General features: G+C 38.2%; 6 protein-coding genes across 11 annotated transcripts in view; 3 read left to right on the top strand and 3 right to left on the bottom strand.

Moving 5' to 3' along the window:
• Window positions 1-1,060, top strand: part of LOC122648781 (phosphatidylinositol:ceramide inositolphosphotransferase 1-like) — an 8,918-nt gene extending 7,858 nt beyond the window's left edge. Inside the window, exons 9-12 of the mRNA XM_043842002.1 lie at window positions 37-132; window positions 217-263; window positions 539-666; window positions 775-1,060. Of these exons, the coding sequence (XP_043697937.1) occupies window positions 37-132; window positions 217-263; window positions 539-666; window positions 775-855 (352 nt within the window). The 3' untranslated portion in view covers window positions 856-1,060. The remainder of the gene's footprint in view (window positions 1-36; window positions 133-216; window positions 264-538; window positions 667-774) is intronic.
• Window positions 1,061-13,178: 12,118 nt separating this feature from the next.
• Window positions 13,179-28,665, top strand: LOC122648950 (serine/threonine-protein kinase BSK5-like). The gene is made up of 10 exons (XM_043842278.1): window positions 13,179-13,402; window positions 13,514-13,731; window positions 13,903-14,038; window positions 14,593-14,726; window positions 14,828-14,933; window positions 15,769-15,854; window positions 17,252-17,440; window positions 21,680-21,841; window positions 27,471-27,584; window positions 28,208-28,665. Exons 1-10 carry the CDS (start codon window positions 13,321-13,323, stop codon window positions 28,451-28,453), a joined length of 1,473 nt encoding a protein of 490 aa, XP_043698213.1. The 5' UTR covers window positions 13,179-13,320; the 3' UTR covers window positions 28,454-28,665.
• A 2,326-nt stretch (window positions 28,666-30,991) lies between these two features.
• Window positions 30,992-38,132, bottom strand: LOC122648788 (mitochondrial import inner membrane translocase subunit TIM10). 4 transcript variants are annotated; one of them, XM_043842012.1, is made up of 6 exons: window positions 38,000-38,132; window positions 37,790-37,836; window positions 37,437-37,489; window positions 35,529-35,567; window positions 32,653-32,722; window positions 30,992-31,330 (listed from the first exon to the last, which is right to left on the bottom strand). In XM_043842012.1, exons 2-6 carry the CDS (start codon window positions 37,829-37,831, stop codon window positions 31,280-31,282), a joined length of 255 nt encoding a protein of 84 aa, XP_043697947.1. In that variant the 5' UTR covers window positions 37,832-37,836; window positions 38,000-38,132; the 3' UTR covers window positions 30,992-31,279. The 4 variants fall into 4 exon arrangements, with proteins under 4 accessions (XP_043697947.1, XP_043697946.1, XP_043697948.1 ...); XM_043842011.1 differs by having other exon boundaries at window positions 37,995-38,130; XM_043842013.1 differs by having other exon boundaries at window positions 38,008-38,115.
• A 2,390-nt stretch (window positions 38,133-40,522) lies between these two features.
• On the top strand, window positions 40,523-43,256 carry LOC122648787 (DNA-directed RNA polymerases I and III subunit RPAC2). Of its 2 annotated transcripts, none has more exons than XM_043842010.1 (4): window positions 40,523-40,545; window positions 41,069-41,180; window positions 42,320-42,396; window positions 42,971-43,256. In XM_043842010.1, the coding sequence occupies exons 2-4, from the start codon at window positions 41,083-41,085 to the stop codon at window positions 43,108-43,110; spliced, it is 315 nt and encodes a 104-aa protein (XP_043697945.1). In that variant the 5' UTR covers window positions 40,523-40,545; window positions 41,069-41,082; the 3' UTR covers window positions 43,111-43,256. The 2 variants fall into 2 exon arrangements, with proteins under 2 accessions (XP_043697945.1, XP_043697944.1); XM_043842009.1 differs by lacking the exon at window positions 40,523-40,545 and adding an exon at window positions 40,707-40,794.
• A 5,807-nt stretch (window positions 43,257-49,063) lies between these two features.
• LOC122648616 lies at window positions 49,064-53,723 on the bottom strand. The gene is made up of 3 exons (XM_043841827.1): window positions 52,758-53,723; window positions 49,389-49,632; window positions 49,064-49,308 (listed from the first exon to the last, which is right to left on the bottom strand). Exons 1-2 carry the CDS (start codon window positions 53,213-53,215, stop codon window positions 49,395-49,397), a joined length of 696 nt encoding a protein of 231 aa, XP_043697762.1. The 5' UTR covers window positions 53,216-53,723; the 3' UTR covers window positions 49,064-49,308; window positions 49,389-49,394.
• A 13,353-nt stretch (window positions 53,724-67,076) lies between these two features.
• The window catches only part of LOC122648666 (transcription factor MYB1), an 8,328-nt gene continuing 4,539 nt past the window's right edge, over window positions 67,077-70,865 (bottom strand). Inside the window, exon 2 of one of the 2 annotated variants that reach the window (XM_043841886.1) lies at window positions 67,077-68,402. In XM_043841886.1, coding sequence (XP_043697821.1) covers window positions 67,477-68,402 — 926 coding nt within the window. In that variant the 3' untranslated portion in view covers window positions 67,077-67,476. Of the gene's footprint in view, window positions 68,408-70,865 lie in introns of both variants that reach the window. The other variant, XM_043841885.1, reaches the window with a different exon arrangement.

The following is a 70,865-nucleotide window of genomic DNA, read 5'->3' on the forward strand; positions in this document are numbered from 1 at the left end:
TAATTCTGGTAGTATTATTTTGATTCATGATTTCAGGAGCATCAAGCAACTTGCTTGGTTGATTACTGTAATTCAGAGCCTCTTGATCATAGCATCTCGCAAGCATTACACAGTTGACATTGTTGTTGCATGGTTCAAAGCCTTATCCGTAGCTCCTGATTTTCGAAGAATATTACTTGTTCTTTCTTGACTTTGATCAATTTGATTTACCTGCAGGTATACTGTAAATCTGGTGGTTTTCTTCGTGGATAAGAAATTGCCAGGTGAATATTTGACCCTTGCTGTTGCTTTGATTTTCTCTTGGCTTTTCCCCCAATAGTGAGACATTGATCTTTCTTTAAATGAATCAACATCCATTCTTAAAGATTTTTTTGATGACATGTTTGGATCCCTTTGACAAATAGTTAGTTAAAACATTTTATTTCTAGGGTACAAATGAATAGTTCAACTTTGGAATGCTGAGATTTTGTAACCTCCCACCCCCAAAAAATGCCAGAGTTTATTTTTAATCAGTTGTTTGGTTTTATCATACATACAGAACTCCCGGATAGGACCAATGCTTCATTATCTCCTTTGCTTCCGTTGAGTGGTAAAGACAAGGCAAGCAAAACTAAAGAAGAGCACCATGTCCTCTTGAATGGAAACTCTGGGGATTCTGCAGATTGGGTATGATATCTATAAATAGTCTTTCCTCCCTCCCATTTTTTACCAACCCAACCCAACCCAACCACCCTTGTTTGCTGACATTGACATTGGTGAATTCTGTTGGTCCAGAGACAGAGAACACAAATCAATGGCAAGATTTTAGATGATGGAAATGCAGTCCACGCAGATTCGGCTATGAATGGTAAATAGTGGTTTTGCTGAGCTGAGTTGGATGATGTTATCAGGACTGATATTTAAAACCATGCAACCTCAACTTTGTGTGGACTGGTTTAGATGTGGTAGACTTTGATCTGTATTCTAGAGGAAATGGAAGTTTGAGTTATTGTTAATTTTCTTCAGTTATGCTCCCTTAATTTATGGTTATACCATTCTATCATCACCTTGTATGATGCCATTTTTTTTTTTTTAGGGTTTTGCTTCCTTAAATCTTGTTTATACAATTCAGTCTATACAGTGTATGATCCCACTTTTTTATTTTTCATTGTTGCGCTCTTCTTTGATTCCAATCCCCTCTCTCTCTCTCTTAAAGCAAGAATCTTTTCAACAACATACAATTGCAGATAAAATCAATGGCATGGATTGAAAAGAGAAAAATCCTTAATAGACGAGTGTTACTCTACTCTCAATGTACGCCATTTAAATGTTTTCTTGCCTCTAATGAAGTAATGGGTGGGGGAGGGCAATGGAAATTAAAAAGATGGTATCTATCATTCTACCTCGTCTCGGTCTCATATTCTCATCCTCATCCACATGAGGATTTGGATACACACTGCAACTGCATTTTGGTTTGTTCATTTTCTCTTCACGGGTCACTATCAACATGAATCTCCACTACTGGTGAAGTGTGCAGCTGCGGTGTATTCTTTAAAGAAGAGTCTCGAAGCTATCAAATCATTCACCAATTCGTTATCTACGGTTGAGAGGTTGCCTTTCTCAGTATTCCAAGTTGGAGCAATTGTCCATCAAAAAAAGTTGGAGCGATTGTGTTTCCTGATAATACTCCTGGGTCAATGTTCTCTGAGCTGTAGCACAGGTTACGCCCAAACAGATGGAAGCGGTATTTCAGCCATTTATGGGGGCGGGTGATCATTTCGCCCACCCTCATATGTCTGGGTGCAGCGTGTGCCCCCAGCACAGAACATTTTTTCCCTAAGTTCTTCCTCCCGATATGGAAAATATAAGGAACTGTACATGCAGGATGCCTTTATTTTTGGAGTCCCAAATAAGGGAGTGGGTTCCTACCTTCCCAGGCTGTCAATATGCGGAAAATCTTGTATGAGGGTGGGCGAAAACGATCACCCTGCCCTGTGAAAACTCCTGCTCTTGTTAATGCTTCCGAGTGCTGTGATGGCCCTGTTCTGGCATAGGAGCTATGCCGCCAGTAGAGAACCTTTTACCATAAATTAAACTCACGTGAGAGGCTGTAAGAAAGATAACTGGGAAACTTTTCCCGGATTATAACAAGGGAGAAAATTCTCTGAACAAGAAGTATATAGCAGCGTAACATTAATTAGGAAATAATTTCATGGGTTAGAGAACATTGTTTGGGCCTCTAGAGGCCGCGTGTGCACTGGTCAATGGGATTGTATATGCAAACATCGTTCCCGCCTGTGTGCTCATCAATGGGAATGCATATGCAAACATCATCTTGAACAGAATTTTCACCTTTTCATGAGGCAGCACGATATTTCTGCGTGCTTTTGTATTCTAAAAGTAGGGCCTTTGGGTGCAGGCACCACGCATGGGACACCACCACATGACACCATTGGTCACCTTTTGTCCCTATGCTCTCGTCGAGTACTTAAATCTCTGTCCCTCTCTCTCTCTCTTTCTCACAGACACACAAAAAGAACATTAATAAATGGGAAAATTAGCTCATTACACGCAAAAGAACATTAATAAAAGGGAAAATTAGAAAGGTTACATACGGATTACGGACATAGCATGCAGCAACAATTGCCCACTAAAGTGTGTCCGACTCTGTATGTGTGGAGGGGAGGCTGAGTGGGGTTCTCGTTTAGATGACGAGGAGGCCCATTTTGGTTTTTCTGGTGAGAAAGGGGTTATTGTAATGAACCAAACACCTGGAAGAAGTATGCAACTGTAGGGGAAAAGGGTTGCTGTAGCAAACTATAAGCTAAGCTGGAAAAGTTAAAGTCAATAAAGGGGTACAGCTCCCAACCCCAACCCAAACCCACTGACCAAGTCACACCAGTGACACCACTGCTGGCTGCTTGGACTTGGTAGTTGGGAGCACTGCTTTTTATCCTTTTTCATCATAGAAGGAGGCAAGGATTTGTTTTTTTCATAAAAAGGAGGCGGCAAGGAGATAAGCATGTCTAAGGAATAAGGACCACATTTCCCCTTCTTTTCTTCCTTTTTCTTATCATAAATCCATATCAAATTATGATCCATCGCCTCTCAGAGGTTAGGTCTCATAATTACAACCCATCGTCCCCAAAATTTTGACTTAAATTAAACCCAATTACATGAGTAATTCACTTTCTCTCCCTGCACGGCCTTGTCTTCTTTGGACCTTCTATGCCTATTCAGTATTGCTTAATGCCTTCCCACGAAAATGTCTCCTGTTCTCTTGACTATTGTGATCTTTCTGCTTCAGAGTCCGGACCTCAGATCTTGATTACCCAAAAAAAATAAATCAGATCGTTAATTAGAGTTATTTTATTTTATTTTATTTTTATTTTTTGGCAGAAGATGGATCCATTAAAATAACTTGAAAGGATAAAAAGATATCACTGCCCATATATATTTACAATTAGATTCTTAAGTGTGGTGCACTAGACAGTGCACCGCACTTGAGAGGATGAAAATCCCTTAGATTGAATCCCTCTTGGAATAAAATAGTTGTAAAATCTTCTGTCTCCAATACAATAGTTGAGTTGGTGCTCTCATTGCAGAAAACTTAGGTTGTAGCACGAAAATAATTAATAATAATGCACAACTATGCATGATGCACGAGGCATGCACACAAGCGTTAGATGAGGGATGAGGGTCTATGGTACACCTCCTCACCCCATCCAACGGCTGTGTGCATGGTCATGCACCATGCATGATCGTGGACAAAACCTTTCCCTTAATAGTAATTTAAAAAAGAATCAAGAAGGGCACTCTAAATGTACAACATTTCCTATGTCCTCCTCCTGCAATGGAATTATTTATTTATTTTGTTAAGAAAGAAAAAAATTTTCTTTGTGAGAATGCATAGAAAACATTGTAGATTTAGAGACACTTTTTCATTTGAACAACCAAACTTTGGTAAGCTTATCAAAGAGGCTCATCTTCATTGTGTTATGTAGATGCTAATAAGGCGATTCTAGTTGTTTTTTTTTTTTTTTTTTTTTTTTGGGGGGGGGGGGGGATAGAATTCTAGTTGTTGACTAGATAGAGCATTGTCTGAATTAACCATGTGTCAAATTTCACAGTTTTTTTTTTTTTTTTTGGGTAAAAATCAAATTTCAGAGTTTAACTAAACGAAATACCTTCATAATTGTTGACATACATTCATGTTTACTCCAGTTACATACAGTAATCCATAATCATGAATTTTCAAACCTCAAATTTGTCACTTGACAAACTTAACTGGGGATAAATTTTTCTTATCTAAATAAGGAACCTTCCACAAAATTTGGGCTTCATTTGATTTTTATTTTTTTATTTTTTGGGTCGAAGACTTCATTTGATTTACCAGATAATAAAAACATTAGAAAAAAGAACTCCGTCTGGGATGGGGCCGAAACGATCAAACCTCCCTCCCCCAATGACATACAAAAAATGCATAAAGGCCACGCTCTTGGATAGAAAATTCTTCCCCAATAAATATTGGGAAAAAGAACTCCTTCTCTGTTGATACTTCAATGTGCATTTCCATTGTCCCTCATACTAGCGTAAAGGCCACGCTCTTAGATAGAAAATTCTTCCCCTAAAATATTTAACCACGTTCATAAATTTAATTTATTGTGGAGACACCATTTTTGTCCACAAACTCCACAGTGATCTTGCATGGTTTAAGCTGGCTAGGGAATTCTGCAGCCAATTCAGATTTAATAATAAAATCAAAAGTAGTTTTTGAAAATGCATTTCCCAAAGAATTTCGAAAAATCCGGTTTTCAAAGCATGGACACTTTTTACGAACTCTTTTAAATATATTTGAAAATTGCAGTCTTGAAAATTAAAATGATGAAATAGTAGGTGGGACCGTGGGACCGTGGCTCGTGAGACTACTACCGAAGTTTCTAATGGACCCCAGCCAAGCGTAGGGAGACGTGGAAAGCCTATGCTTAGACTTATTGGGCTAAAATGTATAAACGACCCAACTCATGGTGTTTCATTTTGTGGGCTTAAAGGGGCTCTTCCAAGGCCCAAGTTAGTCTAACGGAGAACGAACAAGTTTTGGATTTCAAAACATTTAAAGGCCAATTCTCCTGCAACTTGTGTGTTGAGTGTTGACCACATCCAAATGGGCCAACTGTCCAATCACCTTCCCTAGATGCATGCACGATCCACGTAACCATACCAAGGATGTTAACTAGATTCAATTTATGAGGACTTTTTTTTTTTTTTTTTGGGCTCATTCAATCGCCCATAGGACACGGACCTTATGTGGACGTTTTTTTGGGTAAGGTCCTTATGACTTAAAAAGGACCAAAAGAAGATCCATTCTTTGAACCGACCAACTTGGGTGCCTAACACCTTCCGGGTGGATTTTTTTCCTCTAAGCTTCCCTCATCATACGGTTCGTGAGGTTCTTCTTAGGGATGCACGACACGTGTCAAAGTTGCATCCAACGGTTGGTTTTTAAGATACAGTTTGCAGAGCTAGTTCCCAATGAACCAGTGACTCTCTCTCTCTCCTCTCTCCACTCTTTCCTCAAAACCACTCTCTTCTCTCTCCTGTCTCCACTCTATCCTCAAAACCAGCCTTGCCTCTCTCCACGCTTGCAACTTCCCAATGAAACAGCAAAGTGCGCAGACGTCTCCTCCCTCACGTCTCCTCTCTATCGTCTCTCTCCTCTCTCTATACTATTTCCAAAGAAAAGAGCCTTGGAGAAACTCCAGTGGTCACCTCTGCAAACTCCGACGGTTTGCGACGAAGGCGTTGCAACATTTAACTTGTAGATTTAGGATGATTTTTTTTTTTGGGGGCCATGTTTTCATCCCCTGCTTTGTGTATCATCGTGTATACGTCAGGTGGAAGGCCCAACAGTTATTGCGGCCATGAAGTAGAGAGTCTTCTCGTCTCAAATGCTCCTCACAACCTGCTTCTTTATCCATTGGAAAGTGACTTTCTCGCAAGGTTGTGATTGCAAACTGCAGAGAGGGCTCTGGTTGCTGTTTAGGATTGTAAATATGGAGGAGTAACAACTCTTTTTCCCTGCAATGAAATGGGTATATAATGTGTATTGATCACTTGATCTGTGTTCTTATCTTAGGGTTCTTGCTTGCTGCTTTCATTTATGTAAATTTCATGTTCTGCATTAGCTTTTTTTAGTAGCATTTGTAATAAAGAAAGTCCTCACCTACTCCTGATGGAACCTACAAAGTGCCCTGTTTTAACTGCTAATCTCAGTTATTTTAAGGTTCTAATATCCAACAAGCATTTGAGAATACTCTTTAACAATTAATTAAAGAAGCTTTAGCTTCAGATTACCCATTACTAAGACAAGAGATTGGGATAATCTTCTCTTTAAAGCAACAAAGAGAAGATATCAGCCTATTTAAATAAGAAAATATAATCTGCGAACTAAGTTTCAAGTTAATTAAATCTACAAACTAAGTGTTAAGTTAATCAAATCTGCACGCAAATCATCGGAGTTTCCAGAAAGAGTGAAGATCGGTTTATGGAGGGCTGAGAGTGAAGGTTGCAACGCCTTCGTCGCAAACCGCCAGAGTTTGCAGAGGTGACCACCGGAGTTTCTCCAAGGCTCTTTTCTTTGGAAATAGTATAGAGAGACGAGAGAGACGAGAGAGAGGAGACGTGAGGGAGGAGACGTCTGCGCACTTTGCTGTTTCATTGGGAAGTTGCAAACGTGGAGAGAGGAGAGAGGAGAGAGACAAGGCTGGTTTTGAGGATAGAGTGGAGAGAGGAGAGAGAGAGAGAGAGAGAGTCACTGGTTTATTGGGAACCAGCTTTGCAAACTGTATTTCAAAAGCCAACCGTTGGATGCAGCTTAGACACGTGTCAAGCATCCCTAAGGAGAACCTCATGATCCGTATGGTGAGGGAACCTTAGAGGGAAAAAATCCCTTCCAGGTTGACGAGTCCGAAAACTTTAGTTGAATGGGATTTAGGCATAGAACCATATGGTTCTTTTCTGTTGCAGCCTAAGTTTGAAGACAAAATCAGCCCAATTTTCAGCACACCCTTGGAAACAAATTTTTTTTATGGGATGTTTACACTTATCAAGGTGGGGCTGTTCAGGGAAAAAATTACCCTAATAATGATTTAAAAAAAAGTGAAACTTTACAGTCCCACGTAATTATGCCACATGGCAAGATGATGTGGCCGTTCCGACCAATGGATACGAAGGGCAACATCCAGATTAGCCACATGTTAACTTCAATCATATACCCTCCATGTATGTCCTCGCATTCATGTATTTTTCAATTATTCTTGTATTGTCATGCATCATCTCAGAGTCTCCTAGAGATCTAAATTTCAAAGTTTTATTTTGTCACTTGGCCAATTCCATTTGGGTTGCAATTTGATCGGTGGATAAGGGACCTAGGGGTCTACTTGTCCACAAAATTTTGTCCCCATGCAACACTACACGTCAACAAAATTGCTTGGCCAACCAGATATGCTAATAATAATAATAAGGAAAAAGATTGCTACACTACTTGTACATATTCTTTTGGGAAGCAGTTTTATGTCCGAGAGTGTGGTCTACGCCAGCACTCACATGTGTCTATCTCTCTCCTCCTCAAAACAAGGGGGCAGAGGTGTCTTTTCATATGGAGAGGAGAGAGATAGACTCATGAGAGTGCTGGCGTAGACCACACTCCCGGACAGAGTTCTTTTTCCCTATTCTTTTATACCCATGTCACATAAAAAATAGTGGGATCTACATTGACATTTCTCTCCTATTCTGACCATGTGTGCCAATGTAAGCCCCATATAGATGATATCATTTTCCAACCCCTCATTGGTTGTAGTGTGCAGATTCCTTCCTACACGCCATTGTAGGAAACCCTCACTGTAATAATAATAATAATAATAATAATAATAAGGTTCTCTGAGCTGATAGAATAGAAAGGAACCTCCGACATCCCCACACTATCACCTTATTCATTGTTAGACAATGGAAATAAAGATCCTAATCGTTCAATCTGTCCGCCATAGCATTCTCATCCTCAATCGGTGTTGCACCCTTTGTCTCTCCTCCTAATCATTCAATCTGTCCGCCATAGCATTCTCATCCTCAATCGTTGTTGCACCCTTTGTCTCTCCTCTGCTCACTATTGTAACCCACTGCCCTTTTTAGTTTCCCTTCTCTCCCTCTCCCCTATGCACGGTCTCTCTATCTCTCTCCCTTGACTTTCTACTACCTCCCCTCTCAATCTATGTTTTTAGGGCAAAAGATCACTGCTAGGCTGTGTGGCCCTTGCACCAACACATGGGCCAATAGGAGCACGCTCAAAGGCACCAATGGGGGTGAGTTTTTTTTATTTTAGAAGGGCGTGTGCAGTCATTTTGTGCGCTCCTGTGTCTAGCACAGGCTGCATGTAACATGACAGGGATCTTTATCCCATTTTTTATTGCTCCCACCAAATTTTGAAAGTTATGTCACAACTTTCATATAGTGTGTTCTTTTTATTGCAGTGCAATTTTTCTTGATTACCATGACTTGACTGATACTTCTTGAGAAATGTCCTTGGGACATTTTTATCTGCCAGACTGCCACATATCAATTTAATTGGTGTTCAAATTCTATAGACAACTATCAACATCATATATAAGTCATCTTCCATATACATTGGCGAACATCCATGCTTAAATGAGAAAATATAAGTCAGACTAAGTCATCTTAGATGGACAATTATGCTTAATGTTTTGAGTCCATGGAAGGATCTAAAGGTCTTTCGTGATAATCTTTTGCCGAACTCGAGAACAATGGTTTTGAGTCCATGTTCCACGGACTTTCGTGAGGATCGCATAGTCTTCCCTGTGAGTGCAGTTAATGCTGCATAATTAAGCTTTTGAATAGATTTTAATAACCATTAATGAACCATTTGGACTCTAATCACCTGAGTGGGATTCCTAAAATTTTCACTGGTGTTGAGGAACTCTAACAATTATTTTTATTATTTTTTTAAATTAAAATTCATTTTTGGAGACCAAAAGGAGTTAATTCTTTCAACTGATTTGGAATTGGAATGGACCTCCATCAGCTAATCTTCTCTTGAAAACAAAAAGATAATTTGAATATTTGAAAGAGAAATTAAGCTTGACTCTAACAACTCATTTTGTTGAATCCAACAACTAGTTTGTTGCCTATATAAAAGGCTGTGCCATTTGACCATTAAAACATAACAAGCTAAATGATTATCAATTTGAAAAGGAGTTATCTTGTGCAAATCACCTGAGCTTAAGTGTGGACAGTTACAAGTTTCAAGAAGAAGAAGCCATTTGTTGTAGTAAAGCTTGTGTACTTTACTGTATTTACTGTACTTATGGAGGAAATCCTTAACCTGTGTGGCTTGGGTAGGAAAAGATGACCAAAGAGTACTTGTGAAGAGATAATTAATTCAACGATCGGAGCTCATTGTGTACGATAAGACTAGAAGAAGACCTAGATCATCCGATTGAGTCATGAGTTTTTTTGTTTTTTTTTTTTTTGAGTCAAAAGATTGACTCATGAGTTGGAAGTAAGAATAAAATCCCACTATTTGAAGTACATAAAAACTTCTACCAAAAAAAAAACCAAAACACAAAAACTATATAATTAATATCTCTAAGAAACTCTAAATGATCACCATCCTATCGAAACTTTTATCAAAACCAAGCTTGCTTCGACGACCTTCTCTTTGTTAGATAGAGAGAGAATAAAACATAGCACAAGAAAAAAAGTAGGGAAGCCCGAAACCCTCAAAAGCTAATCAATCTCCTTTCTTCTCCTATTGTCAATCTACAATCAACATTCTCAAGTATTAATTTGTTAATTAATTAATGGGAAAAGATTGGGTAAGCGGGTGGGTATTAATGGAAAAGGCTGGGTAAGCGGGCTGCTTACCTGCCCGCTTACCCAGCCTATGTTTGTCTCTCTCCAATCTCTTATGGAAACAATCCCCTGCCCTCCTCATCCCATCCTTTCCATTGGGCACAAGTTAGTTTACTTGGGAGTGGCTTATTCAACCCTTTCCCTTAATTACTTAAGGGGGGAGAGAGTTTCATACATGATAGGAGGATGACGAATTATACAATTAATTGAAGGGAGAGGATTTCATAGTTAATACATGACATGAGGGTGATGAATTATCCAATACGAGGCATTAGTTGAGAAGAGTATGTGGGGTATATGATCTATGGGTTTGTTGTGAGAGCAAGTACGTGAGAATTTGTGCACATCTGTAGTGTATGTTTCTCTTTTTCCCTTAATTAATAATAAGGGAAGTAGTTTTCTGTCCGGGATTGTGGCCTACGTCAGCACTCCCTTGTGTCTATCTCTCTCCTCCTCAAAACAATAGAGCAGAAGTGTCTTTTCATATGATAAGGAGAGAGATAGACTCATGGGAGTGCTGGTGTAGGCCACACTCACGAACAAAGTTTTTTTTCCCCAATAATAAAAAGTGAAAAAGAACGTTCTGGTCACGTAAAAATCCCATCCATGTATATGCCCATGTGTGCATTCTCATTTACCCCTTGGCTGATACAAGGCTAAGCAGCCAAACAACGATCTCTTGCCCTAATAAAAAATAGGGAAGCAATTTTCTGTACGGGAGTGTGGCCTACACCAGCACTCACATTGTCTGGTCACATAAAAATCCCATCCATGTATATGCCCATGTGTGCGTTCTCATTTACCCCTTGGCTGATACAGGGCTAAGCGGCCAAACAACGATCTCTTACTCTAATAAAAAATAGGGAAGCAATTTTCTGTATGGGAGTGTGGCCTACACCAGCACTCCCATGTGTCTATCTCTCTCCTCCTTAAAATAAAGGGGCAGAGGTGTCTTTTCATATGGGGGAGGAGAGAGAGATAGACTCATAGGAGTGCTGACGTAGGCCACACTCCCGGACAGAGATTTTTTCCCTAAAAAATAAGGATTGAGTTCCCAGGCTACACAATATACGCCAGTGCCTTCCTATGTCTATCTCACTCCTCCCACAATAGGGGACAAATTTGTCATTTAATAGGAAAGACGAGAGAGTTGGATACGGGGAGGCATTAGCGTATGCTACACAACCTGGTAGCATTCGTTACCCCTAAAAGAATATAGGAAATAGTTTTCTCTCTCTTGCCACAATAGAGGGTAGACATGTCATTTCATTGGGAAAGAAAGAGATAGACTTGGAAAGTGCTACAAATTTCATTTTTCCAAAACAAATTTAACCATATAATGTATTTTTTTTTGGTAACAACCCAAATAGTGTGTTTACATCATGATCAAATGGTGATAAAGACTATTGCCAACAAAAAAAATAAAACAGGTGATAAAGTCATGACTTTTAGTTTTTTTTTTTGGAAAAGACATGACTTTTAGTTTAGGTGCTTGTAATCATACCTGTCTTGGCCATCAAAATGCATTCTATTTTGCCTTTTCTGCTGTTTTCTATTTACAAGTTACCCACCCCCACCTCTCTATTATTCTAAAGTGAAAAAAATACGCTACCTAAGTAGCATGGGCCCTATGCCCAAGTACAAGAACACATGAAATTATCATCCCACACCTGTGAAATCAAAGATCTCATTCATGTTGATGCCCCTATGCGCGTTCTCTCATTAATCCCTGTTGGTGAAGGGCATTGGCAGTGTCTGTTCCCCTACTCTAAATTAGTAAATCTATATTTGCCTTTCATTGATAACCAACTGTCTGCGGTTTCTGTGAAAATATTTTAAAAAAATTGTTGAAGAGAGTTTGAGCTAAAATGGATGATTTTAATAGCCTTCAAGCATTGATGTAGCCAAATCTTCTAAAGCCAAAATGTTCTTAAATTACTGTTACCAAAAAAAAATGTTCTTAAATTACCTTTTTTAACTTAATTTTGTTAAAAACAGAAATTAATATTAGAAATAGGTCCTCCCCAAAAATATAATCCCCCCACCTTAATCCTTGGAAGGTGGAACTTGAGAACTCGAGAAAACACCCTCCACTTTGTAATGGCTAATTAAAAAAAAGGGAAATAGAACCAGACAAATAAAGTTAGAGAAGAAAAACAACCACTATTTTTTTAGGGTTTAAGAAACCTAACTAGTCGTGCTCTAGACACAGTTACTACCTAACTATCTTGGAAATGATCGTCTTACCCCCATGAAAGACGGAATTCTCATGAGGCAAGACCATCATTTCCAAGGCGATTAAGCAATTATGTGTCTAGGCGTGGAAGCCACCCTTAGAGCCTATTTTTTATTTTGTTTTTTGTTTTTTCTTGTTTTAATTTTTTAAGCTTAACCTTGGTAACTTGAAACTCTGAGACTCTGCCCCCCTGAGTGGCAGGCCCATGTGCCTAGGCGTAGCCTGCACTTCGGCACAGAAGACATTCTCCCAGTACTTTACTATAAGTTCCAAGGATTAAGGTGGAGAGATCCTTTTCTCTTTTCATGGAGTGATTTCTTTTTTTCAAAAATTATATAGTTAAAGTAAGTGATTTAAGAGACATTTGAGACTTTGATGAAGTCAACATTGGCATAAAAACAAAGTAGAAATTGCTATATATGGCTACAACTACCAATAATTATCCCATTTTAACTCATTTTAACTCCAACTCCTCCAACATTTCTCAACAGAAATTAAAAAGGGAAACAGACAGGAAAAACAAAAGGGTAACACATTGGAAGTAAAAAAAGAATTAGGGAGAGAGGGAGATGGTGGTGGGGAGGGGAGGGGAGGTAGAGATTGGAGAAAGAGAAGGAGAAGGAAAAGCAGAAAGCCAGAAGGTGGCAGAGGAACATGGCTTTCTACAACATTCACATTCACATTCCCATCATGGTAGCTTCAACACATACATACATACATACGTAGTAGAACGTACGAGCAACAGCGAGAGAAGAGAGAGAAACAGCTATCAAACCTTTCATAATCACCATCAGCATCATCACCATCACCATTATCTCTAGCATTAGAATAATTTTAATTCTTTTTTCATATATTTTTTTATTCTTTAAAATATCATATTATTAATATCTAAGAGAGGGAGAGCGATACTGCGAGAGTGAGAAAGAAAGGGAAGAGAAGAGAAACCTTGGATCCACAAATCTTTATATCTGCTCTCCCTCTTTGTGTCTCACCTCTCTTTCTTCTCTGCTGTCAGTTCCCTTTTCTCTCCTCTCTCACAAAGACTCTCTCAGATGAAAACTCTCCTTCCGCTCCCGCTTTCACGACCCGCTGGCTTAGTTGAAGCAACACACGCCTCCGTTTGATCCCTTTGTTGTCTCATTATCATCTATTTCGTGACTGCTTAGGGTAGATCTCCGGCAATGGGAGGTCGGTGTTCCAAATTCTCCTTCTGTTGGTGGCCATCTCGTCTCAAGCCTGACGTTCTTGAATCGTCCGATATCGGTATACCCCTCCCTCTCCTTCCGCCGCTCTGGATCTTCTCTCTATTTGCTGCTCATCCCCTCGACCCACCGTGAATTCTTCAAGTTCTTTTGCTTTGCTTTAATGTTGCAGAGTGTGCGGGAAATGATCGCAACGCATTGTCTGGTTTCACCGACTTTGGATTCGAGCAGCTTAGAACTGCTACCTCCGGCTTCTCCGTCGACAACATTGTCTCTGAACACGGCGAGAAAGCTCCAAATGTTGTTTATAAAGGAAGGCTCGAAAACGATAGGTGGATTGCCGTTAAGCGTTTCAACAAGTCCGCTTGGCCTGACACGCGCCAGTTCCTTGTTCGTTGCTCTTTCCCTCTTCGTTTTCTTCCTCTTTTACTTATATTTCCTCTTTGTTTTTTATTTCTTTATTTTTAGCATTTTCCCCCTATCCTTCTCCTTTACTGTGTCTCCTGTACTGTACCATTATTTATTTTATCCGTTGCGTATTTTCTTTGAATTGTATCTCAGGAGGAAGCACGATCAGTAGGTCAGCTTCGGAATGAGCGGTTGGCCAATCTCATCGGATGTTGCTGTGAAGGAGATGAGAGGTTACTCGTTGCTGAGTTCATGCCCAATGAAACCCTCGCCAAGCATCTTTTTCATTGTAAGCTTTCTGTACTCTGTAATTGGTTTCTCTGACTTTTCCCATTTCTTCCCCATTTTATTTCCGTTATTGGATACAATCTGGTTATAAGAAAATATGTTTTTTTTTTTGGGTAGAAATTATAAGAAAATACGTAATATGATAGAAAGCTTGAGTTAAGAAATAAAGGAGGTTACTAGTGGAATATTTAGAATGTAAGTTATGGATCATTTGTTTACCCAAAAAAAAAAAAGAGAAGTGATAGATCATTTGCAGACTTAATTCTAATCTCTTTTTTCTTTTCTTTCCTTCCTTTTTCTTTGTGTGTACGTGTTTCTGTGGTTCTGGAATTTGGGTTTGCTGATGCAGGGGACGATATGAATGAACTCTGAATTTTGGCCTGGAAATTTCTTTAACACCCCCTACCCCCCGGTTAAGGCTTAGTAGTTATTTGTATGAGCTTTAATCCATCAAAATACACATTTCTGGACTGCTTGAATCTGAACTCTACCAAATCCTCCACTTATACTTGGAGATCTACACCCTAATGGTTTTTCTTTGTCAAACTTATATAGGGGAGAACCAACCCATGAAATGGGCAATGAGGTTGCGAGTTGCCTTGTATTTGGCACAAGCTTTGGAATATTGCAGCAGTAGAGGACGTGCATTGTATCACGACCTCAATGCTTACAGAGTATTGTTTGATCAGGTGAACTTTTTATTTTTGTTATCCGCCTACTTTGTTATTTCATTTCATTAGACCATCTGCTTTTCTTTCTCTAGTCCTTATTGTGAAACAGCGGTTGACAGGATGGTAATCCTAGGCTGTCATGCTTTGGCCTCATGAAGAATAGTAGAGATGGCAAGAGCTATAGTACAAACCTGGCTTTCACTCCTCCAGAATATATGAGGACAGGTACATGCTTCTTACCCAAACCCATTTGGGAACCCAAATGGAGATGAACCGGTTCCAACTTGAGTCTTTTGGCTAGTAGGATATTTAGGATTTTATTATTTATTTTATTGGGATAATTATGTAAGGAGATCTTTTAATTTGCGTAGGATATGCAGGAAGAGTTTTAGTTGTTTCCTTGTTAAAGTCTTTTATTTTCTTATTTATATGCTTGTAACCAATGTATTAGACAGATTGGAAAAGAATGAATTGAGTTGTTTGTTTGAAAGCCTGTGGTTGTGCGTGTGCAAATCCCCCCCTCCTTTTGTTCTTATGCGATTCCCTCTCTCCCCTGCAACTCTGAGACCCTATCTCAGATCTCCCCTTCTTCCCTAACCGGCCCTCCACCATCCCTACAAGAAAAGAAAAAAAAAAAGATGAGAGGAAGTTAACTGAGATGGTTTGATCATCTGAATCAAAGACCAACAACTGCACCAATGCGGACTGATGTGGTGCTAGTGAAAGGGTATAACAAACTTAGGGAGGGACAGAAAAGACCTGGGTTGAAAGTAATAAGATAGGACATGAGGGGATTATTAGTTAACACACACTATGGCCTTTGATAGGTAGAATGGTGAAACTGAATCTAGGTAGGCTGATAGAAGTAGTTGGTATAAGGCTTTATTGTGTTGGCATGATGGGGGACCTCTGGAATGGCTATATAGATGGATTTAAGCATTAAACAGAACTAGTCTATAGTAGGATGGTATCATGTGCATTTCTGAAGCCTCATATATGCATGTCATAAATTTCAAATTAGCTAATGTTACCCATTTTTCTTACTTTCTCTGTTTGGCAGGTAGAGTGACACCAGAAAGTGTAGTTTACAGCTTTGGCACTCTTTTGCTTGATCTTCTCAGTGGCAAACACATTCCCCCAAGCCATGTAAGTTGTCCTTGGTTCAGTTCAGCTTTGTTACATGTTGAAACTCTTACACCTTGTTCTGTTGACATTCTTTACAAGTTTCCTAGCAATAAGATTTCTAGCTGTGTGTCTCTAGTCATTCTTATTGCCCTGAACTCTTGGACATTTTGGTGCCATGACCCTTTTAGGGATGTCAAATGACTGTGTTTGGTACGTGCATTGACCAACTTTAAGTCTTGGACCCTAAATGTTAACTTAGTGATGTGGGATTAAAGAGAAATTTGAAAATAAGAGAGAGGAATAGGAATATGAACTTGAAAAATTCAAGAACATTTAATAATGTCCTCACTTGTTCAAATATACTTGATTTTAAGGTTGAGGTGAGGCATTTCACTTGCCTGAGTGGGTCTTAAACCACATAAGCTCATATTTCCTTTATAGATTATGAATAGGGAAAATTTATTTTCGTTGCTTTGTGTAGAGAGATTTCTCTATGCTCTGCCTTTTTGTCCATGTGGAGGGTGTATTTTGTCAAACTAACCATTGGATGGTAAGGTCATTCCCCTCAATGGATTATCCATGTGTGACGTTTCAGATCGCATCTTCACTATATGGTTTGCCATGTTAAGACTCTTATCCTTGAATTCTCAACAGTCTAACTGAAGTTGCCCTAGAGCTGCCAAAGTTGAATTTTCAACTAATTTTCAAGCTGGATTGTTCTGAAACTTTCCAAACTGAGATGATGATGTGGACAACATTGATCACAAAACTTAAATGCCAATGAAGCTGCCACATGGCAGATATTGGGGCTGTGTAGAGAGCCTCTCTTAGCAGGGTGTATAGGTAACATTCACTCAATAGTTCAACACAATATTCAAAACAGAACACTATACAAGTAAGAATTATGTGACTTACAAGTTACCAACTAAACTTGAATGACTTGAACATCTGATTTTAGTGAAATGCAAGGATATGATGATATACAACATTTCTTCCAGAAAAAGAATACTACAACGACAAAGATAATGAAATATCTTGAACTTCATCAAAATTTTCTTCATTTTTGTTGATTAATGTTAACCCAGCTTATTATATGCAGGTTTGAGTATTTTCTTGCCCAGTGTATGCTATTTTATCTTTTAGCTGAAATTTTTCGAGTTTCATGGTGTTCCCCAAATATTGAGGAAAATTAGAGTTATGGATGTGCAATAATAAGGACATGTTAATTCTCCTGCAAGAAAATAAATAGCTTTACTGCTTGCACTTGCAAGTTGCAACAATGAGGATGTTTTTATTCTCCTGCAAGAATATAATTAGTTTTACTGTTGCATTGTAATCATTAATTTGATTTTGATTCATATTGTTTGCTCAATTTTTGTGTTTTTGAATTGCATTTTATTGTTTGTCATTGTTGACAGGCACTTGACCTAATACGTGGCAAGAATTTTTTGATGCTAATGGATTCTTGTTTGGAGGGTCATTTCTCAAATGATGATGGAACTGAGTTAGTGCGATTAGCATCTCGTTGTTTACAGTATGAACCTCGTGAGAGGCCAAATGCAAAGTCTCTTGTGACCGCTCTAACTTCTCTTCAGAAAGAAGCAGAGGTAAACATCATTGCTAAGTTTTTAGATCTCTGCAAATATAGACACATTTATAGAGGTAAACATCATTATTGAGCTTTAGATCCCTGCAAATGTTGACAGTTATATTTGCTAAGTCCATTCATATCTAGGGCAGTAGAATTTCAAATAATGGAGGATGTTCTTGAGAGGATGCCCATGTAAATATTCTTGTAGAAAACCTAGGACCTGTAACCAGTAACTTGAGAGAAGAGAAAAAAGAGAGAATAATAACTTCTTGTTTTTATTGATAGGAAAGCCCCTCTATTTATAATAGAGGGGAAATTACAAATAGAAAGGGGAACTCCTAATCAGATTAGGAATTCCTAATCATGATAGGATGCCAAGTTACAATTGGAAAAGAACTAGAATTAACAACTCAAACTGAAACTAAGACTAACAACTCATAGTAGAATTAGGACTTGACATAATTAGAAACTAGGACTCCAACTAGGACTAGGAAAATAGAAGGTACACATATCAACCAAATCATTGTTTGCGTGAACAGTGTTACATGAACAGTACTTCAACACTCCCCCTCAAGCTGGATTATACAAATAAGTAAAGAAAGAAGATCCAGCTTGAACTAAAAGGAAAAAAAAGAACTTCACAATAATGCAAACACTCCCTCTCAAGTTGGCGCATATAAGGTATCAATGCCCAACTTGAACAAAATGAGAAGAAACTAAGTTGCAGCAGAATCCAACTTGACAGATGAATGTAGCTCCCAAATAAACCTTCAAGAACTTGAAATAATTGATCTTCAAAACCTGGACAGACATGATTAGCAAACCGGGACTAGAATTTCTTCCAAAAAAAGGCAGCTTTTCACGATATTCAATAGCTAACCAGTGATGAATCTCAGATTGTCATAATGACATAAAATTTTGAAGTTAAATAACTAGAGCAGCAAGTAGCGGAAACGAGCTGAATTAGGCAGCGGAAAAACACTGTATCAACCCAACTGAAAGTCCTCAAATAGGCAACAACCAAATATCTTCAATACTTCAATCTCCCCCTTACAGCAAACTCAACCCAATAACGAAGGAAACCCAATGGCAATGGCGGAGAAAACTGATCTTCTATGTTTTGCACCAATGTTCCTGCAAGTTCTGCGTTTTGCAATGTCTGCAGGTATACTGTACATAATCCCCCCATCACGTGTAGTACACGTGGACATAAAGAGATGATGTAAGAGATAGGGCAAAAACATAATATTCCAGATTTTTCCAAGAGGTGCTAAGGGTAATGGAAAAGGAAGAAATGACAAATTAGAGAATACCATTAACTTCCGAAGGGGTTATGGGTGTGCCAAATGTATGGGATATGAAAGGAATTAGAATTATTGAAAGGGAATGGTGTTGGAAAAAAAGGATGGCGTGACTGTAATTTGGTGGAATTCCACTTTTTAAATACAAACCAAGCCAAAGGGCAAACTGGTAATAAACCAGAATTTTCAAGGGTCAATTGGGTAGTCAAATAGGGGAATGTATTAAATTAATGGCAGTTCCGTAAATAACCGGTATTTTGCAAGGGGAATGGCAGAATTGTAAATAACACAATTAAAAAAGGGATGGCATAGTTGTAATATAGATGAAATCTGATTACAAATACCAACCAAGGCAAAAGGGTAATGTTGGAATGAGCAGTAATATAAGGACAGAGGTAGATAAGAGAAGATGATAAGGGCATAAAGGGATACTTAAGGAATAAAATAGAGTAACCAATAAAAGAACCAAGTCTCTTGAGTCACGCAACTAGAGAAAAGTAAGAAAACACATTCTTGATAAATCCTGGACCAAAGGATATGGCAACACGTGACATGGGAAACCAACTCATAAAAGGAAAGAATTGATCGCAAAAGGCAAAGAGTTTTGACCGTCTTCTACCTCTTGATAGTCACGGCTTTGAATCAGTGGAAACAAAGGGGAAACAGAGAGGCGGTAACCAAAGGACCCATTGATGAAGGTTGTCTTCAAACTTCGAACCAGCAGCCGATGGATCTGGTTCAGATACGGTAGATCGAGATCGATCAAGATGCAGCAGGTCTTCTACTTTTTCGATCAGCAAACAAAAGCAGGTCCTTCAATCTCCTCTGATAGCGAAAGCAACCCACAGCATCAAATCGATTCAGCAAGTAGAAAACCAGAATTTAATTCCACAAACAAACCTTCGATAGCAATCGAAGTAAACAACAGCAGCGACAATTGATGAATCGATCCAACTAAAATTTCCCACAGCAATAATCAACCCTGGAAACCAGAAATGTTCGCTAGCTTCTCAGGAGGAGAGGACCTAGTCAAACCGAGAAACCTTCGTCTTCGAACCGACGGTACGGTAAAGTAGGGAGGAGTAGTAGTCCAAAGGGAAGAAGAAAACCACAGCTACTGCAAACACCATACAACCAGAGCACCAAACACCGCAACCAACCCAGCAGGAAATCAATATGTAAATCAGCAGGACCTTTTTCTTGTAAAGAGGACAGCACTTTCAACGAACAGAGGTTCTTCAGATGTTGGTTCGATTCACACAACAATAGTCATCTTCTCCAACAGAATCACTCCATGATAACAAAAATAAAAGGGCAGTAATAGCAACCCCATCCCCAGACAAAGAACATAGCCAGCAGAAAATTGCAGGTGGATGTCCTTCTTCCACCTTTGAACCAGTCCTCAAAAAGGAACAGCGGCAAGCAACTGACACATAAACAAGGCTTCGAACTTTTAATCGACAGCCATAGCAACAAAAATCAAACAAAAAACTGAATATCTATAAACATGCAGCAGCGGTGACAGTGGCTGCTCACCACACCAGAGACCTTACACGACTCTCAAACCGGCAAGACGATAATAACCCAGGGTAACTTCAGGCCATGAGCTCTGACACCATGTAGAAAACCTAGGACTTGTAACCAGTAACTTGAGAGAAGAGAAAAAAGAGAGAATGAGAGAATAATAACTTCTTGTTTTTATTGATAGGAAAGCCGCTCTATGTATAATAGAGGGGAAATTACAAATAGAAAGGGGAACTCCTAATCATGATAGGATTCCAAGTTAGAATAGGAAAAGAACTAGAACTAACAACTCAAACTGAAACTAAGACTAACAACTCACAGTAGAATTAAGACTTGACATAATTAGAAACTAGGACTCCAACTAGGACTAGGAAAATAGACGGTACACATATCAACCAAATCACTGTTCATGTGAACAGTGTCACATGAACAGTACTTCGACAATTCTCTATCAAATCTCATTTGTTTTCTTGTTATTAAAGGTTCATGCGTATTTACTTTCCTGTTATATCCATGTATTTTGTATGCCTTCCATTGACATAGTGCAGATGATTATGATGGCTATTATTTTTAATTAAGTAGCTATTCTATTAAGGGAGTATGGTTCTGCCATGCAATTATCGGGAACCACTACCATCATGTTGGTCAGAAAATAACCTGAACACACACACACACACACACACAGAGGGCAGGGTGGCGGTTTGCCATGAAACCATTAAACTTGACATTTGGCCCTAGGAAACATGAAATCTGAAGCCTTAATTCATCAAAGTTGAAACCATGAAACCTGAAATCTTGACCTTAAACCATGAATTTTTGAAAAAAGAATGAGACCCATGAGAAACCGTCAAAGGTGAGTCCTTTAACCCCATGAAATCTATTAAGCCGTTCCGTAACCATTGAAAGAGAAAGAGGTAAAGCCTTAGGTGGGAGATAGGTCAACAAATTTTACAAGTGGTCTGTCCAGGTCATATTTGTCGCGGCGTCTAGATAACCCAGGGCATTAGAGGGGTTCTGGACGCAAGGTGAAACCAATAAGGCCACCAAGACATCCAAGGTGCCCGCCTAGGTGACCAAGGCACCTGGACGCCTTGACAACTATGGGACTCCAGGTAATATCCACCTTACCTATCCATGGTCAGATTGTCAAATCATCAGTCAACAGGGCCAGAAAAAGGAAATGCATTTCAGTTAGGGGTCTAGAGGAAAGCTTTTCTCATATATTAATTTCCTCTTGTTTTTGTTTTTTGGGGGTGGGGTTCTCGAAGGTAATGTAGATTCTGATATAGTCTTTAAACTTAACTTTATACTTTGGTAATCCTTTTTGACCAAAGGGTACATATTTCTGAGATTCCTGAGTGCATTTGTATAACTGTCTTCTTCTTTGAAAGGGTACATATTTTCATTCCTTTTTTTTATTTTATTATCAGGTGCCATCATATGTTTTGATGGGTATTCCATATGGAACTGTACCTTCAACACCGTTACCATTAACTCCGTTAGGTGAAGCATGTTCTAGATTGGACCTCACTGCCATACATGAAATCTTGGAGAAAGTCGGATACAAGGATGATGATGGGGTTGCTCACGAGGTTAGTTACTTGTATCCCAAATATGTTTTTCTATTTCAGATGAATTCTTAAGTGTTTGGTCTGATATGTAACACAGTTTTTTCCTTTTCTTCAGCAAATGTTGGTTAACAATGTTTGGATAAATTTAGATTTACTTTTTTTTTTGTTCTATTTATTTTTTTGTTTAAGCTATGGTGTTCGGAAGACCAAAGTAATAGAGGTGGAGTGGGTATAGTGGTAGACAAAGACTTGAAGAATGACGTGGTGGATGTTAAAAGAGTTGGAGTTAGGATTTTATCTATTAAACTGGTGTTGGAGAAAGAGGTTATCAATATAATTAGCGCCTACGCATCCCAAGTCGGATTAGATGAAAGTAGTAAGTTACAATTTTGGGAACACATGGATGACTAGTTCAAAGCTTTGGCCAGGGAGAAAAGATTATAATGGGGGGTGATCTGAATAGACATGTTGGGAGAGATCGTAGAGGATATGAAGGTGTGCATGGAGGCTATGGGTTTGGAGAAAGGAATGAAGAGGGAGTTTCAGTTTTAGACTTCGTAGTAGCCTATGATCTTTCCGTTGTGAACACTTTCTTCAGAAAGAGAGAGGAACACCTAGTCATCTACGGAAGTGGGCATCATACCAGCCAAATAGATTTCTTCCTAACAAGAAGGTCTGATAGACGGTTCTGTAAAGACTGTCAGGTGATTCTTGGGGAGTGCCTAACCACTCAAGATAGAATGGTGATCCTAGACATGTGCCTTACTACTCAGAAGCATAGGAGATGTGAGCCTTTTCGCCTTTAAGATAAAGTGGTAGCGATTCAAAGGAGAGTCCTTAATACCTTTTACTGATAAAGTGGTCAAACTAGGAAAGTGGGACCTTAAGGGAGACCCCAATTCAATGTGGGATGAGATGTCGGCCTGTATAAAGAAGGTTGCTAAAGAGGTCCTAGGAGAAACGAAAGGTATATGGCATGCTACTAGGGAGATCTGGTGGTGGGATGATGAGGTCCAAGAGGCCATTAAGACTAAGAAAACTTATTTTAAATCATGGCAAATGTCTAAAGAGGTAGAGGATTTAACAAGATACAAGCTTGCCAGGTACGAAGCTAAAATGATTGTGAGGAAGGTAAGGGCGAAGAAATATGACGATCTCTATAACAATCTGAATTCGAAGGATGGGGAAAAACCTATCTATTAAAAGTGAGGATGGTCGAGTACTAATAAAGGATGAGGACATTGAAGAGAGGTGGAAAGAATACTTCTTCGGCCTTCTTAATGAAGACTCCTCGAGTGAAACAGTTGCGGAAAGCGACATTATTCATAGGGACACCTCAACGCGTAGATATATACGCAAAATTAGGTTGCCTGAAGTAAAAGAAGCTATAAGAAAGATGAAAGTAGGCAAGGCTTCAGGCCTTGACGAGATTCCAATTGAGGTGTGGAAGAACGTAGGCTTTTGTGGTTTATCTTGGCTAACCAAGTTGTTTAACAAGATTATGACCGCTAGGAAAATGCCAAATGAATGGAGAATAAGCATTGTGGTCCCAATTTATAAAAACAAAGGAGAGATTCCGACTTTTAATAATTATAGAGGCATAAATTTGATGAATCATACAATGAATTTATTGGAGGCAATCTTCTTACTTAGGAGACTCATGGAAAGATATAGAGGGCAAGAAGGATCTCCATATGATCTTCATAGACCTAGGAAAAGCCTATGATAGAATCCCTAGAGAGTTAATCTGGAATATTCTTGAGAAGAGAAGGGTGTCATCAAAATATGTAGACATAATTAAAGACATGTATGCTGATGTGGTGACTATCATTAGAACGGAAAGGGGCCAAAGCAGTAAATTCCCAATGTCAATTGGGTTACACCAAGGATCAGCCTTAAGCCCTTGTTTGTTTGCATTTATCATGGATGATTTAACCAGAGGCATGCAAGATGAGGTCCCTTGGTGTATGATATTTGCAGATGATATTGTTTTGGTGGATGAGACACAAGTAGGGATTAACGCCAAAGTGGAACTGTGGAGAACTACCTTGGAGTCAAAAGGTCTGAAGTTAAGTAGAACTAAGACCGAATATATGGTGTGTAACTTTACCAAATCTTGAATGGATAATGAGACGGTTTTATTGGTGAGAGGGAGATCCCGCAAAGTGACTACTTTAGATACCTGGGATCAATCGTAAATAAGGAGGGTGACATAGAAGATGATGTCGCCCAGAGGATTAAAGTAGGGTGGATGAAATGGAGAAGTGCGTCTGGAGTTTTGTGTGATCGGCGTATTCTTTTAAAACTTAAAAGGAAAATTTTATAGGACTGTCATTAGACCAGCTATGATGTATGGTGCGGAATGTTGGGTGGTGAAGAAATGTTATATAAATAAAATTGGCAGAATGACCATATTAGAGCTGCGCTGGGAGTAGCTCCGATCCATGATAAACTTAGAGAGTGTCACTTGAGGTGGCATGGCCATGTTCAATAGAGGCCTTCGGATGCCCCAGTTCGAAGGAGCGACCTGATTCAAATTGAGGGAACCAAAAGAGCTACAGGCAGGCCTAAGATAACCATAGGAGAAGTGAAGAAAGACATGCTTAGCTTAGGCCTCTGATGCAGATTCATCACCGAAATGGGCTTATTTCTTTAGAAATAAGTCTAGGGTTGGGTTGTTGGCTGCCATTGTTGCTGCTCCTGTGCTCCTTGTGAGTGTGTGCATCCTTGTAGTTCTATCAAGGTGGAAAGGGACTGGTGGAATCCGGTTGATTCCTTACGCCGTAACGGCTGGGAGGATCTTCTTCAATTCAAAGGTGGTTCTATCCTTCACATCTGTTCAAGCTGCTGCCAGTGGAATCACCAATAAGTTTGACCCTCAATTTCTTCTTCTAACCCTCTAATCCTTTCCCCCAATCGATCCCCTTTATTTTTGCTTGAATTCCATTAAACTCTAGATCTTGCTGCTCAGCCATATTTTTCCATCAATACCCTAATCCCCTCATCCTTCATTAATTTCCCCAAAACCCATAGTCGATCCTGACTTACTGCCCAGTTTTACAGAATTTTCAAAACACTTAAAACTCTACAATACCTACATTATTAGAGTCCTATAAACCTGCCTAGCCATACCCCCTAAGCCCCCCCTTCCATTATCCTAACCTAAGCCCTAGATTTGACCTAAAACTGAAATTCTGTCCTACTGAAACTGCAGAACCAACAGCCCCTTAGTTCCTTGTTATTGGTCCTGGTTTAATTGGCTTCTAGTAGGGCTTTACCCTATCTAGAACTGCATTAGCCTCGCCCCCTTTATGACTTCAAATAGAGCTGATTGGAGAGCGAAGATCCACGTGGCTGACCCCTTTTAGTTGGACTTTGTTACTGGGATGATGTTGTTGTACTACACGCCTTTCTCGAGGACAAGAGCGGAATGCTGAGCAGATATGATGCGGTTCGTAGCTAAGTTGGGTCAATGCCCTAGATTTTGTCTCTTTTCTGTGTTCTCCTTCTACTTCTTATTATTTATTTTTTGGTTCTACTGGGTTCCATGTAGCCGACCCCATTTAGTTGGGATAAGGCTGAGTTGTTGTTGTTGTATTTTTTGTTGGTCATATCCATGTGTTTGAAATGGCCCATCAATTGTTACTTTTGCATTTTAGCATTGCAAAAACAATTTCAGATGTTAGTCTACTTTCCCTCTTGGGCTCTCCAAAACTTGTGCAATCAAACTGCTGAACCATCTTTATTCTTCCTTCTTTGAAATGGATTGATGCTTTGTTATAGAACAACAGATGATTGAAAAAACTCATGAAAATTGCAAATTAGCTCAATCTATTTTGTCTTCTAACCAAAAGGTTCAACCATATTTCGGTTTCAACTCCATCATTCAAACCAGATGTTACCTTTCATTGGCTACAGTAAATGAATGATTACTACATCTTTTGAGAGTTTGGTGGGTGATGATGGGGCATCTGTTGAATGCTTTTCAAGCTTTACTGAGGCTACGTTTTCTCCATCTCTAAATGCACCTCCTTCAGATTAGTATGACGAGGGATTTTGAGCCCATGTCTGTCTCCTCTGTTGAGTTTCCTGGGGTAAATTGATCTTATGGGCTGTGACACTGTTCTTGTGAACAGTGACGTGGGGGTACAGGGGTAGTTCTGTCCTTTGTACTTTGTTTATTTTATGATTCAACAATACATATATGAGAGAGCAGTCCTGCGGCAAGTTATTCTATTCTTGCCGCAGGCTATCCTCTCCTCTTTGGACAGCTTTGTTTCTCCTTCTTCTCTTCTTTTCTCTCTCTCTAATCTGGTTACAAGGTTTTTGATATTGTAACACCCTCATTACACTCAAGTAAACAGAAACAATAAAAAGGTGAACAAGGAAAGAAAGGGAAAATGGCAAACCACATTTCTCTTTCTTTTCTCTCCGTGTGTTTGGTTAAACAAACCTTGATGGTTTGATTCAAAACAGTGATCATATATTCCATGCATTGCTTTTTACTGGGTTTGACTTTGTGTGCATCTTGTCATTGGTTTCACTGTTTTGGGGAAAAATGTGCAAGGATCTGTCCCTAAGAACTTGAGCATAGACCCATGGACACAATATATAGAACTTACTTTTCTGCTCTGAAGATAGTCATTGACATTGTTTACATTACAAATACTTCTTTTAACTTCAACTATTCTTTTTCTTGTATACAGTCACATGTCCTGAATTCTATAATTCTGTAATGGAATTACTTTGGTATCTTTATTTTCTTTGTATTTTTGTATTAATTTCAAGTTTCTTTACTCTTAATATTAATTAGGACAATAAAGACAAGCCTTTCAGTTCAGATTTTTTTGCTATTGCCAAACCTACATACAATTGTCAATGAGCAACACCGGTGTCTGAATATGACATCTGACTGTTGAACTCGTGGAATTGCTGAATCAGCAAGGTCCAGAACCCAGATGTTTTGCTGTGAGCTGTACTTGATTAATTTCATTGGCAGAAATTTGTTCTCAGTTTTGTTGGAAGGAATCTGGATGCTAACCTGCAGTTGTGGTTTCTTTGTCATATATTATGAAAAGCCACTTGTGTTTTCCAACTATGACTTAATATAATTTTTTTTTTATATTTGTTTATTAAAACTTTATGGAGAAATATCCACCGGTACTGTTATCATAATATATTTTTTTATTTTTAATAATTTTAATAGTGTTGTAGAGATTCAAGTGATTTTTGTATCTTTGCTGGAGTTCTTCAGTTTATGTCATACCTTCTTGAATTTGAATTCTGTACTGGGTATCAATAGTTGCAGACCAGTGTGTATTGGAAAACAGATCAACTTCAATACCACTTGTTTAGCTTTTCTGGGAGTTCTGTCCAGTTATCATCAGATTTAGGGTCTTACCTGTTCGGTCTGGTGCCTGGAAAACAGATCTGTAGGAAACACCATTGAAGCCTTGGTCTGTGCAAACACTAACCCTGTATCAACTATAAACTGGCATCTTCACACAGAAAGAAAGGTGTAAAGCAACTATTTTACTGGTAGTGCTTGTAAAATTATAAGTGCGTCTCTTTCATGCCTGATATTTATTTACCTTGGGTACCAATTTTTATTTTGACAAGTCCAATTATTTCAATTGTTCTGTGCCTACAGCTTTCTTTTCAAATGTGGACCGGCCAAATGCAAGAGATGTTGAATTCTAAGAAACAAGCTGACTCTGCTTTTCGTGCTAAAGACTTTGTGACTGCCATTGATTGGTACACCAGGGTGAGTTCTTCACTCAGGAATCTCTCGTGTTTTTCTGGAAATAAATAGGCAGAAACTTTGTTTAGCTAAATATTACGTCTCAGTATTGTTATTTTAAACAAGCATATGACCATTCGGTGTAATCATAAGCTTTTAGCATGTCTTTGGGAAGCTCTGTGATAAAGTAGAATGTATTCGATTACGTTAAATGTTAATGTTAGTTTCAAAATCTAGGTAAAGAAAGATTACTTCTGGGGTCTAGGTAAAGTTGAAATGCATTGAATATTAATGCAGAAAAGTAGTTCCTTAAATAACGTAAAAAACCCATTCTTTTTTCTTTTGTTGGTCTCATTTGGTGAAGCAGTAGAGCAACTATATCGCAGGAAAGAGAGTCCTTGTCACAGAGATGTTTAAAAGCATCCAAGTTGAACCTCACCCTACCAAAAAGCATGGATAAAGTTAACACCTTGTTTGTGTAAAGATATTCAGGTCATTGTCATAGGTTTAGCATTTAGTTCAAAAGCATGGCCTAGATTCAAATTATTGTCACTGAATTTCCATTCTATTTGTTTCAGTTTACAATGGAAGAAGATATACTATTTTTTTCACTTTAAATATACACTCCCTTGTTTGTGTATGTGTAGTTCATTGATGGTGGGTCCATGGTATCACCAACTGTGTTTGCTAGACGCTGCTTGTCTTACTTGATGAATGACATGCCACAAGAAGCCCTTGGGGATGCCATGCAGGCCCAGGTTGTGTCGCCCGAGTGGGCCACTGCTTTCTATCTTCAAGCAGCTGCTCTTTTCAGCCTTGGGATGGACACCGATGCCCAAGAGACACTAAAGGATGGCACAGACTTAGAGGCTAGAAAGAACAGCAGAAACTGAAAGTGTATAGGTTTTTCTTTTTTCTGCTTTTGGTCTTTTTGTTTACTATTCTGTATCTAATTTCAATTTTTTTTTTCATATATTTTCTTAAATTAAAGTTTTGTCAAAGACATGGAGGGATGTTTGTGAAGATTCTTTTTGTTAGTATTACATCTTTCTTTCATCACTCTGGGTACAGTTCTTGGCTTTTGTATGATGAATTGGTTTTGCTGCAAAAAGCATGGACTATTGACCATTATGCTAATCAGATGAACCAAGTGCATCTACATTGTTCATAAATTTAAATTTTCTTGACCATACTTTTTAATTAGTTTTCTTTGTTCTTTCGTCTAGGTGAAAATCATTGAATCCAGATCTAGATCCGTTGCATTACCTTGTTCTTCGCTTTATTCTATAAACTTTACACTATGCTCGGGCTTTGAACTTGTGCTTATCTGGTCCATAAAACGTTTGATAATTGCCATGCTATGAAGTCTAGGATGTGCAGTTCGATGGCCAGGCTAAGCCCAGCAAAGCATTGTGACTTTGGTTCATAATGTAGGTCATCAGGCAGGGCTCTTACAGGAGATTTGCAGGGGTGGGGTGGGGTGGGGTGGGGTGGGGTGGGGTGGGGTAAGGTACTGGTTCCTGGTTTACCGAGTTCACCCAAGACTGGTAGTAGGTTGAATCAGAGCATCTGGAGTGTGGATTCAAAAATTGGAATCCGATCAGCCAAATGAGTCTGATCACGATTCGAGCTGATTCGAATCAATCGATTCCTGTTTGGAAATTAGGGATAGGGCAGATTATGGCTGTTTCCGACCTGGCTCCTGGTCTTGAATTTAATAAGCTTGATCTGGGGCCTAATCTATAATTGGGACGGTAGAATATGTAACATTCTATTGGTTCTCGTCTTATTAACCAAAGTTCTTTAATTTGGAAGTATACTAACCATTACATTGTTGTCTAGAGCTCACTGTTTAACAAGTTTTTATAAAATACATGTGAAATGACAAAATTTTATCCTTAATAAAAGAAATTTGTTATATAAAAAAATAAGATTACAAATTATTTGACACCTTAAAGAGAGCAATATGAAAATCTCTTATTTGAATTATTCTTTCGACTTTAACCCTTGAAGTAAATTGCAAATGGGAAAAATATTAGACAAGCCAATTCACTCTGGTATGTAATGGTCTGGATTTTAGTATAACGATGACCAACTCTTTATGAGTTGGTCATCAATCTTCTCTCAACTGAGCCTCTTATCAAGTATGTAGGTGAACCTTGCACGTAAAGGTAACATACGTCCCTTTTCTACACATCCCTAGTACTTGTGATCGGCTCTCTGCTGCTGAGAATAGCGGCTAAACCTGATGAATTTGCACTTGTACAATCTATATACCAATGGATGCAACTTGGAATTAGAACCAAAACTCGTGGCAGCAAATTGGAACTAGAACCTTTTTTTGTGTATGTGGTTAAATTGGTGCAACTTTGTACCAACGGACGCAACTTTTAATTCATCTGTTCTACAAAAGAATCGGAAATGAAAGCATTGAGGTTTTTTTAGAAGTTTTCCTTCACCAAATGGTAAAGGTTCACCAGACCATCCTATGGTTCACAAACCCTTTTAAGGTTTTAGTATGTTTCCTATAATACCCTCTCTAATCCATCCAAACCCCTTGGTCAATAGATACTCCATTGACTATGGGTTTAAGAAAACTTGGTTTCATTTTATACAAGAAAGGATAAGGGAGAATGTTCTCTGTGCCGGGGGCGCAGGTTGTGCCTAGACACATGGGGGTAGGTGCAATGACCACCCTGCCCCCCGCTGAGTGGCAGGCCTATGTGTCTGGGTACAGCCTGCACTGCGGCACAAAGAACATGAGCCCAAAAATTAATTAAAACCAAAAAAATGAAAGGGCAATATCACAGATTTGATAGACAAACCACCTGCAGCCCAAAAACAACCAAAGCCGTCACAAAGTTTTAAGCCTTGATTCAAGAATCTCACTGCTTGGTCGTATAACCCCTGTTTCAACTTGGATGAGACTTTTGAATTCAGTATGGCTTGGGCGGTAAGTAATTTAACACACTCCTATGGCTGACCAAGCAAAGTTCTTTTTCCCAAGTTTAATTTCTTGTCCACCGTTTAACATGTAACAAAGTATTATGAACTGTAATGTTCAACTACGGAATGCAATTTGTAAGGTGTCACCTAGCAGTCTAGCACAGTGGGTAAGGACCAAGGCCTATTGTTACCGCTAGCTTGCGAAAAGCGAGCAGTGTGAGAACCCTGGCTGTAACTTCACAATAGCACCAGCCAAGAGTCATGTTTCCCCAAAAGTTTGCCAAGAATAATGGCTCTAAGAAACAAGAATCAAAGTATCAAACTGACTTGATCTAGAAAGAACGTGTTTACATTTCCCTCAGCACATGAACTTGCAGTTCAGGCTAGAAGATTATCCATGAACAATGCAGTGAACTTTATTTTCAGCAAAAAAAAAAAAAAAAAAAAAAAAAAAACTGACCTGAGGTCTAACCCAATAATAAAATAAATAAATCTTAAAGATTTATTATTTTCTATGCCAACATCACAGAAGCAATGAAAATCTTGAAACCTACAAATAAAAACCAAAATTTCATAGAATTCTTCTCCACAGCATAATCACAAAACTCTATTGATCTTCCTAAGCAACCCATTGGTTGGAACTTAAAACAAAGGGGAGAAAATGAAAACGCAGTTGCCTTGCAACCAGTAAGTTATCAAAAGTAACAATTAATGTATGCATAATAGGAGATATCCTGAGAAAAATTTAGGATGGAAGCAAGCCAAAACTTGAATCACAGTGGAGGTCGATTAGAACCAAGCAGCTGCCCAACCATATTTGTCACCTGCGAAACATACAGGAGGGCATAAATACATGCACATAAAGTGGATTTATTTTCTTTATTTGTTTGAAATACTACAGTATCAAATTCATACTGCATAAAAGAAAAAGTTAGGTAGGGGAATCAACCTACAATCAAGCAGTCACAGGTCTTATAGACAGCCAAAGCAAATAATTGAGGGCATAGGGAACAACAATCACAAATCTCTTCCCATGTTTGCTTACAAAATTTTCTAAGTTATTGATCTCCTCTCCAACCCCCCCACCCCCCCCCCCCCCCAAAAAAAAAAAAAAAGGAAAAGAAAAGGAAATGCAAATGAATTCTTAGAAACATAGGAATCTCTTTCAAATTTTGAGTTAGTTACGTAAACTCAAGATTGCTGGTATCTCTTTATCTTGCACATGCGCACCAGTTTCATCTTGATGTCTATAAAGCATATCACCAAGAAATCAAGTTACAAATGCAAGTGGTGTTGGATTCATCAAGTTAATACCTTAAGGAGTCAAAATGGTGGGAAGTAATAGGATTAAAATGCCTATTATGGCACCATCACAAAGAAAATGAACCACAGATTAGTGGAGTCATGTAGAATACATATGATTTAGGGGTTTCTCAAATCATGCTATTAGCATTAAACAGATTGGAAGCAATAAAACATATATTTTTCCTCCCTGTTCGATAGTTAGCAGTAACACTGATTTTACAAACTTTTAGCTCCTTGTCCCTGAATTTGCTTCCAAGTGGAATTGGGTCACTATGCCAGGCTCGGTATCTTAGGCTCAGCAATAGCTTAAAATGCCTTGTTGTATATAGCCGGAGGTTCATAGTATCCACAATCACAAGGAAGAAAAGAGAACTGATCAGGAACCAAGCAGGTCAGAAACATAAACAGCATAGCAGATGATCTGTGTCGTAAAGGTTTTTGGGATAGGCTTACAGACTTTTGATGGATGGGGGACTTTTGCTCTGGTTAAGGGAAGATCTTGGGGCATGTAAATGAGTTTATCAGAGTTGCAGTGTAACTGTATAGCTTGATTTAAATGCATTTCTGTTTTTTAAACCAACCCACAACACCCCCACCCCCCCCCCCCAAAAAAAAAAAAAAAAAAAAAAAAAACACGCAGATGATCTTGTTAAACAAGGGGTGTTTTGATGAAGGATTTATATGGGCCTAACATAGCTCCTTAGATGTTGAGTTTTAAGTCCTGATTTGGTTGTTCTTCCTTCCTCATATCTGTATTTCGTTTTGGGTGGCTTTGGCCTCTTGCTCTTTACAGAATAAAAGATAACACCCAAAGAGAGAGGGAGAGGTCCCAAAATGTAACCTGCCAATATTTTGAAACACAACGATCAATGCAACTATTTTCCCCCATGTTAAGCTCAGCATCCTTGTACCTGAAATAGAAATGGAACATTTTGAGAAATAGCCTCAATGAAATTACTTCTCTTCTGCAAAAGATGAAATTGTCTTGGGAATTTAAGCATACAAAGTATAAGCTGGATTTGTACATCCCCCCCCCCCCCCAAAGAAAAAATAGGTAAAAATAAAAATAAAAAAGAGACCTCAAAGCATTGTATGGCAACATTAAAAAAAAAAGTTTCTGGTTTTTCTGTAGTTTTTTGGAATAGAAATGGAACAGATCTTGTATGTGTCACCTAGTCTGCTTTTTATGTTTTTTTTTTAAACGAACCGGGTGTAAAAAACAGTTTTGAGAAACACAAAAAAGTTGTGTTAAAAACAGAAACACAAATTGAGGCGTGCGGATGACGAAATGCACAATATTCACGAAGTTTGCTCGCAACTGTCAAGGCTCTCGACCTAAGATGCTTTCATCTCCTCTTGTGAACTTTGCTCGCGACTCTCTCCTTTTGTGAACTCCTCCATCACCACTCGATCGCAGTAAAGGACACCTGCATTCGAAGGAACTCCTCTGAACTCCTCCTTTGGCCACTGCTGTTCTTGCCGCCCGCGGATCCTAGGTATGTAGAACTCCTCTGGTGAACTCATCTGGCCGCTGCTATTCTCCTCTTTATTTTCTTACATAATCAACTAACATTTGCTAAAATGGAACAATTGAAGGTAGCTCAACCCCAAATCAACCTTCCATAGAAGACGAGATACGAATTTGGGGAAAATTTCTCACTCAAAGGTAGCTCAACCCCAAATTTACCTTTTCAAATTTCAGGGTTTTTTTTTTTGTTTTTTTGAATTTTTTCTCTTGTTTTAAACTATTGCTTTGCTTTACTTCGATTCGATCCCCTGAAATTTGAGGAATGGATGTTAAGGTTTTTATAAGAAACTTGCTTTACATAGTTTTGGTGCTGTGGGACTACAAAGATTTGAGCTTCTAGATTTAAATGTTGGGCTTTTATGGTTTTGGCGATTGACTTAGTCTGAGTTTATTGTTGTTCTTCATCTCTTGATTATTGATCTAAGGGAAAAAACAATTTAGCTCTCATTCTCGCGTCAAAGCCAATGGAATGGTTAGCATGCTTAATATTCATTTTGTTTCTAATGATTTAATCGAAAAATTGTTTAAATTTCAATTGATAGCTCACATTGTGTTGGATTTGCTGATCTGAAATATTCTAAAATGGGTGTTTCTATGGTAGACTTCAATGAATTATTGGATTTAGCTTATCTTTTTCATTGTCCCTCTTTTGTGTTTGCTAGATACACACCCACATTGATTCCTTTGTTTAGAAAGCAACAAAGTGTTTGACGGGATACTCCGGTACTGTCTAGAATGACATATTCCATTATAGAAGATGTTAGTGCTCCTCAAGAAACTCATCTACCACTAATGTTTGATTGGGGAAGGCTGCCATGTTTGATTTATTTTGTAGAATGACATAATCCACTACTGTGTTGGGAGAACCAAGGAAGAAGGTCCTTTAGGCTGCCATGTTTGATTTATCATATACCAAGGGATCTGATATTGAATGTCTCTAGTCAGCTCATCAATGATTCAACAACAACAACTCAGTCTTATCCCAACTAAATGGGGTCAGCTACATGGATCCTTGCCCTCCAATCAGGCATCAGCTCTATTCGAGGTCATACCTGATACAAGGCCTAAGCTATGCATGTCTTTCCTCACCACCTATCCTAAGGTCATTTTAGGTCTGCCCCTGGCCCTTTTAGTTCCTTCAATCTGAATCAAATCACTCCTCCATACTAGAGCATCCAAAGGCCTCCGTTGAACATGGCCATGTCACCTCATACGACTTTCTCGTAGCTTATCATGTATGAGACCTACTTCCAAACCAGCTCTAATATGATCATTCCTTACTTTATCCTTCCCAAGGATTAGTGCAAACAAATAGGTGCTTTTAGCTGATTCTTGATTTAATCCAATTGTAATTGGGAATTCACTACCATGCCCCCTACAATTCTTATGCTTATACACATCTTTAATCATCTCCACATATTTACTTGAAACACTTTTCTTCTCTAACACTTGCCAACTTAACTCTCTAGGGACTCTACCATAAGCTTTTTCCAAGTTAATACAAACCATATGGAGATTCCTCTACATTCTTTAAATCTTTCCATTAGTCTCCTAAGAAAGCTTCCGTGGTTGATTTTCTTGGCATAAAACCAAATTGGTTATCCAAAATATTAGTTTCTTGTCTCAGACGGGTTTCAATTACTCTCTCCCAAAATTTCATAATATGGCTCATAAGTTTTATTCCTCTATGGTTTTTATAACTTTGAATATCACCTTTATTTTTATAAATCGGAACCACAATGTTTCTCCGTCATTCATTTGGCATTTTTCTTGTGTTCATAGTTTATTAACAACTTACTTAGCCAAGTTATTCCATTAATTCCTAAGCTCTTCCACACCTCTACTAGAATACATGACTCCCTAAGTTGACTCGACACCTGAGAGTCCTGAGTTGAGTAACAAATCTGGGTCAGTAAACTATAAAACATACATCATTCACAATAAAATTATATTAACAAATCCAATGCTTCTTATTTTTACGACACCCATTTAAGTGAGAGCATATGTCCAGTTCTTACTAACAGTTAATTTTTCCCAAAAAAGTACCCATATATAAACATTTGGAGATATAAGGACTATGATGGAAGATTATTTGCATTTTTTTCAATCAAAAGAATTCCATTAATATCTATGCATAATTGAGGGTACCCAAAAAAAAAAAAAAAAAAAAAAAAAAGAGTCCAGCATACCTGTTTTCAACACATTTATTAAAGCATGTTTGGGTAAGCCTGGATCAAAAGACAAAGAACAGATCAAACTTGTTATATCAAGATATGGCTTAAAACATATCTGATCCACACAGAATTTTTTCAATCATCAATTACAAACAAGCTGCCTTGAAAAACCACATCGAAATTGTTTTCAAAGTTGAACTTCATTAGGGTGGACACATAGAAATGGAAGGGTAACAAACGGATGCTTAAATAAATATAGTTCCAAGGCCACAATGTTTGCCCCACACTCTGCAGAACAAAGAGGGTTTCCAACATAGATCAGAAACCCAAGGTAAACTGATGCAGCTGCAATAGCAATGGGCTGGCTGAACCGTTACAAAAGGCTTTGGAAGCCAAAGGCCAAGCAGTTCCAGCCCATTAGCTAAGCCCAAGACCCATTGCAGTAAAACGCTAATTACTTGTGGGGGCTTAATTGTAATCCTAAGGGATTTGTTGCAAATTCCGTTCTTTCTTATGTTTTATTAACCGTCTCTTTTAAAGTGGGGCTCAGTTCTGGCCGCAAGTCAAGTTAGGGAGCCTTTTAATTATTTTAAGAGTCTTATTTTGTAATTTTGTGGTTATTACTTGTTAGGAAGTTTAAATTGATTAGAATTATAGCTTCTCTCTATTTGAAGATTGTAAACTCCCTCCCCCATCAAATTATGGAATGAAATCAGATTATTTTGTTTTCAAATTGAGTGAACTCTCTCTCTCTCTCCCCCCCCCCCTTTCTTCTTCTTCCCCATTCCTGTGGCTACTATTGCTAGGTTTTCCCCTTCCATCGATTTCCCTGTTTCTCTTCCTCTTCTTTTCTTTTGTCTCTGAGTAATCATTAACAGGTTTTCTTGGCAGAAAATCTCTAATTACAGATCTCAAATCCTGCATTCTGTCTAATCTGTTACTCTATTTTGAAATCAAACATTATAATCAGTCATGTTTTGTTTTCCTTTATTGATTCATCTTTATTTCTTTGAGATTCTTTAAATTCCGGTTCTGTGTTAGAACCAGTACATGAGATTCTGCTATAGACTGGTACATCAGATTTCTCTTTCTGCTAATAAGCTTCAACATCATTGCTTTTCCATTCTGAAATCTAGTTCTGTTCTTCGTATCCTGTCTAACCTTTGCATAGCCATCACAATTATATCCTGAACCAGTCCTGTGGTAGGGATTCACATACTTCTAACTGGGATTTGTTGGACCAGACTGCATCATATATCAATAGGCAATGTGGATGAGTTTGATTGTTAACCTGAAGGTCAACTAGGAAAAACATCATATCTCAGAAAGAGGTATGTAGACCTGGTCTCTTATGCAGCCATGGTCAGTGGATTAGGGCAAGCATGTCAACAATCAAGTTCATGCTATTGTTTGGACAAGATATCCTGCCAAAGTGGCCAATATTGTTGATGCCCCTATTAATTTTTAATGTTTGACCTGTTACAATTTAATCAGTTAAGAGTGATCTACAGTAACAGTAACACTTACTGCAACATAAGTGACTTGGTGCAAATTTGATAAAAACAAAAAATTTAGCTCAAGTACCAGACACCCCCCCCCCGGGCCTTGTGGCAAATGACAGAATCTGATGAAACTGGAAGCCAAGACAAGGAAAGAGGCAAAGAAATGTAATAATTTCAATGAATCAGAAAAAAGTCAAACATAATTATCAGCTAAGAAGGCAGACAAGCTGTGTTGTATATGATGATGTCTAGGTTCACTACTTCTGTGTCAAAAGTGGGATTTTAGAAAGAAAAAAGGTAAATCAAACACACATGGAATTGGATCCGCACTTTATCTTCCATTCAAAATTTACTTCTATTTGAATCCAAAAATAATAAGATTGATAACATTTAGAGAGCTTAATGATATTGGTCAACCTACTTATTGAATAATTCCACCCTGTACTCCATTTCTTTTTCTGCCATCCCAAATATCTGTACAATCATCCAAATAAGTTTTGAGTAAATATTGGTAAGAGGAAAAAAGAGACAGTCAATGCAAATATGATAACCAAGATAATAACTAGAAGCCAACTATTTGGATAAATAAACTCTCTCTCTCTTATAAGTTATCAACAAGTAGATTCAAATTGTCGTATGTTTTCTTGCTCTACACAACGATTACGAATTTCCCACAATATATAAAAACCCATAAAAGAGCAAAGTAGTTCACGAATATGGAATATGAATTGAGCTAATTCCAAGTGAACCAGGTAATAAGCACATCCGTAGTACCTGTTCTTTGTCAAATGCGGTGGGCGGGTTGTTGGCAGCCATCAGACCTACAAGAAGAAATCAAGAAGAGCATTAGAACACGAGATACAAGGGGAAGGTTGAAGAACCGTTTTGTATACAAACAGGGGGGAAACACTCCAGCGAACACATTAGAATTCAAGGCTTTAGAGATGCAGAATACAAGATTCAAAGATGAAAAGATAACCTTGCTCTGTAACTTTTATACGGCCAATGTAGATCAAGGGAGACGCTCTGTCTGAAGTTCTGTTCTCGATTTTCACAGTTCTTCTCTTATTAGAGATCCCACCGTAAGCGAGAGCCCAGAAAGAAACCCTAAAAATTGACGAGGTGACTGAACACAAGTGTGGCAAAGCTGAAAAGAGTTAAAGGGTAAAAAGAAGTGGCAAAAAATACCCCTCTCTAGTCTGTCCCACGATGTAAACTCTTCCTTCCTACCCCATCCCCATGAATAAAATATTTTCGTAATACCTAAACTACCCTCCAATAAAACCCTAAACCCCCCATTTTCCCGATATTCCTATCGTTATACCATTGCTCAACACCGCAACCGAACTTGAGCCTCCTCCTCCCTCGCGAAGTCGACCTGCTCACCTTAACATAGTTCGTCATCTGCATCTCCTCCTCCCTCGCGAAGTCGACCTGTTCACCTTTACATAGCTCACCATCTGCATCTCGTCCTCCCTCGCGCAAGAATCCGATAACTTCCATTAAGGTATGTACCCTTAGCAGCCTCTATTCCTTCCTCCTGATCCCTCGACATCTCTCTTTCATCTCTCTGCTATGCCTATATATCACTTAAAGCCCTAGATTTTGTAGAAATGCCGAAATTGTTGAGGGGTTTTATGGGGTTTATATGTTTGGGCTTTTATCTTCTGAAATCATGGTAGATAGGGTTAAGTCAGGTATGCGGCAATTATAAAAAGTTAGTGAAGGCTCTTGGGATTGAGCCCGTAAGAGAATTGGAAGAGAGGTCAAGAAGGCGTAGATGGATAAGCAAACCGAAGGAGGGAGAGATGGGACCAGATATATTGGTGGTGGAAAGATTGACGAGTTGCAGAGATGAGAGCGTAGAGAGTTGTGGAGGGAGTGAAGAGAGGTTGAGGAATGTGTTTGGGAGAGAAAGAGAGATGACTCTGTATTATGGAGAGCATGTCACGCCCTGCAATGAACAGGGTGTGGAGTGTGATGGGTTCCAAGAAGAGAGAATGGATGAAGATGATGTCGAAGAAGCATCTGCAGATGTATGGAGGGAGAGAAGGGCTTTTCCATCAGGAGACAGAGAAGTGACTAGAGTAGGTGTTATGGTTAAGAAGAAACAGAGCAAGTAGCACCAGCAGCTAATGATATGGGTTGTTTTCTCCATTAGTGACTTGAAAAGGTAAGGAAGTAAGTGAAGGTTAAGAAATGGGGTTGATGGGGGTGATAGTGATACTAATGGTGCTACTGGTGAGTTTAAAGTCCACTGTAAGGGACAACATGAATGTAAGGATGAGGGAGTTTTCCCGGGGGGGGGGGGGGGAACTAAGGATGCCCAGATGGGAATTAATATCATTTCATTTGTCCTTAAGTTTGGTAGCTGGAAATTAGTATCTGCCAATTTGGCATCTGAATTTATACCATAATCACTAGTCAACCTGTTTCTCAGGTTAATTGGACATTACTCAGAGGATCCTTTCGGGGTCTTTCCCATCTTTACTGGGGGTTAGTTCCACCCTAAATTATCTTAACCTTCAGGTTCAGGGGTTGTTTCCTGTTTCCATTTCTCATAATTTACACTACTACTCTTATGAGTTGACTATATCTATGGTGTGAAGTTTTACATATTAATATTCATCCCAACAACATAAAATCAACCATTTTCTTTTGGGCATGTTTGAGGTTCAACAGATTGACATAAACTAGAATCCATGCTTATATTTTGGAGAGGGGAAAACAGGTTTCCTTCTACCTAAATTTCATTTTTTTATGTGCAAAGTTTGTATAGGAGAATACCAGTAGACAAGAACCTTTAATAACTCAGCATATTTCTATGTCCTTTGTAGCTGTTGACATAGAAGGATTAAGATTCCAATCATTTCTTAGTTAACACCAACAAAACCAAAAGGTTTGGCTATGGGTCTTCTTTGTCTTTTCTGGGTTTTGCCAAAAAGATCATATATGGCAAGATGCATTAAACAATGAAATACATTTAGTAGTTAATACTGGTTTGGTTTGCAGCTAACAACCACACCAGCAATTATTCTTGGGAGATTTGAAAAGAAATGTAAAGGAATTTCTAGGCAAAATAAATATAGGAAAAAAAATAATAGTATAATTTTCGTAGAGATATTTTAATTATTAAATTATGAAGTATTGATTGTAATGGAATTTTTATGATTTTGATTTTTAAGTAGTGTCAATTACATAAGTAGTAGGGTTATAGTGTTAATGGTAATTATGTAATTATTGATAACAGTATAAGAACCCGTTTCCGGAAACAGGTTTTATCAAACGCCATTGGTGTTCCAATTGTGTTCTGGAACTGTTTCCGGAACAGATTTACCAAACGCTTTTGAAAACCCCAAAAACTGTTTCTCAGCACAGAAACAGAAAAAACTGTTTCTGCTGTTTTTCAACACAGAAACAGCAGAATCGTTATCAGACGCGCTCGTCAAGACATCCTCTCTCGTGACGAAGCTCCCACAAGTGGCATAACACTTAGGTAGATCTCAGGCATCAGCTCTTCTTTTTCTCAGATAAGGCTCTCTCTCATTCACTTGCTTGGAGCGGTTCCATGTACTTGAAGATTAGTGAAGCAATTCCTTATTTTGATCGAGTCTGATATTCTTACTAGTTGTTAGTTTGTTACATATTTTAGGAAGTTGATGGCATCTCTTATCTTCTATTGATCGATGCCATCTGGAGCTCATTTGAGGTCTATGGTATTGTGATTCTGAGCTGAATCCTGTGTCGTCTTGGAGAGTTCTCTGGTTTTACGTAATCTGGTGTGTTCGCTGGAATTGATTGATGCTCCTGTTTTGTATTTCACTTCTTTCCAACTTAAATATGGAGAAGGGAAAAACTAATGTGGAACCTCAATTGTTGATTAGGAACAGAAAATTCTTGACTGCATAACGGGTTTTAGGTTAGAAGAAACTGCATAAGTTTGAGTTCAATGAACATTTGATTTGTTTAGTCTATTTTTTGGATCTTCAGCCAAAAAAAAATTTCCAAAATAATGATCCCCTAGGGGAAATTTCTCTTCTTTTTTATTTGCAGGAGCATCAATCAAAATGGAACTCGGTTCCTCGGATGATACGAAGGCAACATTTTCTTTGGCCGATGAGGATCACACTCTTGCAAATTCTGTCAGATTTGCTTTGAATCAAGAGTTCGTACTTTTTTACTCGTAGCTTCTATTTTTTCTGCACTTCGGACTTTTTAATTTTCCAATATTATGTTTTTGTTAAGGAAAAAGAAAATAATAGTACAATGCTTCAGCCGATAAAAATAGTTGCAGAGTCGCCAGAAAAGATAAAAATAGTTGCAATCGCTGGAAAAGAGAAAAAATAACAAAATCTTCAGGGGGAAATAGTTACAACAACAAAAGAAAAAGTCTGAAGATACTCTGTTTAGAGGTTCTTGGTGTCCATTGGAACAGGGATTTACTGCAAGGAGGCCAGATTGTGTCTCCTCCATAACAAGGTGTCTCTTGTAGGCCCCCTGTTATCCATGTAAAATGCTCATCTCTTTGCTATGTGTCAGTTGCCAAGGTTTCACCCTTCTGGCTTCTTGATGTCTCTGCCTTCACATATATCTTCCATTACTGAGTTTTGTAGTTGGTATTGATGAACTGTTTTTAGGTATTTTGTTAATGTAAGTAAAATTACATGACTCCCGGCTTATCTGTGGCTCTTATAGCCATGATTGTACATTATTTCATAAACTTGTAGAATCATCTGCAGTGGTTTAATTTCTTGCTCTTTGGACCTATCCTAATTAATTATTGGCTACGTGAATCCTGTTTCAACATTCACCCTGTATAGAAATAACAAAAATTGTTTATCTAATAAGTCCTCATGTCCTTTGTCACCAGTCACCACTTCAAACCATTTCATCTTTGACCTTTTCCTTGTCCTTTTGGGGCTAGCGTTTTAGGAAAAAGATGCTCTCCAACTCCTCTCCAACCACCCATCCAACGACGTGGAGGACTTGGACACGCACCCCCACGTGTTGGCAGGTGTTGGGTGCGTGTCCAAGTCCTCCTAGGCGTTGGATGGGTGGTTGGAGAGGAGTTGGACGCCCAAGTAGTTGCAGAGGATCCGGATCCGGGGTTTTAATCCCCTTGGATAATTGGGATGCCCTTTGTCAACATTTTACATGTAGGTTTGACTTGAGTGCATTATGATTCCATGTCCAAAATGAGCACTCTGTTAGAGTAATACTCTTATGTTTGATAACAACAATCTGGCTTGTTTTTTTTTTTTCAATTTATATGTTTCTAAGCTTGTTTTCCATGGTGTTTTTCAGTCCGAGGGTAACATTCTGCGGGTATAGTATTCCTCATCCTTCAGAAGCTCGGGTCAACATAAGAGTGCAGACTACTGGTACTTGCATGCAACCTCTCACTGACAACTTATTTCTAGTCATTTTAATGTTTGTTTTAACATTCACCCATGTAGTTAACAGTTCCTCTCTCTCTCTGTCTCTCATGGGGTATAAAACAGGTCAGGTTATTTTGTCATTGTTCTTGTTAACCTCAAAAAGTTGCTCATCCACTTTTCTTTCTCCCTCTACCTTGGAATCTGTATCTTATGTTGGATTTAAATCCAAAACTGTGATCATTTAGCTGATGATGCCCCCAATAATGGTACAATGACTTCAATGTTATGGACCAGGGATGTCTCTCGAAACAAAGGAGAAATATGTGAATGTTATAATTGTAGCCTTGTTTGCAATGAAGGTGACTTAAGTTGTTTATGCATTTCTATTTTTATCCATAGTATCTCTCTCCGTCACTTCACCTTATAATCCCACTTATTCTTTTATACAGTGACAATAAAAGAACTCCAACTAAGAGTAGTGTTTTTGCCTTGAAATTATTATCAGTTATTCCAAATGAGACATTAATGGTCAAGTTGTACTCTCTGTATTGTATTCTTATTCTTTGGGGTTTTGCAGGTGATCCAGCAAAGGAGGTATTGAAAGATGCACTCCAGGATCTTATGGGGATGGCCCAACATGTGAGGACCACTTTTGACAAGGCTGTTGTGGATTTCAAAACAAGTGAGCCAGTTAAAGCCATGAACATAAAACCATAAAGAAAACTACAATTGCCTCTGCCTCAACTTATTATGTAAGTTCAATACTAAAAGCATAAAAGGATTTGAATTCAAATTATCTGTTCCATGTGATTTAAACCTTTTTAATATGCAGTTTAACATAATCCAATTTGATTAATGCTGCTTTCACTCTCCTGCCCGATGATATGATAGGAGCTCACTCCCCTCTGCCTGTGCTGTAATTTGCAAGGCATATGATTACCCTTAATTTTGATCAATTAGGGCGACCCATAAAGAAGATGCACAATATTGCAATCAGGCCATACATGAGTTAGAATCCATGGGAATAGTTATTCTGTCTTATTATTCTCTGTAAAACATTATTATGAACAGGGTATCTAACTTTATATACCTACAATTTTGTTACTGTATGGGGGGAAGTGAGAGATTCTAGATCTTTGGCAATGAATAGATTGTGCAGTACAAAAGTTTTAGTTTAAATTATCTTTCTAGTGAAATGAGTTGAAATTTATTTTGAAAAGAAAATGGTAACCTTTATACTCAGGAATTCAGAATTACTTAAAATCTTACCAATAGAATTTCTCAACTATCTGAAAGATAAACATCTTTTGGGAGATCAATACCTGGTGGATATTATATGGGAAGGTGTCATGAATATCAAAGTAGGACAACAAAGAGGGACTTGTATCTCTGGTCTCTGTATATTTTTTTTTAAATCTTTATTGGACTACAAAGAGGGACTTGTAGTTTTACACATCGAAAAAGGAGGGACTTGTAGTTATTATTTAGGTGATCAATAAATCTCTGATGGTCGTGTAAGGCCCTGCCCTTAACGGTTCACCTTCTGTCTCAAACATTTACTTTTAACAGATTTTATCTTTAGAGCTACCCAGATGGAGGGGCTCAATCCATTGTCCATTATTGTTGCTGCAACTGCAGTCATAACTCAAGAATGATATTTGCATCAAGGACCCAGTGGCAATGACACTGTCACCACAAGGATTTTGGTACTTGGATTGGGTTCAAATGTTGCTAAGAAGATTTGGTTTAGGCAGATATCTTACTTCGTAGTCTGTCCTCTACACCTATGTAGTTATCATGGTAGTTAAAACGGAGCCTTTTCAAAGCCAAAAAAAAGGCCTAAATGACCAGGGTTATGAAAATTGGTGTTGGGGATCGACTGATATGAATCGGCCAGAATCTAATTAGAGTCAGCCGAAGTTGGCTGGGTTGAACCGATTCCCATTCCAACTCTTTAGAACATTGAAAATTACCAGGAAATCTATACTTAACAGAGCTGGGACAATTGCATATATGAATTTGAAATCAAACAGTTATGTTGAGGAAAACTCAGAATTAGAATGGTTTGTCGTCTACTTCTATCTTTTTCTTCTATTTTCTGGATGCCTTATTTTCAGTACTCGAATCCCATTAATCAACGGTGCAGTTTCACACAAAAAGGAACTACTGTTAAAGAAGTAGAGTACCACTCTGTTCGAGTTTCAAAGTTGTGATTAATATTTTGCCAAACACAGGTGGTAACAAAGCTTTGTAAGTCTCAAAAGTCTATTCCAATTGACCAATGGTTATGTTGTGTTTCGTTTTGTGAGATGCTCGGAATTGCCTTCTGCTCCAAGCATTTCATTTTGACCCTGTACCTCAACTTGCCAAAGAGTTTCAATTCAATCTTTATTATGGTTCAAAGTACAGACAGACCCACCAACTTGGTTTTCTTAAATATATGGGGTCTTATCAATAAATCCTCACGAAAGTACAAAACATAAACTCCAGCGAAGAATAATGAGCTTCGAAACCTAATGATTAGTCCAACATTCCATTCAAAGAACATTTCGGTGGACTTGTTCTTCGAGTTCTAATTTGCATCTTCTTTATAAAATTTTTTCTTTCTTTCTTTTTCTTGACTATGGTACTTCATATGAATAGATTGAAGGAAGAGTTTGGTGAAATCAAACAAGCATAATTGGATTTAGTGAGTGCAGGCGAGGAAGGCAACGAACTGGTACATTGATTTTAGGCTTTCTGCAAAGCTCTGTAAAAGAGGATTTCGGGGTTTTCGGGGGGGGGGGGGGGTGAGTTGCTCTCTGAAATAGAGGACGAATGGACAAGAGGAGTTAGGGCATGATGATCAGTACAAAGTGAAACCTATAAAGATGCAGTAAATGGATGGAAATTACACACACAAAAATCACACAATGCAAAGATTTAAGTGGTTTAGCAAGATTGTCTACATCAGATTTGCTTCACTATCAATGGAGAATAGGGTTATATCTGCTAGTTCTCACTCCTCTCTCTAACTGCAAAGAATGTACTTTGCTACAAATCCTAGCGACATTATATAGGTACAGCCTACCAAAATATCCATATAACGCCTTCCAAGCTCTATGGCTTCTTAACGGTCCTTCGAGATTAACCCACGAACCACAGTGACATAATACAAGACATCATACTCCCAACACGATCTTCCACCGCTTTTAATCTTTATTCTTTCGATCAAGTGATTAGCAGTCAATTTTGTATTTTTAAGTGAATGGATCACCCTTGATACTTCACTATAAAAGCACCTAATTTTGTTTTAGCTCTTCTTGGAAGATCTTTGACGTCCATAACATAACGAGTTGTTGGGTATGTTCAAGAAAGGCACCAATTCCAGTTCCAGTTCTTGATTTTTAGGTTGTATTTGGTATGCATTCTCATAATAGATTCTGAATCTAGAATGCATTCTAAAGCAAGAAAATAGAGACGATTCAAGTTTCATGTACAATGCGTTCTAGACTCAGAATCTATTCTGAGAATGTATACCAGATACAGTCTTGAAAGGAATGCAATCCAATCTCAACACGTGATAGTTTTCCCAGAACATGTGCCAAGATTGCATTCCACACACTACCAAAAGCGTATCACCATGCAAATGCAAACATAGACCCAAAAAAGTCAAGAAAGGTGTTAAAAGGGTACACGCAGGCATGTCATGTGTTTTCTACAATTCAATTACCATTTGTATTAAGTTTTCTTACATCCATGGTTGAGAGAATCTCTTCACCATTGATGTTAAGACCTTGTGAGTAAGAAGGGTGAACCGAATGTTATCCTTAACTTGTGGGAAAAAGAATACTAATTGGTTGCGTGATTCCTAAATCTAGACATAGGACCACATGAAATTATCGTTCAACCCTAGTGAACTATAAATTCTCATTTAGTCAGATTGCTCATGCTTGCACCATGGGTGAAGAGAACCGGATCGGATCAAGTCATTTGGACAAGTTTTCTTTGGGCTATTCAATTCAACTGAGCCCAGTCAACCTTTTGGGCTGCCGCCCATGTGCCACTATGTTTAGTTCTTTTACTTTGGCTTTGTGGACCAGGGCTTATGCTTTGTATGGATAACCTAACCCAGCATTCTACAATCCACATTCCAGATTCTAAAGTGAAAGAAGGAAAAGAGCTAGCAAGCTTTTCCCATCCCGCGCCGGTGGTGATAAGGATGGTACGTACCGGAGGCAATGATGGAAGTGCTTGAACAGAAATCGACCGTAGAATCCAGAAAATCGTCTACTGTAATAAATAATAAAGGTGAAGAATAACGATACTTGATTGTGCAAAAGTACCATTTTGCCCTTTTGAAATAAAAAATCATGTCTATGTTGATGTCTTTGCATGCGATTTCATTGGTCCTCATGCCGGTCCAAATGCTACACAACCAAATAGCAATCTCTTGCCCGTAATTTACCAAAAAAGATTTCTTGTCCATAATAAAGATAAGGAAAAAAGAATGCCGGCAATGCCCCCCTATGCCCTCTTACATGGGTTAGTGAAATGATCACTCCGTCCCTCCCCTTGGATGCCCGTGCATGCATTCCTACAGACCCGGCTTTGGGGCAGGGGACCAAACACAACCTACCACAAGCCCTTTCCCTAAAGATAAACAATGGGAGAGGGGGATGAGGAGGGAAAATTATCTCCTCCAGTTTGCTGACCGGCCCAGTTCCCCAGTTCCTCTAATAGGGGAATGGTGGACCCCACTCGGGCAGAGCGTTTGGGCATGGGTAGAGAGGTCATTTCAACCCCCCTTTGTTAGAGGAACTGGGGAACTGGGCCGGACAGCCAACTGGAGGTGATAGAGATCCGGATGAGGAGCGCACCAATGTAAAGCAACGGAACTGTTTCGTACATAAGGAGAGGGGGTCTGCTAGTGAACCATAGTAAATATGTTTATAATACAGTTTTGTTTTCCTTGGTAAACATACACGTTTGTGTCCCCCCATACATATAATTCAAAATGAGTTATTTAATGTATATTTTTAAAGATAAAGAAAAAAAATGCATGGCTTTTATTATTATTATTATTATTATTTGTTAGAAAATGCTTGGCTTTTATAAAGATCCATATTAAACACATATAATTAAGTGTTGTACACATAATACGTTTAAAAAAAATGCACAATTTTGTTCTTCTGGTAATCGCGATTTTGGGTGAGCATTGTAATGTCTCAGCTTCAGGCAATATCTAAGACATATCACCAGACGATTACTCCCATTATTCGCAACCCAATTTGCATTCAACAACAACATCCTCCACAATTTTTGGTAATGAAACTTCTCTCTTCATCATGAAGTGGCTTCTCGATAGAGAACTTGGGGTTGGATCTACGCTTGGGTGTGAAGATATTGACACTCCAGTTTTTAGTGGCAATCTAAGTTAGCTACGATATATAACCATTCCTTTCATAGATTGTTCTGAGACAAATAAACCAATTGAGGTGAACAACTAATGTATTTTCCTTTCATGGGTTATAATTTGTTGGATTTCACGGGTTGTCTGTCAAATGATGAAATATTATTTTTTTATGTTTGATAAGTTGGTGAGTATGTTATTAATAAATTGATATGCTTTATGATTATCTTGTTAGATGTATCATGAGATTAAGTATTTAATTATTATATTGTATTTATCTTAATTGGGAGACTTAATTTTGATATATTTAAATTTTATATGTTATTATTGTGTTTGTTGAATTATGTATATATATCTATTGTAATGTATTATTGAAATGTAAGTCCCTTTAACACCCATACATATCCTTTACGCAATTTTGTTACTACCTGAGTTGCAGGAACTTTCGTGCTACCTTAGCCCGCAGCCAAAGAAGTGAAATCTCAAAAGATATTTTGGAAAATACTAGAACCTAGGAAGATATTTGTGAACCCAAAGGGGAGGTGAATTATTCCATTTCTTTGGCTGCGGGTAGCAAGAAAGTTCCTGCAACCCGGATAGCAACATATACTGACGTATTTTTTGGAGTCTGGCATGATTTGAAGTCTGAAGAAGTATCGTGTATCCAACAACTCAAGAAAACAGAGCAATTTTGAGGACAGTTCTTATTTGGATCTGATCTTATTGAGCTATACGGATCAATAAACAGTTCTGTATCACAATCAAATGCGAAAATGATATCCCTTGGCCTCAGCCAAACAAGAAAAAGTACACACGCATGAAGTTGCGTGGAAGGTTTACTTTCCGGGTCAGCACTTTCTTTCCATGTTCTTCTACTAATGGAGTAGATGTTCTTCTACTAATGGAGTAGAGAAAGAACACCGACCCACTATGTGTCTCAGACAGCGATTTAAGATTTTGTTTGGAGTAGAGGATTAGTTGGTTCAAGTGGTTTTGAAGCCTCTTCAACGTCACCATGAACACCAAAACATCATCTCTGTTTTTTTCCTTTTCCTTTTTTCTCTTTCCAAAATACTTAAATCATGGGGAAGGGAGGAGGGTACGCCTTTTAATTATCAAAAAATTAATTAAAGCAACCTGAAAGAAACAACTCAACCACCCACTTGGAATCGATTTGATAAGTTTGTGGACCAAGTGATCTGTGAGAGATGCAGTCTCCTTTGGTATTATAAACAACAATTATCAAAGCAGAAACCAAATCAACATAAAAGGTGGGTTAAAAAAAAAAGGAGCTTCAGGCTTTGCAAGGTATCCTGATTCTCTTCTTTGAGCTATATTTTCAACAAACAAAACCATACCCACCCATTTTTAATAAAGAACTCAAAAGGGTTGAAGTTAAAGCAGCTCTGAATTGACGATAAAGTACAAACATATAATTATATATGATATGATATAACCCCTGCCCATGGATGCAGAAGGGCTATTTTGATTGAAATAGGGGGTGAGTTATCCTCATTTGTTACCTACACTCAGGAGCTTCGCGCTTTGCTTGCTTGCTGCTCCTCATCCATCCTAGCGAAAGAAATATTGGAATCCCCTTTACAGTATTTTACGATGGCACGTTGAAGTGAAAGAGCCAAGAGATGACAAAGGCAAAGACCATGCAAGCAAGCAGGAAATTCAGGAAGCGATGACCATGACAGAAGCTTCGGTTCTCTGCATATGGAGCAGCTGCAGCGGCTCCTGTTGTGGCTGTTGGTGTGTTTGTCTCATTCCATTGCTCCATAAACTGGGTCTCATTTACACCAACAACATTCCGTGCAGTTGCACCACAAATTTCACAGGTCCTACAAAATATAAATATAAGGAGAAATAAACAAGAGAACCTTTACCAGAGAGCTCAAATTTGATAAAGAAACATGAATCTGAAACAGAACTGCCGGAGGCAGAAAAGGAAATGAAATGCAAATGGGACAGCCAGAACGCTGTATAATACAATCTTTAGAGGGTTCAAAAAATCTTTTTACCACTAACAACTACAACTACAACAACAACAACTCAACCTTATCCCAACTAAATGGGGTCAGCTACATGAATCCTTTCAAAACCACTAACAACTGATCAATCATAATTCAACTACAGATATTATGCACTGTAAATTCTCAGCACATCCATATAATACTAAGCTTTATCTTCACAAAGCCACAAATCATATCTATAGAAACACATACTGGTGGATAATGGTACATCTACTGCATTGGAAGAGATGTAAACCTGAGGCAATGCAGCACCAGAGTTTGAAAAGAAAAGTAGATGCATCAATCTGGAACTGGGTTAAAAATATTGGAGACATGGAGATGATTTTTATAATTTGAGGAATGTAGTGCATCTAATATCAGTGGTACTTCCTTTCAGGAAGAAATAAGAACCAGAAAGAAGAGCATCTCCTGGAGAGAAAAACTCAGCTTAAAATGAGCAGATTTTCTGCCTATGTTTTTATCCATCATTAATTAAAAAAAAAAATCATCCATCACCATTTTTCCATCTCAGTGATGGTCAATAATAAAAATAGATATCATTTATCAAAATTAAATAAATAAATACAGGTATGATATAAATGGACGACTTAGTTTGGGGCACATAAAAGCTTCCTAATCAAGGTTATGGGATTCTTCCTGAAGATTTGACACCAGTCATTTTGAAGATTTTTCACCATTTTTGAAGAAATTTTTTTTTTTGATAGGTAGGGGGGGATGTAGGATGTGAACCAGGAGGTCTTGAGGCTTGAACTCAAGACCTCCTGGTAGCAATGGGCCTTTACGCACCACTAGCTACGAAATGCGCTAGGCCTCCCTGAATAAATGAAAAAAATTCTGAATTTCTGGCTCTGAAAAACAACAACTTAGAAGGAAATGTTCAGAAACAGATATGACGGGCACAGTGCTACAATTAATCAAAAAGGAAGCTTTTTTAGAATTATGTTGATCAGCATGCTCATACAGAAAATGCAGGTGTTTGTAAGCTCGTATGCACAGAAACTTCTCTGCTTCCAACCCTCAGCCAAGTTGGATTGTTCAAGACCACCCAATCAATAAGTAGTATCCTATCCATCCAAAAGTATAAAAATGAATATGTATTATCATGGAATTGCAGCACCCTAAAATCATAGTAGCCTGTTTATTCAAGCAATCTGAAACCAGCATTACTTCAAGAAGCCCTCATGTCTCATACTTTAAATTGTACAACCTTAAATTTTATATATTAATACATTTATAGACCTGATCTTAAAAATACTTATTTTGATAACATTAAGATAGTTAATGAAGAAAAATACCCCCATATACATAGTTATACACATACATATACAGAGATGTATACATTTCAAATGTTCAAATGGTTGCCATCTCTGACACATGTGCACATATACTTGGGTCCAGTCCAGAGAGAACTGAGCATAATACTTATGAAGAATGATTTAGACAATGTTAGAAGACATATTGTAGTGCAGCTATTATTATATACAGCTGTACTACCTTTCAAGGAGCCAGATTGAGATAAATAAACATATGCCACAACAATGCAACTATAGAAAGATAATAGCTGAAAGGAGGGGGTGGAGGGGAGTGGGAGGGGGAAGAAAGACTTCTGCCAGATCGTTTATATATATATTTTTTTGATAGGTGAAGTCCTAGCACAAGTGTTGAAATGGCATACAACATGTGCAGTTGTCAAATTTGTTAATGGACTTGCTAGCTAAGATAAAATACATGGAAATATGTGAAAATTACTGAATTTGGTCTTTGCAAACAGCATTGGAATAGATGCGATAACAATCAAACAAAATCATGGGCGTCCAATCAAAAACCTCAAGAAAGGAGAACACACAAAACCATCTGCAGACTCAATGATATAGATGCAACATTTATAATAACCATGATACAGAAGCTACATGACAATGCTTCCCATCAACTGACTGCCCACCTGAAGGCAATAATAAGGTGGAACTGACATCAATCTGATGTTTGATCCCACTTCACTGTGGCCAGGAAAACTGCTTTTCCACCATTCTAACTAATGTGATTTATCATAGGTCAAGATCATCTGATTCAAGTGATAATGGATCCAAAGGGTAAAGCATCAACTATACTAGTTTAGATCAAGATTCCATCATAGAGACAGCAGCACAAATTGTAGTCTCGACAGTGCTGGAGCCTTATCAGATACTGCTTATACAGAACAAGTAAGTTTAGTCATATCAAGCCCCATCTTCCCTCAAGGGGGGGAAAAGAATCAGAGACAAGGTATTGAATCAGAAAATCATTTCCAGAGAATCTACAAATACGATGTCATTCACCCACATTACATCAATCTCTACTTTAATAAATGAATGAGGTAGGGAATCTTGAATAGCTTTGAAGTAATTGAAGTAATTTTAAAGCAAAGGACTACAAAGGAATCATAGGTGCAGTTAAAAGACAACCAAACTTCCTCATGCTTTTAACTTTTGCTTTATTTTCTTGATGATCTTTATTAAACTATCAGCCCATCACCCACCTCTTTTTCTTTTCCTTCCAAACGAAGTAGCAATTTTGTTCTTATTATTTCAAGTTTCAAAAGATATGTGCTTACACTGAGCAAATTACTGGCATATGGGTTGCTCGAATAAATATAAACCTTCTAAATTCAGCTTTGGAGGATTTAATTCCAAAATTAGACAACAGTTGAAAGCCAAAAATTGCAGATTAACTCCAATTGATCATCTCTTTCCCAACTAGTGGAGGGTTATTTATTCATAAACATGGCAACCACATTAAGTGAACAACCCGATTTGCAAAACATAGAATCAATAATAATAAGAGTCCTTACTCAGTCGCAAAAGGAAAGATTGAGAGGTGGGAAATTTCTATGGGCAGCATAAAGATTGAATGTGTATTAATACTGAAAGCAGAGAAAGCAAGGGGCTTTTACTCACTTGTTGCCTTTTATCTTGAACCAGGCCTCTGCGCATTGCTTGTGCGCCGCAGCCAAATCTTCCTTGCACGAACAACCCAATTCGATAGGAATCCCAGATTCATGATTAACATAGTCCAAGCTCAGATGACAAATCCTGCAATCCTTCTCCACTTTAGTAGCCAAATGCACCTTAATCTCCGGAACTCCAGACTCCAAATGTATCTCTACCGAACAATCCGACACACAGGAGTTCCTGCGCTGATCTGAAACATCTCCTATCTCGGGATCGGAGACGCAAGATAACCTATGCTCATCGTAAGACCCACCAGCAGTGGAATCAAACGGAGAATGCCAAGACTGGTCATCAGCATCGGAGAAGCATAAGCTGCCTTCACTCCCTTCTTCACTACCATCGACGGAACTACGATGACTCCATTCTCCTGCACCATCAACATGTAGCTTATCTACGGTTGCCATTTCCAAAACCCAGAACCAGAATCTTCATATAAAGGAGCCGCGCAGTTTAAGACACAGCACCAACAGGTGAGCATCAAAACCCTCCGAGGTTGAAGCTTCGGAGGTTTCAATACAAAGGCAGAAGAGGCCAGAGGAAGGGTAAAAAGAAGGCAAGGAAAGAAAAAGCAAAAGAGAAAGAAGAGACAAACACAGTAAAATTTGTTTTTTTTTTTAGGGGAGGAAGGTTTTGTTTTAACTTCCTAATGAATAACAACTGGGTGTTTGAGTGAAGGCGATCTCTTTATCAGTTTGGCTGTTTGCAGTAACTCTGTAACAAAAAAAGAAACAGATAGAGAGAAGACAAAAAACAAACAGTTGTGGCAGAGGAAGAAGGATTTGAGGTAAAAACAGTCTTTATTGCAGAGAATCATGACTGGGCTTCATCCGTAGTGATTGTGCCGGTTCAGAGAAGACATTGTAAGAAGAGATAATGAGTACTCGTGAAGCAGAAATGGTACACCATACGAAGTCGTTAAAGAGAACAATCTAATCTGCGGTTATCCAGATATATATAGTGAGGACAGGGAGAGAGAGAGAGAGAGAGAAATGGGTTTAGAGAAATTGATTTTGATAATAGTTATCTATATAGATAAAGCGCATATATTGAAGGAAGGTCGTCAGAAATCGGAGATGAAAATTTATCCTTGCCTTGTTCTCGTTGCTCTTTACTTTTGTTTATTTGCTCGAAAACAAAACAATGGCAGATTATGATAAATAAATGACTGGCTACTACTATAATAAAACAGTATAGAGTAGATTCTGCAATTAAAATCTTCATTGTAATAACATGAAAAATACTGAAAGATTAAGTCTTTAAGTTTAAAAGACAGTCAATCATTAGTGTTCCTCTTTCCTTGCGGATTTTTTTATTTATTTTTATTTATAACTTTACTTACTTTATAAAGGAAGTATTAGATTAGCCCAAAAAAGAATTAAAAGAAAAAGAAAAAGACTCTGTGTTGATTTCTGTATACAAACAGGAATCGGGGAGTCGGTGACTGACTTTTTGATTGAGGAAGGAGAAAACAAAAAAAAGGGTAGATGGAGCTGTTACTCTGGGTTTGATAATTAAAAAAAAAGAAAAAAAATGTTTTTTCTGTTTTGATGAAAAAAAATATGTTAATGTGGTGGAATCCTTTATTAGATTTAGAAACGAGTTTAGCTCGTCTCTAGGGAGCCCAGTGCCCAGGATGCTGCCAGGGGGCATCCAACGATTGAGCTATGCTGCACACATCTCGGCACACGCCTAGAGATGTGTGGGGCACAGCCCAACGGCTGGCAGCACCCTAGGCATGCTAGGCTTCTTGGAGAGAGTTTAGCTCGTCTCCAGACAGCCCAGCACGCCAAGAGTGTTGCCAGCCGTTGGATCGAATCCTACTGGATGATTTGCTAATCTTGTAACACCCAAATGTCATTTTCTTTTGCTAAGATAACCCAAGTGTCCCACACTTAACCAAAAGCTTTGTTCTATCCAACCAAAAAAAGAAACTGAACTATAAGCCTAAACCATTACTTACTTACATAGGTACATCATCAGGTTCACATGCTTACCTCGACCATCGGTCCATACTCACTGCCCCATGAAAATTAGAAGGAAGTTGGGTTCAAAGAAAAAGAGGGATAAGGGTAGCCGGTTATGGAGAAGAAACTAAAATTTAATTTGGCCGGTCGTGTGGCCCCTGCACTAGTGCGAGGGCTCCAATAAGGGGACACACATGGCATTGAATGGGAGAATTTTCATTTTGTAGGGGGGCAGGGTAGGGTGGGGCGGTCATTTCAGTGGTGTTACATCTAGACACAGGTTGCACGCGACCAGGTAATGTTCTTTTGCCCTTTTAATTTTAGTAAAAGTTTATTTTTTCTAATTTAAGTGATTCTATATTCAGGGACATTTAATTTCATCATGTGGAAAGATCAAATGATAATTTTAATTGTATAGTGTATACTTAGGAGATGATTTGGGTTGATAATATGAAAAATTTCAGACCCAAATTAATCATTAATAATTTATATATTGTCATATTTTCTCATGTATGTCTATGCACTCATTACTCGTTTATTCTCTTGCACCTAGGATAATTCTAAGATTTTTCTATTACCTATTTTATAAGAGAGCTAAGTTTGTTTGGATGGAAACTTGACATATAAGTAAGGGACTTTAAATCTAATTATTCACAAAATTTTGGCTCTAACCTGACATAAGTAAAGCATCTAAGGGTGTTAATATGTTTGGTTATATGAAATGTGGAAATCAGAACCAAACCATTTATTAAATGATTTCACTATTCCAAATTGAAACCAATTAATAAATGATTCCAGTAAAAAGATTTTTACCGGTTTCAATCTCAATTTTGTTGCCAATTCAAATATTCTGTTATTACCTATTTAATATCGATTTTACCTCATGTTTTTGTACAATTCTAGGCCCAATTGGAAACGAACCTGTTTGTGGCTTTGTGAAGCCTAATAAAAAAAATCTGATGTTGATGGGCTTGAACCACGATATCAAGGTTCAAATTATGACTTAAAAAATAAAAATATTTTTATTGAATTTAATTTATATTGTGTAAATCCACTATAAAGCATTAGAGAGCAAATCTAGAATACCAGGACTAACCGGTTTTTGTAGTACGTTTAAATGGTTTAATGGCACACCAATTTAATTGATTTTAACCAATTCAAAACTTACGATTTATAGATTTAAAATCAAACCACATCATTTAATAATAAATAGTTTCACTTTTTAAAACCTGAACTGAATTGATTAAACAGTTTGGTTCAATTTCGATAAACAACTTTGATTTGCAATTCATTAACTTAGAAGCATCCAACCATGCTTGATTATGTGGAAAGCTATATCAGGAAACCTTTTTCTTTTATTTTTTATATTCTAAAGCAAATATTCCGTCGTGATGGTCACTATATGAGGAGGTGACAATTATTCTATTTTTTGTTGTTTTTTACCCTTTTTTTAGGTAATATCAAGAGCATCCCCATGCACCGTGGTTCCTAATCTCGGTATCGGGATCGAATCGGTGTGTCAGATCTAATCAGTGTATCGGATCGGTATCACTTCAAATTGCGCAAAATATGACACATTTGCCCCCTGTTTTTTTTGTAAAAACTGTTATATCTTACCATTGTTCGTACATGTGTATTGAATCAATCTCAGTCGATACCAATTTGATCTGGCCAAAATCGACCTCTCCGATCCACGATTAGGAACCATGCCATGCCCTATGAAACCCCCCAAAAACAAAAAACAAAAAAAATCACATGTACTGATGCACTGATCCAAATGCAAAATGCAAATGGAATGAGTTGACTGGAATATGGATGTAGGATTATTGACAATATTGGCCTTGGATGGACAGCTCGAACCTCTCGGCCTAACCTGTAGGGGTGTAAATGAATAGTCAAAATCCGTTTTTGTATCTGTGTCTGTATCCGTTTAGCACTATCCGAATTCATCCGAAAGCTAAATGGATGCGGATACGGATAGGCTATAGCTATCCGAAAAGCTATATTTACATGTAAACGGATAAATATTCGATCCGTATCCGTGTCCGTTTTCGTCTAGCACTATCCGAATCCGTCCGATAGCTAATCGGATGCGGATGCGGATATAGCACTATCTGAGCCGAATCCAATCCGTTTACAGCCCTACTAACCTGATTGTCCAGAAACGTAAGGCCCATGGGTCGGCCTATGGACCGGCCCATGTACACAAGCGCCCCACGCAAATGAAGTCTTAAGAATGAATGCAACCTCGGATTCCGATCTCTTTGTTGAGTTTGTTATTCAACCCGGCAGTTTCAAATACCACTTGTAATTATAGGTTGTGCTGCTAGAAATTTCGGACAATTGCTTCAATTAAATTGTTTGATCAGATTCATCTTTTCTAGGTATCAAAATTGGATTGGAATCGGTGGATTTGACTAGAAATCGACCAGGACCAATTCTAATGAGCTCTGATTCTTTGTTTACTGAGTCCAACATGGTTAGACCGAGTCGATTCATTCAATTTCAGGATGATTCGAATTGAAATCGATGGAGATTGTGATAGAATAATTGATGCGAAGCATTCACGGAGATCAATGAGCAAACAAATAAATTACAAATGTGTGATTGGCGTACCTGGATCTATAGTTGTGGAAGCCAAAATCGAATACTTTCTTTATGATCCTTGTTGCACACGAACGTTGGTCTGGTCTGCCCTCTTTCACTTCACTTTAGGTTTTCTTAGGTTAGTCACTTAATGTGCCAGTGACAACTATTTATAGTGGTGAGGATAGGGACCAACCCTGCAAAGAAACTAGGATTTCCTTCCCATTAAGGAAACAATACCTTAGGTCCGCACCTAGTAACTGGACTCATACCATTAAGGTAATCCACATTAACACAATTAAATCGATTTTAATAAAACTAAAAGTGGGACTATACCAAGCCACCTTATGAAAATCTTACAATCTCCCACTTGGGCTGCATATGTCATAAGTTTTGATTTTGAAAAACTTTTAAAATGACTCTGTGGTTTAGACAAATCGATTATGGCTACAAAAAATAGTGTTGAATGGAGTACGCCTTAAAGATATATCTTTCTTCTCAAGCCATTTCTTGTATCCAAAACAATCAGTCTTCCTATATCAATCCTTCTTGAAGAAGAAACAGACTGATCCCATACCCAATTCCGATTTTTCAAACCTTGGGTCTATTGCATCTTTTTGATAATCCGTACATGTATCCTTGCCCTCCAATTAGCTCAATTCAAGGTCATACTTGATCCAAGGCCTAAACTATGCGTGCCTTTTCTCACCACTTCGCCTAAGGTCATTTTAGGTCTACCCTTGGCTCTTTTAGTCTTTCAATCTGAATTAAATCACTCATCTATACTGAAGCATCCAAAGGCCTTTGTTTAACATGACCATGCTACCTTAAACAATTTTCTCATAACTTATCATGTATCCGAGCTACTCCCAAACTAGTTCAAATCTGATCATTCCTTACGTAATCCTTTCAAGTTTTGTCACTCATCCATCTCAATACTTTGTACTATACATCATAACCGATCATATGATTGTCCCAAAAAATTTTCTTTAAGTTTTAAAAGAATACATCGATCACACAAAACTTCGGACACATATTTCCATTACATCCATCCTATTTTAAGCAAGTTGGATCAAAACTTGTGAATCTAAATTAATAAACTTATGTGAAATAATACAATTAAACTCATATATTTGACTCACTTTCCAAAAATAGTGTAAACATGTCCTTAGAGAGATTTCTACAAACGTATTCATGATGTTCTTCCTTACAAGTCAAAATCTACATGATTAAACTATAGCCTTGTAATGAAACGTATTAAAATTTAATATTATAAGTTTTAAATTGATACCCTATAAGTTTATTTTAAAAAAATTAATAAGAAACTAAAAATAATGAAACTTGAGGAAAGAACAATATTATTTGTAGAGAAGGCTGATGTAAGTTTGTAAGAAGAGAACCATTATTTAGTTTTTTTTTATTCATTGGCTTCATATATACCATTTTCTTGCCCAAAGGAAGAAAGAGGTTGGTGGGTTTTTGCAAGATCAGCTGTTATCATGTTGCTTTCTGACCATTATATAGTTTATTAATACTATCAAACTTATATTTTTTTTCTCAAAACATCATTGATTAGATAATTGAAAAAACAAAAACGGCAAGTCCAATAAAAGATGGCTCATGAGGTTGAAAAGAGTCACAAAATTTGAAATTAGGCAAGGCCTAAACTATGCGTGCCTTTTCTCACCATTTCGCCTAAGGTCATTTTAGGTTCATAACTTATCATGTATCGGAGCTACTCCCAAACTAACTCTAATATGATCATTCCTTACTTAATCCTTTCAAGTTTTGTCACTCATCCATCTCAACACTTTGCACTATACATCATAACCGATCATATGATTATCCTAAAAAATTTCCTTTAAGTTTTAAAAGGATACATCGATCACACAAAACTTCGGACACAACTTTCCACTACATCCATCCTATTTTAATGCCTAAAATAAAAAAATAAAAAAATAAAAAAAATTTCGCCACTCAAATGGGGAATTTTTCGAACTGTTGCATATTAACCATATAGTTCTATGCATTTGGCATCTTCATATTCATGAAAGCATTGTCGATGCTGGCCTATGCCTCTATGGTGGAGTTATTGGGAAAAAATTTTCTAAACTACCAGATGAGTCTCTCTCTTCCTTACATAAAATGATCTCGCTACCCTCCTATAATCTATATATGATACTATTTTAGTATACCTTATTGATAGAATTTAGCTCGTCTTCAGGGAGCCCAGCACGCCCAGGGTGCTGTCAGCCGTTGAACTGTGTCGTGCACACACATCCCTAAGCGTGTGTCAAGATGTGTACGACACAGCTCAGCCGCTGAATACCCTCCAGCAGCACCCTGGGCGCACACCTCCCTGGAGACGATCCTGATCCTCATTGATATGTCACTTGCTCACAGTACCCTCTCAACAGAAACAGATGGTCAACAGATAACGTTAGAGTGGAATGGCACAATCAAATTGGTTGACATTAGGTAGGCTGAGATAAGACTTGAAATAATATAAGTTAGATGCTGCTTGCTACTTGGTAGTATTGGAAGGACAAAAAGATTACCATTTGCACTTTGGTTGTTAATGTTCAGGTGACCCACTCTCTCTCACCCACTGCATAAATATCTTATAGTACTATTACTACACTAAGGACTCACTCCCATCATTTGGTCTCTTCAAATCTCCAATTCTACCTCGCTATCTCTATCTCTATCTCATTACCCCAAAAAAAAAAAAAAAATCTCTATCTCTATCTCATCATGAGTAATAATATGCCTAAGCTGAAATGTTAGTCTTGTGGTTTTGGTGGGGTTTGGAGTTGTCTTCAAGAAATTGATTTTTGACGCAATGGAATCTGATAGTCATGAAGTTGTTAAGACCTTTTTGTTCTTTTTGTTGGGAATAGAAAAGAACTGTTAGTAGAACATGGCATTAGTTGCATTCTTGACCTTGGTATTATTTAGGCTGTTTTTGGTATACATTCTTAGAATGTATTTTAGGTTGATTTCGTATTCTCAAACGATAAAACTAAAAAATACGAAATTAACTTGGAATATATTCTAAGAATGCATACCAAACACAACCTTAATTTATTAAAACTTAGTCAGTTGTGCTCGCCTAGTAGTTACAAAAACGATAACATCTTTAAGAGTTAGATTTATAAGTACCATATGATGAAACAAAGAGGTAACATACAAAAAGAGACTGAAGAGATCTAAAGGGCAACCCGCTTAATTGGTTCTTTTATGACGAAATTATTAGAGCTGCATCATCCAACCAAACCTCTACTTCCTTATATCTTTGTGTCAATGCATATTTCAAACCCTACATGACACTTTTTTTTTTTTTTTTTTTTTGTGTAAACATGTTCCTTGAAACACCATAACTCATGGAAGCCAAGGTGAATTAAGATTTAAATAAAAAGATATAAGCACAACCAATAGATTTACTATTAGAGTCAAAACCTCTATAAATAAGCTGAATGGTTGCTATGGGTTGGGGGACAATATTTTGGAAAAAAGATTGATTGCACATCAGTCAAATAAAATAAATTATGATAGCAGAAATAAATAAAATACATGTTCTATTAGATTGGGAGAACGAAGAAGAAACAATTAAAGAGGTAAACAAATCGAAGCTAGAGGAATGTAAGAATTCCACACGGATTCCTAGTGGCCTAGCAGCCTAAATATGTTTTGAGTTTCTGAAGTACATAATGTATTTAGTAAGGGAAGTAGTTTTCTGTCCGAGAGTGTGGTCTACGCCAACATTCCTATGTTTCTATCTCTCTCCTCTTTACAACAATGAGGTGGAAGTGTCTTTTCACATAGAAAAGAAAGAGATAGACTCATGGGAGTGCTGGCGTAGGCCACACTCCTGGATAGAGATCTTTTTCCCATTTTGTAAATACAAGATAAGAAAATATGCCAACTACATTCATTCTTAGAGTTACAAAGAGGGCATAGGAGGTTGATATTTGCAATATTTACAATCCTATCCTTAGTTTATAATGGGGTTAAATATACATACCCCTAAAATGTACCCAATATTCCTCATGCACCCCTAAGGTTCTGACAATTTCAGGTTTGGGGAAGATGAGGGTTGGGCAAAAAGGTATTTTTAAATTATAGGGGTGGTTAGAAGAAAGGGTAGTTTGGCCAATCATAAAAAATTTTAACGGCGTGGACTTGAATGACTTTAGGTTGAAAAGTAGGGGGTGTACATGGAATTTTCAAAGGGTGCATGTGGAATTGTCAGAACCTTAGGGGTGCATGAGGAATATTAGGTACATTTTAAGGGAATATGTGTATTTAACCCAAAAGGATTTTGTCCATCACCCTACCTGGGCTACATGTCTAGCGCCGAACTCAGTGAGGCGTGAAAAGACCGCCTCACCCCTGCTTGGGCAAGGCACTCGGGCAGGGGTGAAGTGTTCTTTTCACGCCTCACTGTGTCTGGTGCTACACGTGCAACCCGAGTAGGGTGCTGGACAGGAGCCGAGTTCGTATTTAACCCATTTATAATGCTACCTATCAAAATATTCCAAAAAAATAATCTTAAAATTAGGCAAAGGAGAGAACCCAATCAAGGTTCATTTCAAATAGACAAGTTAGTTCCATTCCCATTCTTTTGACAAACCATTTTTGATAAAATTGGAAGGACCTTAGTCATACTATCCCACACTAAAAAACCCTTCTTTAGTATTGTTGATTGACTTAAGGTTAAGGCATATTTAGACCGATTATTATTGTTTCCTCATCAATTTTGGGATCCGGCTCCTCTCCAGAGAGCCTGGCGCAGTTAGGGAGTGCCGGGGGCATCCAAGGGCTGGGTTGTACCGCACATATCCCGATGCATGTCCAATCAACCATTGAGATGCGTGCAACACAATCCAACGACTGGATGTCCCATGAGAATTGGACTCCCTAGAGTAGAGCTCATTCCTCAATTTTTATCAATTCTGATTTGATTTGGATCTGGTCAAACTCAGAATCAATTAAGATCAATCTGGATCCCAATGCCAATTCTAATTTGATCTGGATCAGATCAAACTCAGAATCAATCAAGATCAATTTGGATCCCAATGCCGGGTGTTTAAACTTTAAACCCTACTCTCACTATCAGTTCAGAGAAAGCTAAAAAAGGGAACACTGGAGGTGGTCAGGAGGGGGAGGTGTCGGTCGAAATTGGGGGAGACAGACAAGGGTCAAGGCCCAAGGGTGTGATTATGAGTAGCTTTTCTCTTTATTCCTCTAGCCTCCCGCAAGCTTGTCTCTCTTGGTAAAGGACTAAAGGGTGATGCTTCCACGTTTCCCCACAATATAATACCATCAAAACCACAGTTGTAGCGAGTATCCCTTTTGTCCTTTCCTCTCTTTTTATTTTTTCCGGTTTGTCTCTGATGGAATCTTTTCTTTGTGAATTTCTTTTGGGAAATTTACAGGATTAGGTAAAAAATAGGTTTCAATTTACAAAACTAACCATCCAATGTTTTTTAACATATTTTACCAATATTGAGATTGTTATTACAAAATTAACCAAAACAGTACCTGTTGTATATCGCTACGGTCGACCCTAAAATCACCGATTGCGCTTCTTTATGGAAGCATAGCGCGGCAATAGACAACGAGAGTCCAAGAAAGGGAAGGGGGATTGAACAGTTGAGGTGCCATAATGAAATCAGTAGACAGAAGGGTGGCCATGATGGTCCTGATCTGGTAGGAGGTGGTGAAGCTTGATGGGGTTAACATCAATGTCGCCACACATGTCTGGGAGAGTGGTGAAGTGCAAACTCTCAACCCGTCAATTCCTCTATCATACTAAGGTTGTGTTTGGTATGTATTTTAAGTCGATTTTGCATTCTCGGATGATAAAAACAACTATTTTTATCATCTGAGAATGTGAAATCGACCTAGAATACATACCAAACACTGCCTAAAATTCTTTATCCGGATTCAAATTTCTGAAATCTAAACCACCTTAGCCTATCTTGCTTCTCTATTCATTATCTAACAGTGAATACATATGCTGAAAAAATTAGTAACATATTAACTTGAATGGAGCTGGCATTCAACAAACGACCCTCCCCTACTCCCCTTCTTCTTGCGACCCCACTCGTCTCTATCCACTTCTTCCACCCATTGGTTCTGCACAAGGGGTCATGTCAATTACTAAATTTTTGTATTATCATGATTTTTGTCTCATTATGTTTTTTTGTTTCTTTCCTTAACATCCAAACATAGCCTATGAATTTATATACTTAGAATGACAAGTGGGTACAACACCATCTAATATCTTTCGGTTTTGAAGATTGGAATTTGGATTTGGGACCAGAATCAAAGTCATGACAATTCCAATTCAATTTATGGGCCAAAATTATCTCTTTTTTTTTGTTGGGGGGGGGGGGGGGTAAAAGCCAAAATTATTGCTAGGATGATTCATAGGCTTTCTCTCAACTTGTGGATCAACCTATTACAACAAATTATTATAAATTTAAAATATTAAAAAATTCTAAAAAATGAAAAAGTTTATATATTAATATATAATAAAAATAAGTTAGTGGATCAGCTTATAAATTGGTCCAAAAAATATAGAAATTTCAAAATTAAAAAAGATAACAAATTCTTATATTATTATATATAAAAACAATCTCAATAATATATTATTATGATAATTTATAATCATCAAATTATAGTAATATGGAAAAAGGAAAAAATTACTACTTTTTGTTTGCACTGTTCTCAAAATTAAGCATTAGAGAAATACATTGTTTAATCAGAGCATAAATTATCAGTCATATTCTATATTTTTTTCAAATTTTAGTAGTTAAATAGTTGGAAAATTCCAGATAATTTTAGCTATTAAACACCGTTCCATAGAGCCTTCTTTAGTGACTTTGAATTAAAGGTGTCAATTGGTCGGTTCGAGCTGGTTTCAGTTCAGGTTGAGTCAGTTTCAGTGTGAGAATAATGAATTTGAAACTAAACCAACAAGGAAAGTTCAGTTTTGGGTTGTACCGGTTTATTATCGCGGTCGGCTTCAGCTTCAACCCGGTTTGGGTCCAATTTAACATACATATTTATACAAAAACTATGGAAAAACAAATTTTATTTTTAATGGGTTTTGGGTTGTCATCGGTTTTTTATTGGGGTAGATCGGTTTGGTTTCGATTTTGTTCTAGGTTTTGAGCTAGTCTCGGGTTCTTTCATTTTCCGGTGTGGTTCGGTTCGATTTCGAGGTCATAACACCCCAATTTGAAACCTGGCCAACATCACTGCAGTTTGATCCGGGCCATTTCGGTTCATTCCAATTTTGACACCCCTACTTTGAATACTGATTTCTTTCTTAGGTTCCTCAATTAAATTATCATATATTTCCTTTTGCCTTTTCTTTTCTGTCCATCCTTCTTTCCTTGGTGGAGTGGCTTGTGAGGATGTTGTTTGTGGTGGGCGGGTTGCTAGGATAAGGTCCTGCAAATCACAAGAAGCAACTAAAATTATTTAACTCATACTCTTGTTATTAGCACTTATAAAATGTCCAAATCTTGTTTGAGGCTGGTGCAGTTTCATACAAAACTGATAAGATTAATAAGGGTCATTGTTCATCTCTGTGGACCCTTAAGAATCCAAACTCCTGCCAAAAATACCTCATTTACATAGGTTAGGTTATGTTCTATTGAGAAACTTGGGAGTTAATAAGGGAGCAGAGAATAATAAGATTTTACCTAACATGTGATTGGACTGTGACATGACATAATCTATGAGGTTACCAGTCTCACCTAAAAATTTGGAGTTTCTTTTGGGATGTGATTGTTGGTTTCTTGCAACTCAGGCGGGCTAGGCTGAGTCTTTTGAAAACATAGGCCCAACCGAAGTTACTCATCCCAAGTTGGGCCTGACCTGACCTTAATTGGAAGATCCTAATTCTAACCCAGCCTGCCTCAACCCATATTTTTAAAACCGGCTCAAAGGGCGAAATTAAAACCACTGAACTGAAGCAAAATGATTTATAAAAAATAGGTCCAGTGTTTTAAGAGAGCAGCCCTCAGTGGGGACCAGACGGGACCAAAAAAGAAGACGGTTCAAGTCTCATTCAACCGTTTGGTTAGGTCAGGTTTTCTAAATTATGCCCCAAATATCTAGGCCCAAATTTTATTTGTAATTACTAAAGGGAATAAGAAACACTTCATGGGATTTGAATTCAAGCCCAACAAATGGCAGATGCACATATGGGGAAAGATCCCCACACCAACAATGTGAGGATGCTCACGGCGATATTGTGGGGTGCTTTGACGAAACTGTTTTCCGTGCCTTGATTGGTATAGGATAGAAGATTCTCCCACACCATACCGTTGGTGTGGAATTTAAATATATATGGGATTGGGACTAGCACAAGGCTTTAACTCTTAATTTCGCTTGGCTACATATATATGTAGCAGGCCTAGTCCGATGCTTCAAGTGTGGCCTGAGCTCGGGCTTGAATTCCTCAACCCTAGCCTGGCTAGCCTGGCTAATATAGCTGTATGTAGCCAGGCCTAGCCCTAGGCATCAACTTTAACCCTGCTGGCCTGCTTGGCCGAAGTTTGCCGGTTCAAGTTTTAATTCCTCAACTGTAGCCCAGTAAATCTCAGCCCGTCCCCACCAATTGGGCAGAGGATCCATTATATGAGACCCGGCAGGCAATTTCCTAGCACCCAAATGTAAATGGTGCTTCAGCCATTGAGGTCGAGGCCATTCGCGACGAAATTTTATAGGCCCACACCCTCCAAGTGCAACATATTGTGATCTGCTATTGCTATCCGGCAATAACAGCTCTCAATGATCTCTTTTTCACTCGACTGGGCAGCAAGCGTGCTGGTTTCAGATGTTCTGGAACTTTGTGCCCACTTCATCTCGGTTCACTTTCGTTTTATAAACCGGTCACAGAATGTCTGCAGATTTCCTAGCGTCTTCGTCTCTCACCTGTGTGGTGGTTAAGCCCACCCTCTTTCATTGTAAATCCAGTGTCTTAAACAGGAGTTTCTCCATGGCTGTTTTCTCTTAATAAAATTATACTTTCAACAAAAAAGAAAAGAATTTCTGACCAAGCCACCTACGTACCTTTGCCCAGTTAACAAGTATTTTTGCCATTTTAAAAGATGAGGATCGTAAATATACCTTGGGAAAAAGTTGTGCATTAACCCAAGCTTAAAAATGAAATTGCACACCCCCCATCTCTCATATCACTGTTCATGTGAGGGAGTTATATGTCATAAATGCTCCCCCCTTTATTGTCAGAAGAGGGGTTTCCCATTTATGGTTTTAGTGCACGGTATCAGAGTGGCAAACCGATACGATACCAATACGGTATCAGCCTGGATCAGCTGTATTGGACAAAAATACCACTGAATTTCTTTAAAAATGAGTTTTCTGACCATTTTACCCCTTGTCCGTACCATGCTACAGACACGGTATCGGCACAGTATCGGTGTCGACGACTAGTAAAACCAATACGTATCCCCCGATACAAACAATACGATACCGATACTTAGAACCATGTTCCCACTTCCCCTCATTTGCTTGAAACTGCATACAGGCAGTGCAAGGAACCCTCTCCCACAAACCTTATTACCAAGGTTAGATTTATTTTACCCAAAATATTGTGAAGTATGCCTGTGATGAGATCAGAATGAAGTTTGCTAATTAAAATGTTTCTTGTCATGGAAACAATAGATCAACTAGAAGAAGAAAAGTGCAATAATAGTAATAGGAATATAGGATCAAGGTAAATAGAACATGCTTCTTACCGTTCATGTAGAGTGCCAACGAAAAACAAAACCATATAAATTACAGGTTCCCATGCTTCCACATCAAACAAAGCTTGAGACCTTGTAATAGTTTGTCTTTGGGATCTCACTCCATTAACTGGCCATGTTTTCAATTCTCATTGCCGCATCTAGATAAGCCAGTTTTAAATGTCACCCACCTGAATATCCGGAGGTCTTCTCCTCACTTGCATGAGAAGAAATTCTATCTTTTGTAATCAAACAAGTACCTGATCAGCAGGTATGAGCTTTTACAACTTGCTGACTCAAACTTCACCTTTGCCAGATCCATGGAAATACGGAAATACTGCATGGAGCTCAGCTAAATCCCTCAACATTAGCAGGTACAGCAAAAGACTGCCTGGAAATCTGGGATGATAAAACGTCTGTCATCATGCCCATAAGCTTGTTCCTTCCCTCTTCAAAACGCAAATGGTCATTCCTCCTGTTACCTTCAACATGTGCTATTCGGACTTGAGCCCCTTGAGGAACTGCCCTGCCAGCTACATTATCCAACACTCTGGTGCTACTATTATCCAAGCCACTCTTAAGCCAAGCAATATTACTTAGGTCTGTTGCTATTGAGGCCAACTCATGACTTGAAAAAGGTTGAGGCTCTTCAAATTCAACGAATTCAGGCCCCAGCAAGGAGCTTTGAAGGTGTCCACTGCCTTGTGCCCCACAACAACCATGTCCACATCCTGGAGGAACAAGAGGTTCACCATATGAGCCTTCTAGCAACTTGCAAATCCCAGCATCTGGTTTCAAGGTTTGAACCAAAGGCCCATGCAATGGGACTGTTGACAATGAAGAGGCAGCAGCTGGTCCACCTAGAGGATTATATAGACTAAATGCACTAACACGTGCAACAGGACGAAATAAGGTTGGGGGGTCTTTTGCTTCATTTATACAGTGATTCTCCTTTGTTTGAGCCTTGTCCTCAAACTGGGTTGATATGTGCTCCATGAAGTTGACATCTTTTCCTTCCGGTGACTTGAATGAATCAACATCCCCACATGATAGAGTTTCTTCTGAAGATGCTCTCGTTTTGTCCAGGCTGGCATCTTCCAACATATCACCAGATGCTGATCTAAACTTTCCAAGCTCCATGCATCTGCGTCGTAACGTAGAATTCCAGTGATTCTTTATTGCATTGTCCGTCCTCCCTTGTAGCAGTCTGGCAATTGATGCCCATTTGTTTCCATGGATTGCATGGGCTGCAACTATGATCCGATCCTCTTCCTCTGTAATAATTTCTGTTCCGTCAGCCTTATAAAGCACAGTGTGTGCATAATTAGAAAATAAAGAAATGGCAGATTCAAACAAGGCGTGAAAGAGCAAACGCTAATTGAAGTTTTCTAGTTACTACCACAATCATACTAGCTATATTATACATGGAATTGATAATCAAAATGTACAGTTGACAGCAATTAGTATTCATAATAGTCCCAATATGTGTCTTAACCTTTTAAAAGTGTTCAAGAAAATTGTGGTAGAAACTAAAAACATCCGGGCTTCTTGTCAAATAACAGCCATAAAAACTGCCTAACAAATACCATGAACTCCAGCCGACGCAGAAGAGGCTCTAAGCCTTCCCGCTGGGTTTTTTACCAATCAGCAACGTAATGAGCTTATTATTAGAGATTTTAGTAGGAATTGACAAACAGAATTGAAAATATTCATTTTCTAAAGGGCCAGCCAACTGCATCAATGATCTCCTTAAAACCATCAGCATAAGTATTTGGACTAATATACGCTCAGCATTTGCAACATGTCCCTATCCAAAAAAGAATTGCGGCGGTCATATACTGAAGGAACACATGAAGGTCAAAACAATCTATAAAATGATAAAGTATCTGTGTTTCCGCTTAAACTCTAAACCAGTCCTAGTTCCTTACCCTGGCTGAAGCTTAATCAATAAAATATCCCTTGATTGGTTTTTCCAAACTTCAATAAAACCACATTTTCTTCTTGTCTACCTTTATTTTGGTTCTCATTTTAGCCTCTACTGGTCACCTATTTCCAGTACTCATGACCTATAATGATGGCTATAACTTTCTCAGTGAGGAGTTCTGTTGCTCAATTGAATGGTGAAATAATGTAATCAGAACTCAGCACAGAGAACCTACACAGTGAACAATCTCCAGGAAAAAATACAAGCTAGTACTTTACCATACCTAAAGATGTTCCTGAGTAGAGAGAGAAAGGGGGGCAAAAAAAGAGAACCCATCTCATAGACTAGGAAAAGTAAATCCAGCCTGTTGATGTTGTTACATGGCTTGAAGGATAAAGCTTGAACAATCTCTACATTAATTACTTCAAAGTCGCAATGAACCACAACTAGAAGAAGCAAAGTTGAGGAGAGCGCCCCTCCCCAGCAAAAAAAAGTGGGAGGAAAGCTACTGCACCATGAAGGACAAGTTTTTTCATCACCAATAGCTGGGCAGCTGATTCCAAAACTTTCCACTTGAATAGCCATTCTCCAGCATTTGTTTCCTGCCCACCCATACCTACGTGTTCGGGCATTGAATAATTAAAAATATGGCGTGATAAGTTCAACAAAATCCAGTAATCAGACAATGAAATCTTTACTTCCTAGAACTAGAAAAAATAATAAAAATCTATAAGTTAATATTTAGAGATGACCAAAGGAAGCACACCTAGTGTTAAGTAGAAATTCTCCAGTAAAAGAAATTAATGGAGGTTCAGAGGACGGCACTAAGAGATGACCCAATGTCAGAGAATAAAAGCAATGCCTTCAGAGAAACATATTAACCACAAAATAGATAAATAGAAGAGTTTAGCCTCATTAGTAGACAACCAACAACAACAACAAACCCAGCCTTGTCCCAACTTAATGGGGTCGGCAACATGATCCAACCAAAACAAAGTAAGGGAAACTGAGGTCTAAACAAAAAGGGGTAATGAAGAGGTGGGGAAAAGGGGGAAGGGAAATGCGATGATAAATGAAAAATAGAAAATGGAGAAATGATAAATGGAAATAAAAAGAAAAAAGAAAGATGAAAGGTTCAAACTCGGAACAAAATGAATTCAAGGAAGGTTTGAACTTGGAACAAAACCAAGAGTAATGAATATTATCCAATTCTCCCTACTTCTAATAGCCAGCCAAAAATAGAAGGCAATGGAAAGACCTCCCAACTTCGAATAACACACAACCTTCTAGAATTTACTAAGATATAATAATAAAAAAATAAAACTTGGGTTCTAGCCCCCCCCCCCCCCAAAAAAAATGGTAAAATGAAAAGAACAGCTGTAAATAGTAATCATGGAGGGCTCATGTAGGCCATCATTTGGTTAGATTTTTCTTGTTTGAATTTTGTGGGCATAGATCTTCACAACAGCAAATTAGTTCTCATCCCCAGCCCATTTCTGTTTGTACTTTTTAATTTTCCTGCCTACTAAACTTTTTTTTCCTTTTTTGGTAAGGCCTGCCTACTAAACTTTCAATTGCAAAAACCTATTTACACCAGTCCATGCCTTGGAACCTCAAACAGAACTTTGCACCAACTCTTTCAAATATGAAGAAACAGAATATAATGATGTTTAAGTAGGACAGGGATAAATGAACCATTACAAAAGGCATCATCAACCGAAAAGTCTCTAATCTTTAAGGGAGGCCATAGGGAATTGCAAGTATCCAATACTTAACACTAGAAATAACTAAGGATGATGATCCATGTGGATCG

Source organism: Telopea speciosissima, chromosome 1 (genome assembly GCF_018873765.1).
Source record: "Telopea speciosissima isolate NSW1024214 ecotype Mountain lineage chromosome 1, Tspe_v1, whole genome shotgun sequence".
Taxonomy (NCBI): Eukaryota; Viridiplantae; Streptophyta; class Magnoliopsida; order Proteales; family Proteaceae; genus Telopea; species Telopea speciosissima.

Excerpts from the sequence above, each read along its gene's own strand:
- LOC122648616 (XM_043841827.1), bottom strand. The coding sequence starts at position 53,215 with ATGGCAACCGTAGATAAGCTACATGTTGATGGTGCAGGAGAATGGAGT. Across the intron at positions 49,633-52,757 it reads TTCAAGATAAAAGGCAACAA|GACCTGTGAAATTTGTGGTG; the intron begins GTGAGTAAAAGC and ends TATATTTTGTAG.
- LOC122648787 (XM_043842010.1), top strand. The coding sequence starts at position 41,083 with ATGGAACTCGGTTCCTCGGATGATACGAAGGCAACATTTTCTTTGGCC. Across the intron at positions 41,181-42,319 it reads AGATTTGCTTTGAATCAAGA|TCCGAGGGTAACATTCTGCG; the intron begins GTTCGTACTTTT and ends GGTGTTTTTCAG. Across the intron at positions 42,397-42,970 it reads CATAAGAGTGCAGACTACTG|GTGATCCAGCAAAGGAGGTA; the intron begins GTACTTGCATGC and ends GGGGTTTTGCAG.
- LOC122648950 (XM_043842278.1), top strand. The coding sequence starts at position 13,321 with ATGGGAGGTCGGTGTTCCAAATTCTCCTTCTGTTGGTGGCCATCTCGT. Across the intron at positions 13,403-13,513 it reads TCTTGAATCGTCCGATATCG|AGTGTGCGGGAAATGATCGC; the intron begins GTATACCCCTCC and ends TTAATGTTGCAG. Across the intron at positions 21,842-27,470 it reads ATGATGGGGTTGCTCACGAG|CTTTCTTTTCAAATGTGGAC; the intron begins GTTAGTTACTTG and ends CTGTGCCTACAG.
- LOC122648788 (XM_043842012.1), bottom strand. The coding sequence starts at position 37,831 with ATGGCTGCCAACAACCCGCCCACCGCATTTGACAAAGAACAG. Across the intron at positions 35,568-37,436 it reads AGGGTGGAATTATTCAATAA|GCTTACCCAAACATGCTTTA; the intron begins GTAGGTTGACCA and ends CTTTTGATCCAG. Across the intron at positions 32,723-35,528 it reads AATAAATGTGTTGAAAACAG|GTACAAGGATGCTGAGCTTA; the intron begins GTATGCTGGACT and ends TTTCTATTTCAG.